The sequence below is a fragment of the Pempheris klunzingeri genome, chromosome 5 (genome assembly GCF_042242105.1).
Source record: "Pempheris klunzingeri isolate RE-2024b chromosome 5, fPemKlu1.hap1, whole genome shotgun sequence".
NCBI lineage: Eukaryota > Metazoa > Chordata > Actinopteri > Acropomatiformes > Pempheridae > Pempheris > Pempheris klunzingeri.
The window spans coordinates 1,833,544-1,894,491 of NC_092016.1; the positions used below are offsets into that span (position 1 = coordinate 1,833,544).

Sequence of the window (60,948 nt, forward strand, 5' to 3'; positions counted from 1 at the left end):
AACACAGCAGTTGCTTGTCTACTGCTTCCTTGATTTCTTTGTTTGTTTGGATTATTGTGTGTTACACAAATGTCGTGTTGGATCCAAACCAATCCTTTAAATTACCAAAATTAAAAAAAAAAACACACAAACAAGCTAGCCAATCGAAGCTGCAGTGGATAAGCTACACCTGTATTCTGCGAGGTAAAATTGCTGTTTTTGTCAATGGAGTCTGGTGTGTTTGAAGAGAGCGCTGTAACGGCTGTTTGTGGTCAAACAGAAAACATCTCACAGGTCTTTATCTGTAGGGATCCTTTCTGTCAGACACTTTGAATAACAACTACTGGACCAATCCCAAAACTTTTTATACCTACCGGTCATTTTGAACCCCAATATATGCAAAAATAGATCCAAGATACAAAAACACCAAACGTTGCCCTTAAAAACAATTTATTAATTTGGTTTAATTTACGTAGAAACAACAGTTTTACTTGTTTTTGGGTGTCTTGTGGAAACTGGTATTTAAGATGGACTTACAGCGTCTCCAGGCTGTGCAGTCCGTCGAAACTCCTCCGTCCCAAAGAGTGGATGCGGTTGTCATGGAGATGCCTTCGGACAAAGACACGAGAGAAAGTTTAAAGTAAAAAAAGTTTAAATAAGTCAGTCACCTTCCTCATCTGTTTTCATGATTTATGTGAAATATTTTCCCTTTTAATACGAACAAATTACTGAACTATGTGTCAATTATTTTTCTACCAAAAGAAAGAGAAGTTTTCACTGTGAAAATAACATTTAGCCTGTTAGCATGTTAGCGTTAGCCTGTTAGCATCCTGCTTCTTTTTAAAGAGATTTCACATCATTTCTACACATTTTTAGCTTTTCATGTTATTTAATGCTGTTTGTCTCGTCTAAGCATCAAAACTACAGGCTGTTAAGTTAATAAATGTTAACAGTTACACTTTCAAAATAAAGCTGACTAAGAAAAAATGTCTTGTTACATTTTCAAAATAAAGAAAATAAAGCTTACTTAGAAAAAATGTCTAGTTACACTTTCAAAATAAAGCTGACTGAGATTAAATGTCTGGATACACTTTCAAAATAAAGCTGACTTAGAAAAAAATGTCTGGTTACACTTTCAAAATAAAGCTTCTTTAGAAACAAAGTCGAATTAAACTTTCAAAATAAAGCTTCTTTAGAAACAAAGTCGAATTAAACTTTCAAAATAAAGCTTGCTGTGAAATATTTTGTTGACGGCAGGTTTAGGCACCAAAACTACTTGGTGAGATTTATGAAAATGATGGTTTGGGTTTAAAAAAGAATGCTGAGTGAGGACATTATATTATGTAAAAGTAAAAATAACTCAACGTAAGTCTGCAGAGACTAAAAACAGCAGTTACTCACAGCACCAGCAGCCGGCGGAGGGACGCGAACGCTCGGTCGGGGACGTAGCTGATGTTGTTGACGGCGAGAGTCAGAGCCTGGAGCTCCGTCAGAGCGCTCAGAGCGAGAACAGGAACCTCCGTCAGGACGTTATCATCCAGCCACAGGTGATGCAGAGACGCCAGGCCTTCAAAGGAGGAAGCCGGCAGGTGGGAGATGAAGTTAGCATCCAGACGTCTGGAAGAGGAAAGACAAGAGATCAGTGCTTCCTGTTGGTGGGATAAAACCTTCAAAAGGTCGTTTATGATGTTTACGTTGATTTTTAGGTCGTCATTGAAAATGTTGTATATACAATAAAAGTATTTTAATCGTTCGTACAATAGTGTTTAAAACATTTCAGACAAAAAGTATAAACAGAAACCACATATAAATAACATGTAGTGTTATAATCATTATTGTAATACTACATTTTATTATTATAATCAAGTATTTTTATTTGTCAATAATCTTATTTAGTCTTTTTAACTTAATTTGATCCCATTTTATTGTATTTATTTTTGTTTAATTGTAAATATGATGATTATTTGTTTGCACTTTGTTTCATTTTGTGTAAATTGTATCATTATTATTATTATTATTATTATTATTGATACCTTGATTATTACTACCAATGGACCAATGGATACATCATATTGTTGTAAGCTTAAATTTCTCTATAATCTTTGATCCCAAAGAGGTTTTAGAACTCAGCATGAACCTGAATGTAAACTGTCTCCATCAGGGAGGTCCTCACATTCTTCGGCTGCATGGTAGTAATTTATGGTGTTGACAGGCGCTGTGGGGACGCAGCCGTCTGACAAACGCTCCTGGAACAACCACAAACAGGCAGCTGGCATGTGGCCGATACCCACCACCTCCACCACCACCACCACCTCCACCACCTCCACCACCACCACCTCCACCTCCACCTCCACCACCTCCACCCTGCTGCTGCTGCTGTGAAGTGTGAGGTGGAGTTTGGCACTTCTGAACAACACAGAGGTGTTAACTGTCGGAAAGGGAGGCTCAGGTCACCACATTCAGCCGGTGCCATCCAGGCGCCTCACTGGATTTCACCTGTTGGTTCTGTACCCGTCTAACACCTGGTGGATGCTCAATCGGTTATTGATTATCAGGCAGTGCGGTGGTTAAATTATCCAACTGTGTTTGCTTTCTTCATTCAGTTTGTGATACAGAGTGAAGAAAGAGAAGATCCATATATTCCCCGGTAACGCCTGAGGGTCTGACTAATACCTGGATCAATCATTACCATCCCATTAGGTTCTTATGCAACGGAAACGTTGTTCTTTACTCCAGGAAATAGGACGGATCATAGATACGGCTCATTGATCTCTTTGGCTCAGCTGTTAGCCACAAAAAAAAGCTAACGTTATGCTAGCCACAAAGCTAACGTTATGCTAGCCACAAAGCTAACGTTATGCTAGCAAGATGTAAGACGTAAACAACGCTGTGTACCGTTGACAAACAGTAAATAATGCTGAGAAAAAGGCCTCTGTGCGCCGAGCTTATCAAGATGGCCGACAAAAGCTCCACATCACATTCTCACCCCCGTGAACAACGATCATTGATGTGTGAACTGTTAAAGGACGTGATCGGAGAGCGATCATGTGACCACAGAGTGTCTCAGTGAGGTCAGAGGGGATCAGTCTACTTCCTGCAGCTCGTGGTGTTCAAAGGACGAGACACTGTTAGCGATAAGCTAACGTTAGCTTGGCGAGGCGCAGCACCACACTGCAACCAGAGGGCCTGTTGCTATGGTTACACCAGCCAGCGCATTAATTCAGGACTACTTATCAGGCGTCCGTTATCACTTTAGCAGCCAATCAGAGTCCAGCATTCACCACATGACCACATGGTACAACCTGTTTTAACTTTAACTCTGGTTATATGTATGTGTGTGTTTAGGTAAGAGAGTCAGAGAGGATGCATGGTATGGTATTTCTATACATCCCTCCATATTAGGGCAAGACCTCTTTGGGCCTTGCTACTGAGGGAAACCATACGGTGAGGTCAGCGTTTCTAAAGGTATAAAAGATGACATTTAGAGAAGCTCGGGGAAGACGTTAATTTGGCTAGGGGATACTCTGTCTGTAAGAGACAAATAACTGGGTTACGTCTTCCCAGGCAGCCATGGAGCCCGTTTAGACGACTGATCTTTTTGTAATAAACCTATTTTTATGCAATAAGTTGTTGTCAGCGGACGTTTTTCCTCCCATCATCTGAACATCATCGGCATCAGAGAAGTCACAACACCATCGTTCAGATAAACTTGACGAATCAGCTGATCCTCGTTCATTATGGTTCAAAAACAGAAGACAAGACAAGTCGCCGACGCTGGTTTTGGCACCTAAACTTAACCAAACTGCAATCATTTCACAACACAAACTTCTGTCCGATAGAGGGCGCTGAAAATGCTCATATGTGTCATTTTGGGAGTCGACTTTTGTAAACCGACTTATTCTGTTGTTTCGTTCTGAGTTGTTTTTTTGACGGCGAACATCAGAGGTTGTATTTTATTTCACAGCTCCTGATCATCACCGTGGACACAACACTTCTCCTCCTCTCTAACCTCCTAAAACCTCCCGGGCAGCAGAATAAACAGCGTTTAACCAAACCAAACCAAACCAAACCAAACTGCGCCCGTGCACTTCATCTGTCGTCAAGTCAGAAATAAACGCTTGTCCACACAGAGCCGGAGTATTTTTTGCTGAAACAGTTTGAAACTAGACACTAAATCAGTAAATGTGATCGTCTTTGTTTGTGGTTTGAGAGACTTGAGCAGTGGTGTGTGTTTCCAGTTATTCCGGATAATCACAGACTTCGCCGTCGATCGGTTTCACCGGGAGGAGCCGACACGAAGCGTTCCAATTACAGGAGACCACAGTCGACCTCTCACAGCGAGGAGCTTCGTGTAAACAGATTTTAACGTCCTGCTGTTGTTTTATGGTGTTTTTTACGCGTCCAGCTGAGGTGTGTCGGCCGTGGCTGAGCTCAGACTGGCTTCTGGAGAATCACAGAATCACGTCATTAAACCCCCAAAAAACGTATTTTATTTTTAATAATCTTGCTCCAAACTGGAATCAAAGCTCGTTTCATCATCGTTCGCTCAAACTGGCGCCTGAAACTAGACGATAAAATATAGTTTTAATTTTTTATTCTCATTGATTCCTGTTACTAAAGACCATTTTAGAAAAGTGTGTGTTTCTTTCTTTTTTTTTTTAGAGGCAGTGAAATCTGTGATTAATGATCCTGAAGAGCTAAATATGATGCTTATCATTGATAATATCAGTAATAACAACAGCAACAATATGACAATAATATTATTATACAGTAATAATCTACTACTACTGTTCTTTTTTATATCCCACCCTGTGATTTTCCCTATTTTTATACTTTATCTTGTTTAAATTCCACATACTTTTTATGTGTATTTGTCCACTAGTTTATTATTTATTGTTTTATTGGAGCTCTATTTCTGCTCTTTTACTTTTGCTTACTTGCTGTAATATTTTATCTTACCTTAACTTATCTTATTTTACACATTAAAATGCAAATAGGAATATCTGTCCATCCGCATTGTTTTTCTTCTTCTTATCATTATTATTAGCATCATCTTCATCATCATCTACTATCATCTTAAAAACATATCAAGGATAAAAGGACTTATGTCCCAGCAGGACTTGGAAAAACTAGTCCATGCATTTATCTTTAGCAGGCTTGACTATTGTAACGGTGTCTTTACAGGTCTCACTAAAAAGTCCATCAGAGTCCTCACTAACACCAAGACAGTGGACCACATCACCCCAGTCCTCAGATCTTTGCACTGGCTTCCAGTTTCTCACAGAATAGATTTCAAAATCCTGCTGACGGTTTATAAAGCATTAAATGGTTTAGGTGGTTTAATACATCTCTGACCTCTTATTCAACTACGAGCCGTCCAGACCTCTTAGATCATCCGATACTGGTCTTCTATCGGTACCTGGAGTCAGAGGTAAACAGGGTGAGGCAGCATTTAGTTTCTATGCACCCACCATCTGGAACAAACTCCCAGAACCCTGCAGGTCTGCCAGAACCCTCAGTGCCTTTAGATCACCACTGAAGACCTTTTTGTTTGCTGACGCCTTTTATTAACTGTACTGTAACATTATTTTATTATTTTATATCTTTTTAATCTGTTTTATCTCCCTTTTATTTTACTTCTTTTTATATCTGTTTTAATGCTCTTGTTTGTTTTTAAATAATGTATGTTTAAATTTGCTTTTATGTTCTCGTTTTGCTGATATGTAAAGCACTTTGAGTTGCCTTGTTGCAGAAATGTGCTATACAAATAAACTTGCCTTGCCATTATGATATTGTTTTTCTGTCTTTTTTCCATGTTTTACCTTTTATTATTTAACACGATGTTTCAGAGAGGTTTTTTTCATGACGCTGACTCATCCGTCCACTAATGCCGCGTTCACACGACGAGCAACGAGTCATTTTCCATTAAAACCAACGACATGAAGCTATGAGCCGAACACAGACTGTAAAAACAATGTGGACGTAGCTTCTGGGTCTGTGAATGTCCAGCAGGGGGCGACTCCACTGGCTCCAAGCAGAAGTCTGACTGGATGGAAGTCAATGAGGAAATTTGATTTATCAGCTCAGTGAACAGTTTCTGCTCTCAGTCTCTAGTTTACAGTCTTCTTCAGCACAGCAGGACGTTCATTTAGTCAATGATGGTCCATTTAGAGGAAGCTACACCAGGAAGAGGAGGGGCTTTAGGGGCGTGGAACAAATGTCACTTCTGGCTCCAAAAAAACAAGATGGCGACGCCCGTAAAGCCACACTTGAGGCTTCAAAACAAACCAACAGATGACTTCATGGTGGCCACATGCAGTTTGTGGTGTTTCCCAGTTAATTTTTATATTTATGTATAAACTGAATTAGATGCAAACATCTATTTGATGTATATGTTTAGTTAATTTACTTATTGTGTTCATCGGTTTTGAGCCACTTTGTTCAGGTTGCTGTATTTTGAGTTCAGTTCTGTTTCTTCTTTTCGGTGCAGCTCGTGTTGCTTTACCGGTTTTTCCGTGGAACCCGCTTGGATCAGGAGATGGATCCAAACTCATGAGCTGCTCTCCTGTACATCTACCTTTGTTTGTCACAAACTTGTTTTTAGGCATTTGAGCCGAGTCACTCACAGAGAGCGCAGGTTCTTCAGGTTCTCCAGAGCGTCCGAGGGAACCGTCCTCAGATGGTTGTTCTGCAGACTTCTGCATGACGACACGAAATAAATCTGTTTAATCATCAACCAGCGAAAAACAACAACAACAACTCACAAATATAAGAATCTCAGCAAACTTATTTCGGGATGCTCCCAGTCAAAGGTCACACTGCACTGGTTTTTAATAAACTTTTCATAAACACAAAGAAAGTTTGACTAAAACGACGATGATGTTAAACTCAGCTCCAGTGAGTCACCTCAGTTGTTTTTGCCATCAAATAACAAATAACAAGGTTATCAGATAGTAATTATTTAATGAAGTTCAGATTAAATAATATTTTTAAAAGAAATTTAATAAGAGTTTTACATGATTTACACACCATGAAGTAAAAAACGTGTTTTTTGTTATAACTACGTATAATTTTATTTCTTTACATCTCACAATGTTCAATCTTCGTTATTTCTCATTAAAACAAGAAAAGTTTCTCATCATCAAATAATAATTAGTTTTGTTGTGAAAGAAAAAAAAAACATTCAGTTGTTTTTATGACGTCCTTTTCACATTACAACCACATTACTTTACATTTCTTCTTATCACGTTTCATTTTATTTTGATAAATCATTAAACTTTGAGCCTTTTTCCTTCTTTCACAAAGTCATAAAACAAAAAACTAAACAAATAATAAGTTATAACTTATTATTTGTTAATAATCTGTAATATTTTGTCCTGGTGGCAGCAATAAGCTTCTGTATTTTAGGGGGAATATTATAAAGTAAATAAATATTAATATTATAAAGGAGCTTTATTTTTTACATTCAGTATTGTACATATAGAGGTTTCACTGACTAACAATACTGTGTGTTTATAATGTGGCTGTACGACATAACAGCCAAAGAAAAAATACATTTAAAATAAAAAACTCCCCATATTTTATGATAATAAGATCATTTTAAAAAAAAAAGCAGCACATACAGCAGCTTCAGACTGACGAGTCCTCTGAAAGCTTCGCTGGAGATCTTCGCCAAACTGTTTCCTGCCAGACGGCTGCAATGAGAGAGAGACGGGAAACACAATTAGTGCAGTTTGAAGGTGAAACACACACCTGGTGATGTCATTTCCTCTCAGCTTCACTTTCACCCTTCAGGTTTACGTTCACTTTCGTGTAATTAAGCAACCAAAACATAATAATAAAATAAGTAGGTCCACTAAAAGTGCTTTTGGTTTAACCACAAACAGCCGTTATATCGCTCTCTGCAAATACACCAGACTCCATTCACAAAAACAGGAATTTTACCTTGTGGAGCACAGGAGTTGCTGGTCCTCCGCTGCCTTGATTGGTTAGTTTGTTTGTGTTATTTTGTGTCACATAAACATTGTGTTGGATCCTTTAAAACACCAAACTCACGCAACAACGCAAACAACCTGACCGATTAAGGCAGCAGTAGACCAGCAGCTCCTGTGTCCTGGTAGCTAAAATCCCTGTTTTAGTGAATGTAGTCTGGTGTGTGTGCTGTTTGTGGTTAAACCAAAAGGATCTTCCAGGTCTCTCTCTGTAGGGATCCTTTCCATGATGCTGTCACTCACTTAGAATAACACTCTGAGCCTGTCAGTGGATCAAACAAGCTCTTTTTTTAGACACCAAGATATGTACGAACAGGGCATATCTTGGGAACAGGGTATCCTTTAAGTCAGGGGTGTCCAAACTACGGCCCGCGGGCCAACTGCGGCCTGTGGTCCAATTTTCATTGGCCTGCAGGAAGTTCTAAAAATGTATTGGAATGCAGCCCACACATGGAACCTGTGCTGGACTGTATTGTACTTCTTAGTCTCACCACTAGGTGGAGTAACGGTCCTGAACGAGGCAGCTTCTCTATAAAATGAAGAAGAAGAAGAAGAAATCTGCTACAGGTGACCCAAAATGGCAGAATCAAGAAAACGTAAGAGAGCAAGTGAGAGTAGAAAGTTTCAGACGCGGTGTGCGATGAGAGCTCAGCTGATAACTAATGAAGATCACTTTTACATTACGGAGGAGCTGCTTGATGTTAGCAGACTAAAGAGCACCAGGACAGGTGAGGATGTTTTTGAAGCTGTGCCAGGTGCAGTTGGCATGAAGGGACTTAAATGGGACGAGCTGTGTGGAGGTACGACGGATGGAGCTCCAGCTGGGACAGGTGAGCGCAAAGGAATCTACGGTGTCCACCGAGGGGCACCAAAGTGGAGGTAAGACTGTTAATTCGAGCACCAGGGCTCTAACACAGACTATTTCAAGCTTCCCTCTCTGATGCTGATGGTTGCCATGTTTAGTGGATCTCACTGATCACCTGATCACCTTAACAAGAGCCTACAAGGCAAAGACCAGCTTGTACCACAACTAATAAATGAAAGCCCACTAATGGAAAGGCTGTTTTTTTTCTGTCTTGAATCATATTCAGTTATCAAGCAGAATTTACCTCCATTTGATTGATTCACCTGTAGTGGATTAAAGTTAGCAGCATAGCTCACTTCTAGTGAGTATGTATGTATGTGGCCCTCTGGGAAAAAAGTTTGGACACCCCTGCTTTAAATTTAACTTTTAACGTTTTGTATTCATCAGTTTTGTCTTTTTTGAGTCACTTTATTCAGTTTGATGTGTTTCGGTTTCAGTTCTGCGTCTTTTAGGTGACAGTTCAGCTCACGTTGTTTTCCTCATGACATGAACACACGATCTGCTGTGTGTGCCTGAGTCTCCGTCAGAAGGGGTCAAACTAATGAGGTGCTGTTGTTTTTATTATCCTGAATCTATATAACAAACACACACACACACACACACACACACACCCAGAGCAGCGGGCTGAGGAGTTTCATTTAAACGTGTTTAGTGTTTCTGGCTCTGTCTCAGATGTGTTAGTTCATCTGGAACAAGATCAGGTTTCATGTTTTTGCTTAAAAAATGAATTAAATGATCAAATATTCTTTAATTTAGTTGATATAGTTAGTTGGCTCAAGGATAACTCCATTTTCTTTGTACATATCCTGGTGTCTACATGACTGGAAGGTGTTGGAAAAAGTGTTGGAATTGGTCCAGTTGATTGCCTTAGGCTGCAATGGCTGCAAGATAATCCTTTGGGATCACAGTAGGTCCACTAAAAGTGCTTGTTTGATCCACTGACAGGCTCAGAGTGTTATTCTAAGTGTGTGACAGCATCATGGAAAGGATCCCTACAGAGAGAGACCTGGAAGATCCTTTTGGTTTAACCACAAACAGCCGTTATATCGCTCTCTGCACACACACCAGACTCCATTCACTAATACAGGGATTTTAGCTCACAGAACACAGGAGCTGCTGGTCTGCTGCTGCCTTGATTGTTTTTCTTGTTTGTGTTATTGTGTGACTTTTTTAAAAAGGGTTAGTTCTGAACTAGTAATTTTACCAAGCAGAACATCAGACTTTGTGCGATTTTGGTGTTTTAAATTCCCCTTTTCTGTGAGCTAAAATCACTGTTTTTGTCAATGGAGTCTGGTAGATGGTGAAGAGAGCGATAAAACAGCTGTTTGTGGTTAAACCAAAAGGATCTTCCAGGTCTCTCTCTGTAGGGATTCATCATTCAGACAACAAAATACATATAAATAGGGCCCCGGTTTTAAAATAACAGTCACCCTTTGACCTCTCGGGGTCCACTGACGCTCTGTTCACACAGTAATTTGCACTCCATGTATGTATTTGCACTAATCTGTACTGATTTGATAACATTAGTTAGTTTCCTGTTGCACTAATTTTGTTTCCAAAGCACAGAAGAGATTTATTCACCACCTTTTTTTCAGAATTGAAAATATCATTATTGAATAAAGTATAATTATAAAACAGAAGAAGCATTAAACCCAGTATGAAGAGGTCTGATGTGTCCACTGTTATATTATATTATAATAATGTTATGATGTAATGTTTTAAATGGAAGTTATGGAAAATCATTTTCAGTTAAAAAGTTATTATCATATTGTGTTTTATATAAATTATATCAGAATAAGTACTATATGAAACCAGGTCAGTCTGTTTCCACAGTTTCCACCAGTGTGTTTTGATGAAAACAAACATTAATTCACATTTTCTTTGGATGATTCTCTGTAAACTAGTTTGAAACGTGAGGCTGCACATCTGGACAAAACGAGCCGCCGCAGGTTTTACTCACAGCTCGTGGAGGCGCTGGAGGCCGGCGAAGACGTGGGCAGGAAGCTCCGACAGCTCGTTCATGCTCACGTCTCTGAAACCAAACACAGCGTGTTCACAACACACACACACACACACACACACACACACACACACACACACACAGTGAAAAACACGAAACCAATCAGACTTTGGATCAATAAATCAGAACTGCAGCTCTTCGCCAGTGGTTATTTCTTTATATATATATTTATTATTTACTGAAACTAAAATATAGTTATTTGTTCTCACTGTGAGTTTGACATGTTAATATTATATTATTACTGTAATTTATTTATATACATACATTTAGTTTATTTATTTATTTATATTTAATGTTTATTTTATTTTACTTTATTCTATTGTGTGTGTGTGTGTGTGTGTGTGTGTGTGTGTCAGATCCAGAGCAAAGTAAAGTAAAGAATTTAACAGCATTACTTTATAGAGTGTTAAGAGATTTAAGAACATTTTAAATTAAAAAACATGAAGAAAACTAAATGTTTGATCTCTCAGAAGAATGAAGTAAAACTCAGATTCGTCATCTTATTGTGAAGGGCAGGATAAATAAACATGAATTCAGTTTTCTGTGTGCAAATATTAATATTAATAGTATTATCTTTTTTCTTTCTCCTGCATAAACACAATTAATTGATCAAATTAATCACACAAACATACATATTTTTCAAAATAAAGGTTTAACTTGTCATTAAAAAATGTCTTCGGGGACTCAAGTTAAAGTTTTTTAATGTCAGAAACACTTCAGGAGGAAAAACGACTCAAACTTTAACCGACGTTAAAGAGGAACGATGTTTGTTTTCTGTCGTCTTTTTGTCGTTTGTGATGTTTTTCCTTTATTTTAATTTCCTCTAATTGTCTCACAATCCTCCTTTTTTTTTTCTATTTGTGCTCCTTTAGCAAACTTTCCTTCACGGCTGCAACTTTTTTCATTTATGTTTATCATTTGTATCCAACATCTCACTTCCATTTCCATTTACTTCAGTTTATTTCCATCCATTTCTTTCTATCTATAATCAGATAATCAGAACTCCTTTAATAATCCCCAGGGGGAAACACACAGCTCCAAAAGAATAAGAATAAACTTCAAACACAAACCAGGTGAGTCCAGAGTCTTATAATAATAATAATAATAACAATAATACCACTACTAATAAAAATATATAACAACATGCACAATCATAGTAAGGCGCTGTACTTATTATGATAATAATAATAATAATAGTAGTAATAGTAATAACATACACTCAGAGTGAGGAGCTGTATAGTTCTATAATTATCTATAATTAATCATTCTCACCTTTAATGTACCAAACCTGCTTTTCAGACCTTTAATTTGTTGCTAAAATGATCAATAAGTCACATTTCCAGCACATCCTGTTTGTATTTTACTTCTTCTTTAACTTATTTTAATATTTTACTGACATTATAACAGTTTGACCTGATGACTCAAAGCTTTATTTTATTTTGACGCAGTATTTTTTAATCGATTAATTGTTAATTGTTGTTTGTGTTTTGTAACTTAAAGCATCCTGATGAGTAAAGTGATTAAAAACCAGCTCAGGATCCCAGACGGTCTGTTTTTAATCACGCAGCCACGATAATAAAGAAGTGTTTAACTTTAACGAAGCCGTGTTCATTAACTCATTAATTAATTCCTCCTTTCTTTCACGAGGTTCGTTTATTTGATACCTGTTAACATCAGGAGCTCCTCCTCACTTGTTGCTTCTAGTTTTAATAAAAGTCACAGAAGTCAGTCATGACTTTGATTCTGCTTCTAGTCTCTCGTTACATTTTACTAAAAGAAATAAAAGACAAACCAATAAACTTCACAGCAGAGAAACAAAGAAACTCCCAACAAACAGCTTCAGTAAACAACCAACGTCCGAAAAGAAGCAGGAAGACGTTCAGTTTAACCTCAGCTTAAATTCAGTTTAACCTCAGCTTAACTTTAGTTTAACCTCAGTAAACTTCAGTTTAACTTCAGTTTAACCTCAGTTTAACTTCATCTTAACTTCAGCTTAACTTTAGTTTAACTTCAGCTTAACTTTAGTTTAACCTCAGCTTAACTTTAGTTTAACCTCAGCTTCACTTCAGTTTAACCTCAGTTTAACTTCAGCTTCACTTCAGTTTAACCTCAGTTTAACTTCAGTTTAACCTCAGTTTAACTTCAGTTTAACCTCAGCTTAACTTCAGTTTAACCTCAGTTTAACTTCAGCTTCACTTCAGTTTAACCTCAGTTTAACTTCAGCTTCACTTCAGTTTAACCTCAGCTTAACTTCAGTTTAACCTCAGTTTAACTTCAGCTTCACTTCAGTTTAACCTCACCTTAACTTCAGTTTAACTTCAGTTTAACCTCAGCTTAACTTCAGTTTAACCTCAGCTTCACTTCAGTTTAACTTCAGCTTCACTTCAGTTTAACTTCAGTTTAACCTCAGTTTAACTTTAGTTTAACTTCAGTTTAACCTCAGTTTAACTTCAGTTTAACTTCAGTTTAACCTCAGCTTCACTTCAGTTTAACTTCAGTTTAACTTCAGCTTCACTTCAGTTTAACTTCAGTTTAACTTCAGCTTCACTTCAGTTTCACCTCAACTTCACTTCAGTTTAACTTCAGCTTAAATTCAGCTTCACTTCAGCTTCACTCCAGTTTAACTTCAACACATCGAGTCCTAACCCACTTTATTTATCTATATTTATTTATTCATGTATTTATTTATCTATTTAATTATTAATGTATTTATTTATTTGTACATTCATTCATTTATTTATTCATAATTAGTTTTTTATTTATACATTTATTTGTTTATTAATTCATTCATTAATGTATTTATATTTATATATTTATGTGTTTATTCATTTATTTATTTAAATCAATAAACTTTGTTAGAAATATTTCAGCCCGTTTTCACCACATAAAATTCAATCAAATCAAATCAAATCAGTTCAAACAAGATAAAACATTAAGTTACATTAATGCACATTTTTAAACTCGTGTACAAATTCTCTATAACTTTATATAATATATATATATATATATATAATATATACAACAATAATTATAATAAACTTTGCATGTTTTTTTTTTTTCATATTTTACTTTCTGCACATTTTGCATGTTTTATGTTTTTTGTTGTTTTCATATTCTGTATATAAACAAATATATATATAAATATATAAAATATATTCCTATGAATATATTTTGTTTTATTTTTATGTTTCTTGCAGTTCTTTTTGTCATTTTTTTCTGGGTTTATTTTATGCACCATCTGAAGCACACACACACACACACTTCTGCAAAGTCTTTTTCTTCTTCTTTGTCCTCGATGATGTTTTTTCTAACTTTGTGTTACTACATAACGTAGTTAGTGTGTGTTTCTGTATCTGAGGTGATGGATGCAGCCGATGTTACGTCTGAAAATAATATATATACATACACACATATATATATTTATATGTGTGTATGTATGTGTATATATATAATATTTACACAATATTGAAGCTGCAGTTTTTTCCTGTTTTGATTCGTTCTGCTTGGTTTCTATATATATATATATAATACTATATTATATATTAAATTAAATTATGTTATGTTATGTTATGTTATGTTATGTTATGTTATATATTATATTATATTACCAGATCAAAACAATAAGTCAGTGAGTCTTTACTTTATGCACCAAAAAGACCAAAACAAAGTCAGAAAATTCACTCTGTAATAAACTTTCTGTAAACGTTCAAACAGGACAAAACTATCAGAACCAAACTAAAACAACCTGCTCGTCTCACTAAGGGGACAATATTTATTATTTTATTATCTAACGTATTTAATGTCAAACATGTTTCCACTTCCTCCTCACAGCTGCTCGGTAAACTTCTCTGTCTGGGATATTTTGCTTTAGTCAAACAAAATTCCTCTAAAAAATCTCATTTGAAACAAACTTTCTGACTGAATTTTATCTTTGGAGTTTAATTTGCTTTGAAGCTGAACTACATCTTTCTTCTTCTTCTTCTTCTTCTTCTTCTTTCTCTTTCTTCTTCTTCTTTTTTTAATATCAGTGCTTTTTAATTTGTTGGTTCTCCAGAAGTGGTTTTGTTTACAGCTCATGTTCTCTAGATTTTATGGAGCAAATGTGTTTTTAAACTCCTAAACTTCCTGCACGTTCAGTTAAAAGTGACTCTGAGCTCCAACATGTGAAATCTTTTACACCTCACACAGTTTGTTTGTTTGATTTCTAATTAATGTCTTTATACACACACACACATCACCTGCACCTGTGAGGTTGATTCAGAAAACATAATTTAACTTGATGATTAAATGTGGAGGAAGAAAAGCTTTGGTTTGTACTCACAGAGCCGAGGTGAGGCTGCTCAGGTCGGGGGGGACTGATCTCAGGCCGGAGTCCACACAGTCGACCCTCTGCAGCATCCCGACGCCCTCACACCTGCACACGGCCGGACAGACGCCGCTCACGGCCCCGCCCCCGGCCGCTCCTCCCCCCGCCCAGGTGAGAAGGAGAACCAGGAGGTGCATCGTACCTGCAGAGAAACCCGACGGCTGAGCTGCAGTGAAGCAGCTGCAGACAGATGTGGTGTGACGTGGTGTGACGTGAGGACGGGGAGCCTCTTATCCCGGAGGCCCGGTGGGGTTTGGGACGGTGTGCTGCCCCCTTCTGGTGTGTGACGGCACTGCACCGCTTTAAAGGAGCATTCCGCTGTATTTTAACCTGGTAATCCTGTTAAAAACTCACCATGTTAAATGTCATTATCGTTATTCCTGCATGAACTTTTTATTTAGAACAAAGTTAAAGTGAAATACTTTTTATATTCCCCTTTTATTCATATTCCCTCGTAGACATCGTCCCTATTTTCATCTTGTTTAGATTATGTGTATTATTATTTATTGTTTTATTGAAGTTCTGTTTCTGTTGGCTGCTGTAACACTGTGACGGTCCCCAATGTGAGAGTAATGAAGGAATATCTTACCTTATCTTACCTGATCTTACCTGATCTTACCTTATCTTCTTACCTTATCTTACCTTACCTTACCTTATCTTACCTGATCTGACCTTACCTTATCTTACCTTACCTGATCTTACCTTATCTCACCTTACCTGATCTTACCTTATCTTCTTACCTTATCTTACCTTACCTTACCTTATCTTACCTGATCTGACCTTACCTTACCTCACCTTACCTTATCTTACCTTATCTTCTTACCTTACCTTACTTTATCTTATCTTATCTTACCTTACCTTACCTGATCTGACCTTACCTTATCTTACCTTACCTGATCTTACCTTTTCTTCTTATCTTATCTTATCTTATCTTATCTTATCTTATCTTATCTTATCTTACCTTACCTTACCTTACCTTACCTTACCTTACCTTACCTTACCTTATCTTATCTTATCTTATCTTACCTTATCTTACCTTACCTGATCTTACCTTATCTTCTTACCTGATCTTACCTTACCTTATCTTCTTACCTTACCTTACCTAGACAACAATAAACAATCAACAAACAATAAAAAACAGCAACAATAGAGACTGAACTTTGCTGCTGTGGAGGAAATAAAGTGTAAACAATTCAAAGCATCCTTCAAAATGAAAAAGAGGACTGAAGCTCCACTAACAGAATTCATGGGATTTAAAACATTCAAATATTTCTTGTTTTACTTTTTTATGTTTATCTTTAAGCAACAAATAACACAGTAAAAACACTGCACATAAAAAGTCCAGACACGCACGCAGAGCCATAAAACTCTTCCTCCTCGTCTTTCGTTGCAGGTTCGGTTTCAGGAAAACCTCCTCTTCCTCTGCAATTAGACACTTCCTCGGCCAATCAGTGAGCGGGGCCTTGAACACACGCCCGGACCCTGACCTCGGACCGGCGCGAGGACAGATGGATGATCTGAGCCGTCTGGATGTGGAGGCTGACACGACAGGTTCTGGGTTCGACTGTTGTTTCTGCTCCATATTAAATTTAAATGAGCGCAAACAGACAATAATTTAGCTAAATAGTAATAAACTGATTTAAAAGATGTTTTTTGAAAGAGCTGTTTTTCTTCTTCAATATGTTAAAATCACAGGTCATTTTTAACCTCACAAACGTGTGTGTGTGTGTGTGTGTGTGTGTTCTGGTATTGATAATGTGGGGACATAGATCAGTTCACCTTACAGGGACCATCTTATTGTCCCCATAATGTGGTTTAAAAATCAGTTTTTGGTCAAGATTCTGGTTATTTAAAACCTGAATCAGTTCTAGTGGGCTTGATGAATAATGTGTGTGTGTGTGTGTTTTCTGGTATTGATTATGTGGGGACATAGATCAGTTCACCTTACAGGGACCGTCTTCTCCATAATGTGGCTAAATGTTATTTATGAGGCTGTGAGGAAAGTTTTAGAAACTTGGAGATCTTAGTGGACTCGATCAAGTGTGTGTGTGTTCTGATATTGATAATGTGGGAACATAAATCAATTCACCTTACAGGGACCATGTTATTGTCCCCATAATGTGGATAAATGATGGTTATTAGAGATTATTTTGGGTTTAAAAGTCAGTATTTGGTCAAGATTCAGTTCTAGTGGGCTTGATGAATAATATGTGTGTGTGTGTGTGTGTGTGTTCTGGTATTGATAATGTGGGGACATAGATCAATTCACCTTACAGGGACCATGTTATTGTCCCCATAATGTGGATAAAAGATGGTTTCTATGAGGCTGTGAGGAAAGTTTTAGTGGACTCGATCAAGTGTGTGTGTGTGTGTGTGTGTGTGTCTGTGTGTGTGTGTGTGTGTGTGTGTGTGTGTGTGTGTGTGTGTGTGTGTCGTCTGGGTTCGTCCTCGGCTCTGCAGCAGTCGAGGTTAAACAGCATGACTTCCTGCTGAGGGTGGAAACTTCCTTCTTAACAACGGAGGTTAAACACACAAGTGAGGACCCGACACGATACACACTGTGTATTCACACACACACACACACACACACACACACACACACACACACACACTGTATCATCATCTCGAATCAAGAAACAAGGATTTTTCGGAGTTGAAGCTGATGTTTCTTTAAACTCTCTCATCAAAATAACAAACATGTTTGATATAAATTCACATTTAAAAACATTTAAAACGTGCAGCATTCACATACGAAGACGTGAATTAAATAATTTTACACTCTAATGCTAAAACAGCTGATTTCTTCATGTTTACGCGCCTCCAGATTTCCAGAAATTATAGTTTAACGTGTCCCAGTTAACATCTAACAGTGTTTGTGCTTCATTGGCGACGCTGTAATCTGCTGTTTCTCCAGGACCTGTTCGCTTCCAGGATCCTGCAGCAGCACCCAGGATGCAACAGGAGTCTGATTGGATGGAACATTTTCCTGATGAGTTTCTGCTCTCAGTCTCTAGTTTACAGTCTTCTTCAGCACAGCAGGATGTTCATTTAGTAAATTATGGTCCATTTAGAGAGGGGTGTCCAAACTACGGCCCGCGGGCCAATTTTCATTTCTAAAAATGTATTGGAACACGGCCCACACATGGAACCTGCGCTGGACTGTATTGTACTTCTTAGTCTCACCACTAGGTGGAGTAACTGTCTTGAACGAGGCAGCTTCTCTATAAAATGAGTAATAGAAGAAGAAATGTGCTACAGGTGACCCAAAATGGTGGAATTAAGGAAACGTAAGAGAGCAAGTGAGTGTAGAAAGTTTCAGACACAGTGTGCGATGAGAGCACAGCTGATAACTAATGAAGATCACTTTTACATTACAGAAGAGTTGCTGGATGTTAGCAGGCTAAAGAGCACCAGGACAGGTGAGGATGTTTTTGAAGCTGTGCCAGGTGCAGTTGGCATGATGGGAGTTAAATGGGACGAGCTGTGTGGAGGTACGACGGATGGAGCTCCAGCTGGGACAGGTGAGCGCAAAGGAATCTACGGTGTCCGCCGAGGGTCAAGAAAGTGGAGGTAAGGTTTCAAAACAGACACATGTAGCCCTCTATATACTTTATATATTTCTTATTGTTAATGATTTATTCTATATTCCCTTCTATGTTCCCTTAACAGTGACTTAACAGTCACTTGCTTTTTGCTTTCTCGTTTTCTCTTGCTGTGTTTGTTATGTACATGTCAAAACAAAGTCCTCGTTTGTGCGAACTTGTTTTTTGTGTATTTATGGTCACTTCAACATAAAAACCTGTGCACGCTGCAGCTTTAAGTGAGGCTTTTGCTCAACAGAGGAGAAAGTTACATAAGATTTGAGTAGAAGATGAGGATGTAGAGGAGGAGTTCTAGAGGAAGGGGCTTTGTTGGTCCGCCCCGGCTCACCTCGGACCGTGCAGACACCCCCCACCACCACTCCAATGTCTTGAGTTGAGACGTGGTCCCGGGGGACGTGGCCCTCCTGCAGCCTCGCCCGTCTCTAAGACTGAACAAGCAGGAGGAACTCTACCACTGGGACTGTTCAGCTGCTGTGAGGAGAAGCTCGACAAGGAGAAGACGCTCTGAAGATCTAAAAAGACTTCTTTTCATGCTTACGATTCTCCTACAGGTGACTTTTTTTCCAGCATCATCAATAACTGTAATGTTACCTGTCAGAGAAGAACAAGAGCAGCTCGTCTACGTGGATCTATTTCACAGCAGAGGCTGGACGACTACGGCAGCAGAACATCAAACTTTTATTCTGAAAGTCCGCGTCGTGGAGCGGTGGCTTTCTGCTGAAGCCACAGACGCTGTTCAGGAGCTGAACTTGACCTCTGACCTCTGAATGGACAGAACCAGCAAACGACGTCCAGGTGAAGGTAGGTGAAGGTCTCAGACAGCAGGTGTGTTTCCATCCACCTGTTTTATATCACAAAAAATATCCAAAAAAAAACCAAGGTGGAAAAGTTGATAAAACTGTAATATGTATAAATGATGGCGTGCATGAAGCATGTGACTTCAAGCCTCCAGGAAGTACGCATGGCTTTGAAGCCATTTTTCCACAGTGGCCAAACCATGTAATTAAAAAACAATGGCACCAATCACATGATGCCTTTGGGCCCAAAATGACTCACATGGTGAACGAGACGCCTGGAAATCAGCGGTTAAAGTTTTTTTGGCAGCGTCACATCCCGTGAAATGTCCGACAGCATTTGGAAAGTCTAGAAGAGCTGAATGATTAAGTTATCTTTTTCCCATTCAAGTTAGCGGAGGGCTAACAGGAAGTTAGCGGAGGACTAACAGGAAGTTAGTGGAGGGCTAACAGGAAGTTAGCCAGCTTGTTCTATGGACCCAACAATGCGGAAGATGCATTTAATTCCTGGGAAATCAAACTTTTTTGGCCTCATGCGCCTCCAACGCTCCAACCGAGTGAAAACTTCTTCTACTTCTGCATTAAAGTGTAGAGCAGAAATATTAAGTAATAAAACTCAAGTAAATGCAGTTTGTTAAATTCCACCATTGTTTAATTACATGGATTTTGTGATTTCATGCTGAATAAGGTTAAATCTCAGAATAGCAGGCAAAGTAACAGGAGGACAGACTTTGTTTTGAAGAAACAGAAAATACAATAAATGTTCTTTATTTTTGCAGATTTCTTTTGTCTGGATGATCATTAAAAACCTGAGTAATGTTTCAGGAAGGGAACTTATTTTTCCTGCACATTTTTTCTGCCGAGCCTGAAAATATTACAGATTATTTTGTGTAAATGACCAGTAATCAGCTGTTTTAACACGTTTTGTAAATCCATGATTTTCATCATTCGGGCTGAAGTTTGCCATTTATTTGTTCGTTGGTTTTACAATGAAGGAGCTGCATGAAGTTTATTGATGTAGATGAAGCTGTTTGATTTAAAGTGTAGAACATTTTGTGTTTTTTGAAACCTCCTCTAACTCACATGAGACTTGAAGACATGAACACAAACTCGTGAAAATAATAAAATAATAATTAAAAAGAACAAGTGTGGGATGATGTATCCATGTACGCCAGGATCATTATAACACTTGTTCCACTGGTTCCTACTGAAGAAACCAACAATTTGGCACAAAATACTGATTTTTATTGATTAAAAAATGATTTTCTTTTATGGAGAAATGAAGTTTCTGCTGTTACAGAAACAAAATGCTGATGTTTGTCGACGATGTGAAGTTGAAAAAAGTTTTAAAGTCTCGGAGCAGCTGTGGAGGTTCAGGGTGTCGTGTGTGTGTGTGAAGGCTGCAGTCAGGATGTGGAGGGTGGAGGAGACGTTCCACCCTCCTCTTCCTCCTCTTCCTCCTCTTCCTCCTGACCAGGACAGGATGTCAGTGGTGCTGGTGGGACGGGGGGGTTTGATTTAACACCCCGTCCCACTAAAAGGAGCATTACGCCTGAAGATAAGAGCAGGAGGAAGGAGAGGGTTTGAATTTTAAGGACTCTGATTGTTTCTCTTTCCTTTAAGTTTGACAACAGATGATCAATAACTAAACGTGGAAACTCTCAACAACTCGACGGAGTTTTGAGTTTAAGCGTTTTAAAAAGAGCAGCTTTTCAGGGAATAGACAGAATATTAATCAATAATTGAATATTAATTGTTCTCCATCACAAACATCACAGCAACTCTCGTTATGGACTGAAATATTATTGGCTGAGACAGAGAGAATTAATATTCACAGTGATCGGATGATGACTTCAGATCAAAGATCCCTTCATGTGTTTACTGTAAAGTTTCACTGCCTCTGTTCTTCTTACTATTATTGATCTTTGCACATTCATTGGTCAATATTTTCAGCACAAACTGTACAATTTTTCATTTTCATTTAAAAAACAGATCATTACACTCATTTTTAAATTATATTTTTAATTTTCTTTTACTGTAAAAGGCCTATTTTATTTCTGATTGACTTGTTGTACCTGCTTTTTATTTTTATTGTACGCACCGTGTTGTGAAAACTTAATTAACCTAAATAATCCTGATCTTCTGAACTTTTCTGAATTCATTCATTCATTTCAGCGCGTGCAGCATCAGCACTGTTGTTCTTTCAACATTTTACTGTTTTTTTTTAAAACTTTTTATTTAAACAAACACAATACAGAATGAACATGTGAGGTCATGGGATGAGAGTGAGTCAAGGCAAGTTTAGCATCTTGACGATGTGCTGTCACACACAGTAAAGTTAAATATCTGTCTCACTGGATAAATAAATACACCATTTTTCCCACCGTTTTTTTCCTAGTTCTGTGTGGAGTCGTATGGAGTGGGTCATCTGTTCTAAGAGATGTAGATGTTTAACAATATTAACAAAAAGACCAGCTGTTTTTTTGGAGCCAGCATTTTGTAATGGCCTCTTTACTTGCAGCCAGCAAAATCTTTAACAGGTAAATGTCATTTTTGCTCAGTCCATCAGGAATATGACCAAAGTAAAGAAATGTAAAGGTTGAGCTGAAACTAAAACCCAGTATATTTGAGATTATTGTTCCTACGTCCTTCCAGAAGGTCTGGATAGAGTCCAGAAAACATGGACATGATCCACCATCAAGTTGACTGAGAAGCAGTTTGTTCAGTCTTCTGTTTGGGAGTAACTGGTAGTAGAAGACTGTGTTTAACATTTTACTGTTTAATGTCCTGAATATAAACTTTGTGTTGTTACTGTACCTCCAGTTACTACTTAAGTAGTTAAAGACAGTTTAAAGAAGTGGATGCAGCCTTAAATACTTGGAGTAAATGTACTCAGTACTACTTAACTTTTTAACATTTGACTTAAAGTGGAGTATTTATGTCACAGTCTGCTGCTGCTGGTAGTTTTCCACTCTCTGACCTGCTCACCTGGCCACGCCTTCCAATCAGTGGCAGTCACCCTCACCTGGTTCCGCACCTGCACTCACCTGCACTCAGCTGCCTATTTAAGGTGCAGCAGCAGACTGAACTCCCTCAGTGTCAGACTGTCTTAGCTTCACGCCCGACCTTCCAGCTCTCCTGTTTGCCCCTGACTGCCTGTTTGCTCCTCGTCTCTGCCCTGGTAACCACCTCGGCCTTCTGTTCCCGACCACGAGCTTCACCTGTGTCCTTCCTGGCTTCGCTGTCTGTCTGCCCGTTGCCGACCCCGGTTCTGGACCTGGACTCTGATCCTAACCTGTCCCTCTCTGGTGCTGTTGCCTCTCATCCACCCAGCCAGCAGACAGTCCTCTGCCCATATGTTTGTTTCTCCTGAGTGATTTGAAACTAAATAAAAACAAGACCTGAGATCTTTTTTTATTGTTTTCATTTTTTACATTTAAAGGTTTTTAATGGTCTTTTTATCTGGTTGTTTTCTGTCCTCATCTTCCCTCCTCTCTCTGCTGTGTTTGTGTCTTTTGTTTTAACTGTATTTAATTGATTTTTGTTTGTCTGTCAGTTCTTATTTTTGCCCTCTGACCATCCTGCTCTTAATTTATCACTTTGTAAACTCTATTTTTAAAGGAGCTACACAAAGTTATTAGTATTAGTAGTATTAGTATCTCTTCTTCTCTGTCTGTGTTATTAAGACTATTTCTGATTAAACTTGTGATAATTTTCCCCATGAACCATCTGTGCTGTTTTCACCTCCTCCTCTTCCTCCTCCTCCTCCTCCTCCTCCTCCTGCTGCTGGATGTTTTCTTCTTCAGGTTTATTAGAACAACTGAACATGCGGGATGTACTCTGGTATTTCCGACAGACGAGCGTTTCCAGCACGGCGAGGACTCCTTCACTCTGAAACCTCCACAACAATTGAATAGAAGGAAGCGCTGCTCGCTGACTCTTTCCTCCCCACAAACACTCACTTCCCTTCAGCTCTCCTGTTCTGCTCATCTGAAGCTGGAGGACGCACGCAGAGCTGCAGCAGAGAAACATGGACGCCACGATTCTGCTTTTATTCACACTAGTGAGGTTCGGCTGTGTGTGTAAGTATAAATATATATATATATACATCATATATGTATCACAGTGGTGGTGTGTTGGTGGTCCAGAGAAGGTAAAGTTCATCCTCATCTGTGGACACACACACACACACACTCTCTGTGACCTGTGTCTAGAAAACATCCTCAAACTTTATTTCAAAAAGGTTTTCTAACTCAAATTCTATTCATTGCTTTAAACTACTGCGTCAGCAAAAATACTCACTGTGTACATGTTGAGAAGTGCAGGACGCAATGTGGGTAACACAGTTCATGATTAGGTGGGACAAACAGGTACATTAGTCTGTAAGTACTGTGTTGGTCACTCTGACTTCTTCTTCTTCCAGCGGTGGAATTAGTATTCAGATCACGTACTTTAGTAAAAGTACCGATACCAAATACTCAAGTAAAAGTTCTGCACTGTAAATGTTACTTAAAAGTATAATCAGGGATGTGTACTTACTGTTAAAAGTAAAAGTACTCATCAGATCATTAGTATTCATCAGTAAAGAATGATTTATGTTTTTCACCGTATGAAGTAAACTATGAAGTCTTACGTGCATTTAAAATGTTGCTGCAGTAAAAATATGTGAGTATAATCAGGAAAATGTACTTAAAGTATTAAAAGTACGAGTGCTCAGTGATAAAAATGGTGTTTCTGTCTGAGATGTAGTGTAGTGGAGGTATTAAGCATGAAAACTAAAGACTAGAAGCACCTCACGTTTGTGAATAAGTGCAGTAATTACTGATTATTCTGATATCACACTGTGAAAATACTCCTTCAAAACCATACTTACATAAAAGTATGTAAGAATAATTTACTTAAAGTGTTAAAATCTAAATCTAAAACATGAAATATATGAAAAATTGTTCTTGTTAATCAGATAATTGATTAATTAGCTAATGATTTCAGAACTCTTGATATGTTTTATGCAGAAAATCTGACAGATAAATGTAGAAAAGTAAAAAGTACAATATTTAGTATAGTAGTATAGTATCTGTACTCAAGTAAATGTACTTAAGTTATTGTATTGAAATCACTTTGAAAACACTCAAGAACAAGTAAAAGTCCAGTATTTAAAATATTGCTGTAAAGTAATATATAAAATATGTATAAATAGAGTGAAATTAGCTTCACATTAATAATTATACTTCAATAATATAATAAACATTATTAAAAAATGGGCCATTCTGCAGTGACGTATGATATAATGATGATGTTATTCTGTGAAATGACTTTATTAAAGTATTATTTTGATGCTTTTGTACTTTTTTTCTTCATGTATCAGTATTTCTACCCTGTGATATTACTACTTGTACTTCTTCCACCACCGTTTATTTCTAATTTGAAGGATAATTTTAGTTTTTTAGTATATTTTGTGTAAAATGTGCTCGACTGTTAATATTCGTATCCCTCCTTGGAGCCTTCAGCACAGGGGGGAGGGTTTTCCTTCAGCTGCTGTTTGTGTTGACTAATTATTTTAACCCAAATATGATCTTTTCCTAAACCTAACCAAGTCGCTCTGTTGCCTAAACTTAACCAAACTGCGGCTGAAAACTGAAAATAATGGAAAAATTGGTTTAGAAAGCTGCAAATAGACACTTATATATACATAAATATATGTATATCAGCAGATATTTCCCTATAGTTTTGTTAACAAGTGCTCTTCTAAAGGTTCAGTTCACATTTTTTACATATTTTACATGTATCTTAACATAATTTCTCCACAGACGTAGTTTTTTTAAGGATTTAAAAAAATGGCTGAACTGCCCCTTTAACCCGACACCCTTGTGTCTCCTCAGCGGGCTTCCTCATCACGTTGAGCCCGAGGACGTTGTGTCTGTCGACCCAAGGCCAGGTGGGCCCCGTCATCCTGGGACGTTGTGATGTCACTAACCCCTCCCAGCAGTGGGCGTGGCTGGGCGGGGCCAGGCTGATGCACGCCCAGTCGTCCAGGTGTCTCTGGGCCGATCCCAACCCTCGCCTGCCGCTCCACGCCCGCCTCGCCAAGCTCAGGGACTGCGGTGGGGCGCCGGCGTGGAGCTGCTACGGCGCCGAGGGAGCGTTTGGATTGGCTGGGACGCACATGTACCTGAAGAAACAGGGGTCACGGGTGGTGATGGGAGGAAACCTGCAGGCCTCAAGGTGGAGGAAGTACGACGTCGACACGGGAGGGACCCAGCTGATGACGTCATTATGCCCCGAGACAGGTGAGCGGAAACAGGATCGCCACAGGTGTGACTTAATAAGGACACACACCTGTGCTAAAGACATGTTTAACGTTAACTGAACCACAGGTGTGCTTCACCTGTAGCCACACCCAGCAGTGATGTCACAGGATCAGCAAAAACAAGCTTTTAATTAACTCATTAACACATAATTATAATATATGAAGTTTTGTGTAAGCACAGGTGTATTACAGGTGTATTTGTATTCTAATTATGAATAACTTTCACCTTTTAATTTTACAATAATTACTATTTGACTACAAATAATCTGTCATCAGGTGATCTGAGGTCCCAGATTAATTGATTTTACATGCTGTTATTGTATTGTATGACTTTCTCACTGATTTTAGCAACTTTTACGACCTCATTTTTGACTTCCTGTCCAAAAAATATACACCTTTAGACACAACAGGTAGATTTATTGATGAGCTGTGGTGGTGAAAAGTACATTTTGTGTGACTTCTGTACTGAAGCACAGTTGAGTATTTTCCATTTCAAGCTGCTTTTTACTTCTACTACATTTCAGGGGGAAATATTTTACTCCATTAGTTTGCAGGTTCAGATAATCAATGCAAAATATAATCAACAAATAAATTAGGATATATATTCTGATCAAGATGAGCAGCTTTTCCAGCAGGCTTTGGCTCTTTAGCTTCTTCGCTTTAAAAAAAGAAAAAGCAAGCAACACTGCTAATGGCAGCCTTAGCTGAACTGCTAATTAGCAAGTGCTAGCATGCTAACATGAACGTGATACCTGCTAAACATCAGCGCCTCTAAACAGGAAATGTGCTGATGAGCATGACTGAGTTCAGGGCAGTCAGAGACAGAGGATGACTCTCCTGATACCGACTTCCCTCCGTTAGTTCACTCGGTCCAGCAGGAAAAACGTCAGCAGTGTTCTTCCTGTCCGAGTCTCGGCCAACATCTCAGAGAAGCCGTCGGTGTTTCTGCACGGCGTGACGCGCAGCCGGCGTCCAGAGGGACCGAACATGGTTGAATACTAAACCAGACATTTTAAAATTCACTGACACTTTGATCTTTATCACTTCCTGGTGTCCTTTTTTTCACACATTTTTAGATGTTGGTCCTGAACTCATCCTTCAGAAACTTACACCAAGTTGAAAATGACCAGCAGTGAAATGAACTCTCTGACAGACAGGAAGCCGGTGTAAAGATCGGTGGACTGGAGTATTATGGTCTATCTTTTTGGTCCGTTAGTGAGGAAGTTGAGCTGCAGCTGTCTGATAGGCCTTTTTAAAGGAGGCTGTAAAGAAGATACGGGTTCCTACAAATCCTGCTGAGACATGAGTCTTTTTTTTTTTTTTCCCAACTTTATTCATAGAATATTTTGAACATTTTAGTCAGACAGGGTGATGCACAGCACAAGAAACAAAAATACAGAATAAACGTGGATTGGCACATCTGACTGTCACCCCTCTTCCCCCACCCACTGCCAGGCCAGACACTTCGAACACAAAGAGAGAAAAAAAAAAAAGAATAAAATAATAATAATAGTAAAATAAAATAAAATAAAATAAAATACAAAAAATGAATAAATTATAATAATAATTAAATAAATAAATGAAGATGTACACGTTTCAATCCTCCAGCCCAGGAAAAAAGTCCAGCGAAGTATATAGTTCAAAAAAGGATCCCAAGTAACATGAAATGATTTCACAGAACCTTTTAGTACAAACCTGAGTCTTTCAAGCTTCAAATTATAAAGCACCTCATGAACCCATCGTGAAAGACATGAGTCTTTTAATCCTACATACATTCTGTAGTTACGTTAAAATGAGAATTACATCATGTAATTATGTTTCTATGAATTCTGGATGATCGTCAGGTGTTATATTAGGAAAATAAAACATCTGAAACATGCGAGGAGGAACACTAATCAACACTAATTTGAACTGTGAAGGTAAAACAGGGTGTTGAGTTGCTCTTTAAATGTTTTTGTATGTTTTGCTCTTTTTTCCAGACACAACTCGCTCCTCCACCTTATTTTATTCATCCACACATAAACCACCGGGACTCTCCGGCACCGTCTACACCATCAGAAGTCCCGCGATGACTGTCACTAATGAACGATTATCAAACACAATCAAGACCCACAGAAGCACCAGACGAGCCACCAGCTCAGAAGTCCACAGTTCAGTGACAAACGGAGCTTCGACGTCCGTGGACGACGTCACCAAACCTCGAACCAGGAGGTCGTCGACGACGTACTTCAGTCCTGACGTTCCCACTTCAGTCACAGAGCTGTCAGTGTTAAACAGCAGCCATATTGTCTCCTCGAGTCCGGCTGTGCTCACGGCTGACCCGTCCACGGATGTGTCGGAGAGTTCGTCAGTTAGAGGCACCGCTAAGACGACAGCAGGTCGCTACGAAGTCTCCACCATGTTCTCCTCCTCCGTCGGAGATGAGTCGACAGAAGACGTGACTCTGGTTTCCTCGACGGTTTCCTCAGAGACGAACACGACTGATCTTCTGGTCACCTCTGATGCTACCGTTGGTTTATTTGCTGTTTCTGACACCGACGCAACTCAAGATACAACTTATCATCATTCAACAACTGACAATCAGACCCTGCACAATAAAACCTACTACCTTCTACCTGAAGCCACCACACCTACACCTACACCTCCTCCTACGACCGCTCATGTGCCTTCAACAGCAGATATGGTGTCTACGCCGATCACGGAGACGGATCCACCATCGACCCCTCGAGCGCCGTCGAAGAAAACTTCCCCCGCAGTCATCTCGACACTGCTGACGCTCTCTACGGAGAATCCAAAAATGTCAGCGAGCACCATGATTGAAGGGGATCCTGAAGGGATGTCCACCACCACCTCAGCTCCAACTGTCCCACCTACGAGTCCAACAACAACACCTGCAACCACAGCCGAACCCACCACCGTCCCCGTGACCTCGATGAAACCCACCACAGCCGATGCAACCACAACCACATCCGTAACAACCACGACGATCACAACACTTAAAACCACAGAAACGACCACAGACGTCGTAACAACCCCAACTCCGACCACAGACGTCGTAACCACCCCAACTCCGACCACAGACGTCGTAACCACCCCAACTCCGACCACAGACGTCGTAACCACCCCAACTCCGACGACAACCATGAAAACAACCATCATAACCACCCCAACTCCGACCACAGACATCATAACAACCCCAACTCCAACCACAGACGTCATAACAACCCCAACTCCGACCACAGGCGTCATAACCACCCCAACTCCGACGACAACCATGAAAACAACCATCATAACCACCCCAACTCCGACCACAGACGTCATAACCACCCCAACTCCAACCACAGACGTCATAACAACCCCAACTCCAACCACAACCATAAAAACAACCATCAAAACCACACCACCAACCACAACCAGTGCCACAACACCTGCAGCCACGACGACCACCGCTCCTCCGACTACAACTACACTTCAAACCACGACTACACCTGTAAGTACCCCTTTTTATTTACATTTAGATCCATGGATGCTGCTGTTATTTTATTATTTGATGTTTCATTTAAAAGTCTATATCTGAACTAATACACACAGTATTTATAGCTTACAGTAGTTTGCTGTGACACATAATATGTCCTGTGGTGTTGGACAGCTATGAACTGGTAAAGACTGATAAAATATTTTGAACTTGAACTCAACAAGATAACACAAAAAAAAAAAAACAAAGAAGGAGATGATAAAATGATCATAAAGATTTCAGCCTCATTCCGAAAACGACGGCAGTGATTGTTTTTCAGTGGAGTTAAAACAACCAGTGTTTACGTCGGAAACCTTTGGTGGCTGCAGTAAATATGACGAGAGCAAAGGAGGAAGTCCGGTGATGTAGAATAAAGAGCGACAAAGGTAGACGATCGAGGTCAAACACAGGACTTTCCACCTGGAGACCACTTTCCATACAACCGAAAATCAATGTTTAGCGACTGTAACGTAACTGATAATACAACTTATGTCACATACGTAACATAACTTAACATTCGTCACGTGACGTACTTCATTTCCATAACTAATAGACTCATTTTAGCTTCAACCGCTCAGTTTTGGTGCCTAAACGTAACCCAACTGTGACTGAACACTAACCAAATATCATGTATGTAAACATAGCAGAAGTTATTTGCTTGAACCGCTCATGAAAACGCTCTCGTCGCTTCGTGAGTCATTGGAAACTGAGCTGTTCTCTCCTCTTGTTTTGAGGATGTGTTGAGTTTTCTATGTGACGTTCTCATTATTGATCCTGAACATCTATGAGAGGAAACCTGACAGTTTTCCACTGAGCAGCTGAGGTGTCTGCTTTAAGTGCTAAGTGGGCCAAGATCAGAGCCCTGTGGGACTCCTCTTGTACTCTCTAAGAATTTCTCATTGTTGTCTCATTGTGTCATAAACACAAAGGACTTGAACTTTGGACTTTTATCAGAGAACAATGTTTCATCAAGATTATGCAACAGACTTTTCATCTAGCGCCATCATTGGCTCAACGGCATCCCATCAGCCCCAGCTGGACTTTGTGTTTACTGCTACATAGCTAATGTTAGCAGGCTAAGCTAACATTTAGGTGAAATAGCAAAAAAAATGACAGAAGATAAAAGAAACAGACACACTGACAGTAACATTAAGCAGTTATGATGATAGTGCTTAAAGATCGTGTATAACTGATTAGCCATTGACTTCCAGCTACTCAGCTATCTTCAGGATATTTTATTGAACTTGTGTTTTACAAATAAAAAGTAGTATTATTCAGTATAAATTAAATATATTCAGAGGTGGTGGATTACTCTGTCTAGAATTAATGATTAAATGGAATAATAATAATACTATTACTGTGGGAAAACACTTACTAGTTACTAGTAAACGTACAAAAGTATTATCAGAAAAATTTATTTAAAGCATGAAAATAAAAGTACTAATGCAGAATGGCTCCTCTTGCAGTGCATATTATTATAAAATATTAAATTGTCATGTTTTTCTGAATAATTACCACATATAATAACATTTTAATGCTCTATCATTGGTGCCACAACAAACATAATAGTATAAGATGTAGGAAATAGAAATAGAAATATAGACCAGGGGGTCACAGTCGGCTGTAAAGTACAAAGAAAGAATAAGTATGAAGTGTGAGTAATACTAAAGTGTGCAGGTGCTCAGATTTAATGTTAATTTGAGGTGTTTCAGCTGGATGAGATCAGCTGCAGATGTAGATAAAATGTGAATTATAAAGTTTTTCTACTTTTATGAGATTATTCCTCCAAATGAAAACGTTTCTATAATTAGCGCCTCTGTCTCTGGCTCTTGGACCTGAGGCCGCTTCCTGATTGGATAACTCTCATTCAGCCAAAACAATAGCTGCTTCTGCTCTGATTGATGGAGCCCAGTTTGATGCTAAAGGTCATCAGAGAAAGTCCGAGGCGGGCAGGAAGGAAGGCAGGGTGGGGTGTCGGTCCGCGGAGAGCCTGCCTGCTTCTGCTCACAGCGCAGTGGAAGTTTAAAGATCGATGGATCCCTCCGAGAGAAAAGCGCCCGGACTGTAAACTGATAAATGTGACTGTGAGGAATTAAACCCCCAAAAAAGTCTCTGACCTGCGGGAGGATGTGTGATAAAGACGCTCTCATAAAGCAGACTCCATCCGCGGAGGTGATGCTGCAGGTTGTGAGGATGTAGATGTGGATGGAGTTGGCCTGGGACACTTTTACGCACGACGTGCCAAAACTCCAGCGCGCGTCCCGTGTGGATAATTAGAGAAGCGCGGACACGTTTCTGTAGCTTCACATCCTCGGTATGTCAGCTCATCTGGGAATGGTCCATGTTTCTTTTCTGTCGATTGAACGGACGGATTTAAATCAGAGGCCGCGATGCTCAGATGTTTGATTCTCGGTCTGATTTGGAGCGTAAACGAGGTGAGTTAACGGATCTGCGTCTGTTTTTTCATGGATTTTACGCATTCGGGGCTGATGATCGCTGCGTGGCGCACTGAGAGAGAGAGAGAGAGAGAAATAATTTAATGATACATGCAAACTGCAGATAATCAATAACCTGCGTTCAGTTGCGTTTCTGTCTCCTCAAAACACCAGTAATCAACGGCTCAGATCTCTAAAACACAAACACAAACATAAGGCCTGTTTACGGGATTATGTGAGACAGATTAAGATGCTAAAAACTCAGATTCTTACCAATAATGTTTCTCTACCTGCAGCCACCAGCAGCAGAAACAGGTGCGTCTCATCCGCAGTCTCCAGGTTTTTGATGCGTAATTTTACGCTTTCATCCGTCCAGTCTGTGTGCGTCAGATTGAAGCTGCCAGACAAAACCAAACTCCAGAGAGTTTTTTTTTCAGTCGCTGTTGGCAGCCTGATGGATTTTCAAGTAGAGGAGAAATTACTGTGCATGTGTAAACACACCCAGCCTTTTAAATCCGCTAATTAAATGAACATCAATCAATTAATCACCAAACTAAATAATGCACTTAAAACACAGGGCCTGTGCAATAATTTGAGTGGAATATAATTTATTCTTTGGCATTTGTTGCTTTTGTATCTTTGTACTTTTATGGTTTTGTTGTGCTTTGAATTTCCTTGTATTTATTTACAATGACAATAAAAGGAATCTATCTATCTATCTATCAGTCTATCTATCTATCTATATCTATCTATTCATGAGAAAAAAGCGCTTTTAAATCTAATTGTTTTATGAAGCTCATCATGTTCACATTGACAGTAAATATAAATTCAACATCTTCTGTCCTTCAGAACATATCCCACATGTTTCATATTGATATTTGAAGTTGATCCGTATCACAGACAAACAGTAAACTACCTGCTTTTATACTCTCAGCAGTATTTAACATGATAATAATCTATATATGGTTGTTTAGGTAGTTAGTGGAAGCCGAACACAAACTTCAGCTGACTATAACCTGGAGGAAAGGAGTTGGGTCTTTGTCAGAGAGGCTCTGGCAGAAAGTCATTTGTGCATTCAGGTTGTAATCTCACTGCTTCACCTGTCATGATTCCACTTCCTGTTTCAGGTCCAGACCACCGAGGCGTCCCGCTGCTCCGCAAACTTCACGGCAATCAGCTCCAGCTCCGACTCTGTTGAGGTGACGTTCACCGCCGCCGGCCTCTCCTGTAACTTCACCCTGTTCACTGGTGAGGACGCCGCAGACTGTGACCCGTACGGAGACGCCTTCAGGTGTCAGGTCACGGGTCTGGAGCCGGGGACTTTGTACCATTTGACGCTGGTTTCAAGGAAGGATGGAGAGAGGAGCAACGCCTCAGTGCGCACAGGTGAGAGCCGGAGCAGAGAGGTCACCTGCTCTAATGGGAATTCACAAGTTTTTAGACACTCCAGTAAACCGTGTTTGTGTTTTTTACACAAAGTGAAACACACAGTGGCGTCCAAACATCTCAGATCTCACTGAAAATCTCTAATATTTTCATTTAAACCTGGAAATAATGAGAAAGTTTGAAGATACAGAAACAGCTTTTTAAAAAAAATGAAGATTTAAGTTATTGCACTATTTCTAGCAATCAAATTTAAGCAAGCAGTTAAGTTGGTCAGTGCCACAAATTTGCTAGAAAAAATGTCTCTTAAATATTTATTTTCAACTGTTTCTGATGTTTTCCAGGTTTTTAACGTGGTCTTTGACTTTTGGACTCGTCAGGTCAGCAGAAGTTTGCTTGCACGTGATTTAACACAGTCACTACTTAGTTGACCTTAATTGGGCGGTTTGTGGCCCAAACTGCCCCTAAAAAGGTGACGAGTTTGAGTTTATTTATAGAGCAACTCACTTCCTGGAGTTATAAAGACAGGAAACAATCACAGGACATACGTAGCGTTAAAAACAGGTGTATGACAGTTACATTATGGTATAGCTGGAGTATAAGGTTTGTGTCGCAAACTGAGGTTCAGAAAAGACTTCGAAACCTCTTTTATATACAGTCCATTTCCTCCCTGTGTTCACTCCCCTGCTCATAGTTGTCATCCAGTGATTTGTACACGTGTGGATCCAACAGACCATCATTTAAAGCTGCCGTGTGTCGATGATAAAACCCCGAAAGCTTCCAGTTAATCTCCCATCAGAGGACGGAGGGTCGGACGCCTCCCTGCTCTCCACATCCTTCAGTACAGCCTCAAGGCCGCCTGCTCCGCCTCCTCCAGCACCGGTTGTTCAGAGCGCTTGTGGCTGCAGGCCGGTCGCTCAGAGCCGCCGTGACCTGAGCTCTCTAACAATGGTCTTCGTTGCATCTGAAGTGTTTGTTTCCAAAAACACCCCCACCGCCCTCGCCCCCCCCCTGTGGGCCACTTCCCTCCTCACATTGTTTCTGCAGCAGCGGATGCAGGAGGCCTGTTTTTGTAGGACACGAAGATTAGAGAGTTTCTTCTCTCGAGAGCTGACGGTTGATCCGACTCTCTGGGGACCGACAGCTGGTCACTTCAGCTTTTATTGGAAATACTTTGATTATACGCACGTTATAATACACACACAGAGTCACAGGACCTCTTCATGCAACAACTATATTCAAACAGGTAAAAAAAGAGAGAGCAGCCTTAACAGACACAAACACAAGTGTCACACTCAACTCACCAGTGAACACAATATCCTGTTAATCTGAATCACATCAGGTACAGCTTCTATGACTCAGGGGTGTCAAACATACGGCCCGCAGGCCAAAACCGGCCCGTCAGAGGCTCCAATCCGGCCCGAGAAGACAAGTTTCAGGTCGTTCATAATGTTAATATGTCATTTTCAGAATGTACTTGTATTTTTTGGCACTAAAACAAAGGGAAACATTTAGAGTTGTCGTTATTTAAAGGTTATTATGCTGTGGTTTTACTGGTCCGGCCCACATTGGGATCAAACAGGGCTGCATAGATAGATAGATAGATAGATAGAAATACTTTATTGATCCCTGGGGGGAAATTCTGGTGTCACAGTAGTATAGTAAAAGTGACCACCACCATGAATACAAACAATAAATAAGCAAAATAAAAATGTACAAATGTTGTGTGTAGCAGGTAGATAAATACAAAGTGTACCAGATGTAATGTGCAGGGTAACACTAAAGTGCAAGTTAAATAAAAACTGTAGTGCAGGTTTTAAAGTCCAGTAGTAACATGTTAATGTTAAATGGCAGAGGGTGCTGAGAGCTCTCTGCCAGCTAGTTATCAAACTAGCAAAAGATTTTCTGTATCGGATGTGTGTATGCATGTGAACTAAAATGAGTTTGACACCCCTGCTATAACTAGTGAGGCGACCACGTTTAAAAAAAATTACAACGACCAAAATTTTCCGGATCTTTTAAAAGTGGCTTGAATCAGCTCTGACGGATGAGGCAGCTTTTTTCCCAGATCGCACCTGATTGATCTCAGTCTTCTCAGTTTGTTAATCGTGATGGAGGCGAAGAGGCCGAAGAGGATGTTGATGGAGGAGGTTAAGGAGAGAAAAAGAAAGGTGCAATTTGTATTTACGACAGTGGTGTTGCAAAAAGTGACGTGTGAGGCATTTAAAGGTTCAAAAACGGTGTAAAACTGTGTTTGGAGACGTCACAGTGAGCAGGCGTGTCTCTTAATTAAGCCTCCAGATTCTTGAATTCGTGGTATTAGAGACATAATGTCCTCGCGGTGTCACCGAGCTGCCAACAGGAAGCAGTGAAGTCTCCTCAGGGGAGGAAGCCATTATAAAGAACAGGTCAGAGTTCAGGACCGAGTTGTACTTTTCATGTGTGTGTGTTTCCTGTCCGGACTCACACCAGCTCCTTGAAGACCTTTTCATTCTTTAAGCAGCTAAAACAATCGTATCGACGTCCTCCATCTCCGCTGCTGCTGCCGGCCTTCGTCCTCCATCGCTGCTAAAAAGTCAAGTTGTTCAAGAGTTCAGGTGAAGAAAAAAAAAACTGTATACTTCACAAGACAGCTAGGACAGATTGACTTTATGTCCTCGAAGCATGTTTTGTTTCCATTTCCACCATGATAAGAGAGATCCTGCAGTTTAATGAGAAACTCTCTAATAATGACTTAGAGAAATGAATTATTTTCTCATAGTTTGGATATTTGGAAGATTTTTTTTGGCTTCATGCACCACTGAGCCTCCAAAACTGTGTCCAGTCCTGTTTGTTCATGGTTTTCATCCTCAGACTTGGTTTTTCTTCCAGATTTTGCACATCGAAGACTTTACTGAAATGACATCTGCATAAAATGTAAGAGAGTAAAAGAAAGAGTAAAAAAAAAATATCTGTGTTTTGTGTTTTTTTCTCTGTCCTGTCTCAGACCCGGTCGGTCCGGCTCACCTGGACGTGGAGCTGGATCAGGAGCTGGCTCAGTTTAAAGGCCAGCCTGTGGTCCTTGGTGGCGGTTCTCCAGGTCTTCGTGTGTCCTGGTCTCGCTCTGCGGGTCAGGTGGATTGGTACGATCTGACCCTCAAGGACACCAGCTCCGGATCCACCCGCTGCACCAGGGTCTGGGGCTCTGCGGCCCCCCGGTCCGGTTTCAGCTCCCTAGCCGCCGGTACCCTGTACACCGTCAGCGTGGTGGCTACAGCGGGGAACAAGAGTGCTCCACCTGTCCACACCTCAGCAGCTACAGGTGAGACTCAACAACACAGCGGTGCTAAAATCACTTTATATGAGAGATTTTGAAGTAAAAAATGTCTAAACCTGACCAATCAGAGGAGAGTCCTGCCTAAACCTGACCAATCAGAGGAGGGTCCTGTCTAAACCTGACCAATCAGAGGAGGGTCCTGTCTGAACCTGACCAATCAGAGGAGGGTCCTGTCTAAACCTGACCAATCAGAGGAGAGTCCTGTCTGAACCTGACCAATCAGAGGAGGGTCCTGTCTAAACCTGACCAATCAGAGGAGGGTCCTGCCTAAACCTGACCAATCAGAGGAGGGTCCTGTCTAAACCTAACCAATCAGAGGAATGTCCTGTCTAAACCTGACCAATCAGAGGAGGGTCCTGCCTGAACCTGACCAATCAGAGGAGGGTCCTGTCTAAACCTGACCAATCAGAGGAGGGTCCTGTCTGAACCTGACCAATCAGAGGAGAGTCCTGTCTGAACCTGACCAATCAGAGGAGGGTCCTGTCTAAACCTAACCAATCAGAGGAATGTCCTGTCTAAACCTGACCAATCAGAGGAGGGTCCTGCCTGAACCTGACCAATCAGAGGAGGGTCCTGTCTGAACCTGACCAATCAGAGGAGGGTCCTGTCTGAACCTGACCAATCAGAGGAGAGTCCTGTCTGAACCTGACCAATCAGAGGAGGGTCCTGTCTAAACCTGACCAATCAGAGGAGGGTCCTGCCTGAACCTGACCAATCAGAGGAGGGTCCTGTCTGAACCTGACCAATCAGAGGAGGGTCCTGCCTAAACCTGACCAATCAGAGGAGGGTCCTGCCTGAACCTGACCAATCAGAGGAGGGTCCTGTCTAAACCTGACCAATCAGAGGAGGGTCCTGTCTGAACCTGACCAATCAGAGGAGGGTCCTGCCTAAACCTGACCAATCAGAGGAAGGTCCTGTCTAAACCTGACCAATCAGAGGAAGGTCCTGCCTAAACCTGACCAATCAGAGGAGGGTCCTGCCTAAACCTGACCAATCAGAGGAGGGTCCTGTCTAAACCTGACCAATCAGAGGAAGGTCCTGCCTAAACCTGACCAATCAGAGGAGGGTCCTGCCTAAACCTGACCAATCAGAGGAGGGTCCTGCCTAAACCTGACCAATCAGAGGAGGGTCCTGCCTAAACCTGACCAATCAGAGGAAGGTCCTGTCTAAACCTGACCAATCAGAGGAGGGTCCTGTCTAAACCTGACCAATCAGAGGAATGTCCTGCCTAAACCTGACCAATCAGAGGAGGGTCCTGTCTAAACCTGACCAATCAGAGGAGGGTCCTGTCTAAACCTGACCAATCAGAGGAGGGTCCTGTCTAAACCTGACCAATCAGAGGAGGGTCCTGTCTAAACCTGACCAATCAGAGGAAGGTCCTGCCTAAACCTGACCAATCAGAGGAGGGTCCTGCCTAAACCTGACCAATCAGAGGAGGGTCCTGCCTAAACCTGACCAATCAGAGGAGGGTCCTGCCTAAACCTGACCAATCAGAGGAAGGTCCTGTCTAAACCTGACCAATCAGAGGAGGGTCCTGTCTAAACCTGACCAATCAGAGGAGGGTCCTGCCTAAACCTGACCAATCAGAGGAGGGTCCTGCCTAAACCTGACCAATCAGAGGAGGGTCCTGTCTAAACCTGACCAATCAGAGGAGGGTCCTGTCTAAACCTGACCAATCAGAGGAGGGTCCTGTCTAAACCTGACCAATCAGAGGAGGTCATCGTGGACTAAAAGTCAGTTCCGGCTCCAAAAAAACAAAGATGGCCAAACTTGGCTTCAAAATGGCGGTCTACAAACCACGTCTTTTATACAGTCTATGTCTTACATTTAATAAATGGCTGTGATTGGCCGACGTGGGTCACTTCGGCCGGAGGGGGAACCAGATGGATCTGCCGGAGAGAATAAATCATGAGCTCGCAGATTCGTCTGGTTCCCATATCTTTCTCTTGTCTTCCTCCCCCAGCGCCGTCACCTGTTGGCGGCCTCCAGGTGGCGTCCTCGTCCTCAGACAGCCTCGGCGTTTCCTGGCAGCTCGGTCCGGGCCGAGCGGAGCGGCTCCGGGTTCTGCTGACGGATCGGGACGGGGTTCTGCTGAGGAACGTCACGCTGTTAAACGCCACCACCTCCGCTCGGCTGGACGGCCTGCGGCCCGGGACCCTGTACACCGTCACCGTGGTAACAGAGGCCGTCGGCCTGCAGAGCTCCGCCTCCAGGCAGGCTGTCACAGGTGAGTATTATGGGATGTTCTCAAAGTTTTTGAAGCTCTATGAAGCCCTTTAGCCTCTTTTAGCTCCTTGTTTTGGTTTTCCACTCCAGTTTAGTCTCAGTGTTTCCAGATCCTTTTTTCTTGACAAATAAAATAAATAAACTATTTTTCAAGTTGAATTGTTGAGAATAAAGTTTTAGTTTTAGTGCCAGGCTTAAAAAAGAATAAATCAGGTGTTTTTGTTCTTTTTCCTTTTGCATTTCAACATAAAGGTCAAAATTTACACTTTAACATTCGTAGTTTGATTTACTCAAAAATCAGACTTCAATCTTAAGATGTCCAGTTTATTAAAAGTCTAAAAGTGTTTTATAGGAAACTAATCATGAGATTCTCTGAAAGATAAATACTCAACGCTCGATGGCAAAACTCAGGTTTTTAGGTGCTTTAACGTCACTAAAGGTTTTTTAACTGAAACTTGAAAGACTAAAAAATTAGCAGATTAAAAAAATGTTACAATCGACTCTTAAATCAATAAGTTTCTCAAACAAAGAACCAAAAAAAATTTACATTTTCCTCAAATGTGAAAATTTGCCATTAAAATAATAAATAATAAAAAATAACAATAAATAATTAAAATAAATAGAATATTTTTGTGCTTTAGACTATTAGTCAGACAAAATTATTTTCTAATGCTTTATAAACCAAACTATTAATCGATTAATTGAGAAAATAACACACAGAAATCAATGAAGCCCTACTTATTTTGATAAACCTTGTAGCTTTATTTTGAAGGCCTGCCATTCTACCACGTTCCTTCATCCACCTGAAGGCCCTTTTTTAGGAGAAATGTCTGCAGCCTGTGACGCTCGGGGGAAATTTCAGCTCTGATGGTTTCTCAGCAGTTGAGTCACTGTGCAGCGTTTTGTTTTACTTTCCACACTCTGCTGTTGTTTCCAGGATATTTTAGGCTCCTCTCCTCCCTCCCTTCCTCTGACTGCAGCTGGTCATCTGAAACCTCGCCCACCCCAAAACTTCCTACAGCTAAATAACTCGGCTCAAACCTGCATGACACCGACTGCTCGGGGGACTCGGGGTCTTCTGAGAGAGACGTTTTCAGCAAATCTTATCATACAAGAATTAAAGTTTCAGTTGTTTTAATTTTAACACATTTTTCTAAAGTTATAGTTAGTTAATAGTTAATATTTTCATGAGACAAATAGACAGCTTATGGGACAATAGATCCCCCAGACAAAGGCATATATAAGCCCCCCCACCCCTCCTAATTAATACCAAGAGCCCCAGACTGAAAGAGATGCTCTTTTTGATCATTTTGTGTCTCTTATTGATCATTTTGTGTCTTTTTGATCATTTTGTGTCTCCTATTGATCATTTTGTGTCTTTTTGATTATTTTGTCTTTTTTATTATTTTGTCTCTTTTTGATCATTTTGTGTCTCTTATTGATCATTTTGTGTCTTTTTGATCATTTTGTGTGTCTTTTTGATCATTTTGTGTCTTATTGATCATTTTTCATCTCTTTTTGTGTCTCTTTTCAACCATTTTGTGTCTCTCTTTGATCATTTTTCATCTCTTTTTGATCATTTTGTGTCTCTTTTTGATCATTTTGTGAGTCACAGTGATGAGGAGGTATTTAGATCCTATTTAGATGCTTATGAGAAAGTACTGATACGACACTGTAAAAAATTACAAGTAAAGGTCCATTGAAATTGTGACTTAAGCATGCACTGTAAGTATAATCAGGAAAATGGACTTAAAGAGTACCTCCCATAATTTTTAAACCTGGGCCCTATCTTTACATATTTTGTGTTCGAAAAGACTGGTAGGTTCAAAGACTTTTGGAATTGGTCCAATAATCGCACCTGATCACAGTAGGTCCACTAAAAGTGCTTGTTTGATCCACTGACAGGCTCAGAGTGTTATTCTAAGTGTGTGACAGCATTATGGAAAGGATCCCTACAGAGAGAGACCTGGAAGATCCTTTTGGTTTAACCACAAACAGCTGTTATATCGCTCTCTGCACACACACCAGACTCCATTGAAAAAAACAGTAATTTTACAGGGAAATTGATTGTCTGCTGCTGTCTCAATCATTTAGTTTGTTTGCGTAATTGTGTGGCATTTATGCTTTAAAAGTTTAGTTTGGATTTGACACAATATTTGCGTAACACATAATGACACAAATAAACTAACCAATTGAGGCAGCAGCTCCTGTGTTCTGTGGGGTAAAATGACTGTTTTTGTCAATGGAGTCTGGTGAGGAGACTGCTATTACTGCTGTTCTGTGATGGAGGCTTCATAACGTCTTCATCTGGGAAAATACAATTAACAAAATCAATCTTTTTTTATTTAACGTCAATAGACGACAGAGAACAAATGAAATACGTAAAAGTTTATATATATTCTGTAAATTTGTCTCGACAGTCCCAGCAGTGGTGTCAGATCTTAGGCTGGACCACAACGGCAGCTCAGACCGTCTGCAGGCCTCCTGGGTGTCACCTGAGGGAGGGGTGGACGTCTACCTGGTGACCCTGTCGACTCTGGGATCGACCGTCCAAGAGCGCCGCCTGCCGCCCAACATCACCCAGGTGGCCTTTGAGGGTCTGACCCCGGGTCGCAGCTACCTGCTGTGTGTCAGGACCACAGCCGGGGGCCAGAGCTCCGAGACCAGGACCAGCGGGAGGACGGGTACGTACCTCAGTCCGCACCTGTTGAGTTTCATCACCCAGCTCTTTCTAATGATCGATCTCACCCCGTTTCAGTCCCTGACAGGGTGTCGGCTCTCCTCATGTCGCCTCTCAGCGACGGCAGGACGCTGAAGGTCAGCTGGTCGCCCCCCAGAGGCGACTGGGAGAACTACAGCGTCCTGCTGAGGAACGGGTCGGCAGTTCTGGTGAACCAGACCGCCGGTAAACTCAGCAGGCAGCACGCGTTCTCCATCTCCGGCCTCGGCCTGGTGCCAGGACGAGTCTATGGGGCTGAGGTCACGGTTCACAGCGGCATTCTGGGTAACTCGGCGCACTGCCAAGGACGACTGGGTCAGTTTACGTTTACACCTTTTGTTATTTGATTTTAACTCGTTAAAGAAAAGAGAAGCTGAGTGTAAAACATAAAATAGTAATTATTTATTATTATATTAATTATTATAATAAAAATAATAAAACAGAACGTCCTTCCCTCTCCTCAGCCCCTCGGCCCGTGCAGCAGCTGGTCGTCCGTCACGCCGATGAAACTACTCTGAGCGTCCTGTGGAATCGACCGGTCGGCGAATGGGACGGCTTCACTGTGGTCGTCAGACAGGCGGACCCCGCCACCGTCGTGGCAAAGAGACTCCTCCCCTGGGAGGCCAGAGAGTGCACCTTTAACATCCTCACCTCGGGACGCCTGTACGACGTCACCGTGACGACCAACAGCGGCAACCTGACGAGCTCCACCTCTGTCACCGCGCGGACCGGTGCGTCCTGTTTATTGTTCTTTTAAAGATGTTTAAGATGTTTTTACCGAACCGTTTATACGATACACAACCAGATCACCAATCACATCACTTATCCAGTTCATCACAGGTACAAAGTAAAACTGTGACGTAGCTTCACTAATTTAAATTTTTTTAATTTCAATTATGGGTTTGTTTTTTTTTAAATCCTCATATTAAGCTACAGTACTTACCTATTATTCTCAGGTCTATTGTTAGTACAGCAAGTAGAGACATTAACATATGGTAGTTAACGCTAACTCTACCCATTACTTTTAGCTAAAAGTGTTAGCTATCACTGTTAGCTAACACTGTTAGCTAACAGTGATAGGTTAACAGTTCCAATAATATAACACTAGCTTGAAATAGTTAGCTTAACGTTAGCTTAAAGTAATAGATAAATAATTTAAATAGTTAGCTTAAAGTTAACGTAATGGAGTTAGCACTAGCTTAAAATAACAGATAAGCAATTAAGATGGTTAGCTTGAAGTCATGGTTAAACAGTTAAAACAGTTAGCTTAACGTTTGCGCAAAGAAATGATAAACAATTCAAATAGTTAGCTTAAAGTTAACTACAAGTTGTCGACAAACAGTTTAAATAGTTAACTAGAAGTAATGGATAAACAGTGAAAACAGTTAGCTTAACATTAACTAAAAATAATGGATAAACATTTAGCTTAAAATACGGTAGTTAGCACTAGTTAGCTAAGAGTAATGTGTAAACTTGTTAGCCTTACGTTAGCTTCAAGTAATGGATAAAAAGTTCAAATAGTAAGATTAAAGTAAAGGATAAACATCTAAAATATCCAACTTAAAGTTTTGGATTAAGAGTTAAAATAGTTGAAGTTATGGATAAACAGTTAAATTAGTTCAGTAGAGTGAAACTAAAGTTCACCAGAGCTTTTTCACAGCAGACATTTTGATCTGTTGAACAAAGGAGTCACTTCTGATATTAATTATTGTAACTGAGCGTCATTAATATTACTAGTTTGACCTGATTTCACTGCAGTAAGTTAGTTTTACACTTGTGCAGCAGACACGTGGGAAGAAACGTGTTTGTTTTAATGCTATTTAGATAAAAGTTGAGCACACAGAACAAAGATGGAGTCAGTTCCTAACGACGGTGGTTCCTCTCAGCTCCGGCTCAGGTCACCAGGCTTCAGGTCTCTAACGACGGCAGCACCGACAGCCTGCAGGCTCAATGGGACCGGGCCTCCGGGGATCTGGACTCCTACCGGGTCCTGTTGGTCCACGACAGCAGCGTCATCAAGAACCAGAGCGTGGAGGCAGACGCCACCGGCATCGGCTTCCACGTCCTGAGGCCCGGCGCCCTCTACAGGGTGGTGTTGACCACCATCAGAGCTGGACAGACCTCCAGGCAGACTGTGGCAGAGGGACGCACCGGTAAGACTGACAGCTGCTTCGGACTGACGGTTTTTAAGGCCCACAAGTATTGATTTTCACTATATTACAGTCATTTTGTCTATAAAATGTCCAAAACAGTTCATCAGGATGCAAAGTGACGCCTTTAAATGTCACTAAGAGTTAAAAACACACTGACAAACTGACACAAAAGGACTTTTCTTTCTTAACAGATCATTCAAATGTACAATAACATGATATAGTAGATGCAGTTTCAGTTCCTGAGTGGACGAGATGTTTTAAAATAGTGACAAACTCCTAAACAGACACATTCAGTTTTCCTCTGGCCATTTTTTCTTTATGTCTGCACCTGTTTGCTAATTTCCTCCCTCAGAACGAACATGTCAGCTCAGGTTGTATTTACACTGATTAGGTGCAAGTCTTTCTGCTCATTTTGGCATGAAATTGCATTAAAACCTCCTCATCTACCTATCCTGATTTAGGAGATGATCTGGGGGGTAAATATACACAAGGGTGACTCAGCAGCATAACTTCATTAGAGGATAATGCTTGTGTTTAACCGGAAACAGCCGTCGTGGCGCTGTCTTTAAACAGACCAGACTCCATTGACAAAAACAGTGATTTTACCTCACAGAACACAGGAGTGGCTGGTGTTTTGCTGCCTCGATGGTTAGTTTGTTTGTGTTATTGTGTGTTACACAGACATTGTTTTGGATCTGAACTAAACCCTTTAAAACACCAAAGTCATGCAATAACACAAACAAACTAAGTGACTGAAAAGGCAGTAGACAATCAATGCCCCTGTAAAATCCCTGTTTTAATGAATGGAGTCTGGTGTGTGTGCAGAGAGCGATATAACGGCTGTTTGTGGTTAAACCAAAAGGATCTTCCAGGTCTCTCTCTGTAGTAGTAGTTATGTAACAACTTCTAAAAACAGACAATATGACAATAGTGTTTATCCTCATCTAATTAGATGAGGATAACCAGTGTCATTGTGTGTGTGTGTGTGTGTGTGCAGGATACTACTGAAAAGCAGGAATTTGTCAGGAATTTTCAGGAAGTGTCGACAACAACAGCAACCTGTCAAGGTCCGTCTGTCAGAGGCTTCCTGTCGGGAGGAGGAAGTCACTTGATTGTTAAATTACAACACAAACACTCGACCGGTGCTGGAAAATATTCTCTAAGTCACCGAGGACTTTTAGAAGATCAGAGAGAACTAAAGGGAAATGAGGGAGTCTAATTATTTATTACATCTCTAGAAAATGGTTTATGATATTATCATCCTAAAATCACACCAGCATCCACAGATACATCTTTTTTATTATTTATTTTTCTTCTTGTAAACCGTAAAAAGGGAGACGCTCACACTCTCTCTTTATTCCATAATTCCACTTAGAAATCACAGACGCTGCAGAACTTACCTGGGAATCGTCACGTTTTTAGGTTTTCTTCAGTATTAAAGTCATCCGGTGATACTTGTCTGTGCATTTATGGGAACACTGCAAACAGGAGCTGCTAATAGCTAATTCGGCTAATGTTTAAAAACTATTTACACCTCAAACTGAGAGAAATTAAATCTATAGATCTGATTTTACAAGATTTTCAGATTCGAATACATCAAGACATCCAACAGATAAATATCGTAGTTTCATTTAAAAAGCCCTTAAAAGTTTTTAAGTCATGATCTTTTAGCTTTGCTTTTAAAATATGTGTTATTTTGTCTTTTAATGTAACTTGGGGGTGAATTCCTTGCATCTGTTTATTAGCTGATCAGTAGATCTTTGCTGTAAGCTGGTCTGTAGGCAATTATAAGAACTTAACGCTAAACAGGGACTTAAATTATAAAAATTAAAATAGTAATGATAATCTTCAGCCTTCATCTTGTGGTCAATATGTCTTGTTTTCTATTTTTTTTACTGTCTTATTGTTGGTAATTAATTTCTGTGTGGATTAATGTTGAATAAATAGTTAATAAGGACCAAAATTAACTACTAACTACTACTCCCTTCGTCATTGACCTCCCCCTTCTCTCTCCCCCCTCAGTCCCGGCCGCAGTGGGTGAGGTCACAGTCAGCAACAACGGCCGCATGGACTTCCTCAGCGTGTCGTGGCGTCCGGCTCCAGGTGACGTGGACAGTTACCTGGTGACGCTGAGCGACCACGAGAGGACGCTTCACACCGCCTCCGTGTCCAAGTTCAGTCCGGAGTGCGTCTTTAACTCTCTGGTGTCCGGACGCCTCTACAACATCTCCATCACCTCCCGCAGCGGCAGCTACCACAACCACACCTCTATCCAGGAGCGAACACGTGAGTGCACCTCTCAGGTCGGTCTGTGTACGGCTGCCACAGAGGGACAAACTTCAGGAAGCAGCAGCTGACAAAACTACCTCACAAGCTTTTATCATCATCTTCATCAGCAGTTTTCTGTTTAAGTGTTAATCTCTAAGTATACGTGAAGAAGTAGAAGTATTAATACCACAAACAGCTGTTATATCGCTCTCTGCACACACACCAGACTACATTCAGAAAAACAGGGATTTTACTTTGCAGAACCCCCGGAGTTGCTGGTCTACTGCTGCCTCAATCAGTTCGTTTGTTTGTGTTATTGTGGGACTTTGGTGTTTTAAAGCTTTAGTTTGGATCCAACACAATATTTGTGTAACACATAATTACACAAACAAACTAACCAATCGAAGCAGCATTAGACCAGCAGCTCCTGTGTTCTGTGAGGTAAAATCCCTGTTTTTGTGAATGGAGTCTGGTGTGTGTGTAGAGAGTGATATAACGGCTGTTTGTGGTTAAACCAAAAGGATCTTCCAGGTCTCTCTCTGTAGGGATCCTTTCCATGATGCTGTCACACACTTAGAACAACACTCTGAGCCTGTCCCATTCGTCTATTTGAACCCAAAATATGTAAAAATGGGGCCAGGTTTAAAAATACTAAACTTTGTGGTTGGAAAATGTACTTAATATTAAAAGCAGGAGGTCGGAGCTTAAGTATTAAAAAGTAAAAGTCCTCTTATACTGTTATATATCACATCATTAGATTATTATTATTTACAAGCTTTAGTTGATTAATGTCAACACATTTTAAAACATTTTTGTGATAAAATGGATGAAACTAATTCCAGTGAAGAGAGACCCACTGATTTATGAATGTTGTGGACAGTATTGTGTTGTATATTCCCTCTGGCATCATAAACATGAGAATATTATTAACCATTCAGTGTTTAAAGGTGTAATTTTACCACTCTCCTCTCTCAGAGCCGTCTAAGGTCCAGAACCCGACAGCGACCCACACGGCTCGGGACGACTACCTGAAGGTGTACTGGCGTCACGCCGCCGGAGACTTTGACTTCTACCAGGTGTTCATCAAGCACAACAACGTGTTCCTGCAGAACAAGACCGTCCTGAAGACGCAGAACGAGTGCGTGTTTAACGGCCTGGTGCCCGGCAGACTCTACACGGTGCTGGTGAGCACCTGGAGCGGGAAGTACGAAACCAGCGCGTCCACCCACGGCCGGACCTGTGAGTGACCTCTGACCCCTGACAGTTGGTGTTCCTGTTGATGCACAGCGAGAATAAAAGAACTTCAGTCGTAAAAAGTTCAGAAAAATGCTGAACTTTGTTTTATGGCCTCCGCTTCCATTTCATTTATCATTCCTACTCATTACTTGTTATCTCTCCATCTTTTTTTAATGAACTTTAATTGCACTTTAACAGAGGAGAGTTGAAGTGAGTTTAAAGTTAGTTTTGTCCACCTAAACCCTGAGCTTCCATCTGTCTGGAGATATTTCACCTGTTTCACCTGACGCCTCTCTGACTATTAGACCGTCAAACTTTGCTCCAGGCTCTAACAGTCCGTTTTTCTTCCCCCGTCTCTGCTGCAGTCCCGGCGGCGGTCCAGTCCCTGGCTCTGGCCGGTTGGAGCACCGAGGACCTGCGGGTGGCGTGGTCCGCCGCTCCGGGTGACGTGGATCACTACGAGGTGCAGCTGCTGTTCAACGACATGAAGGTGTTCCCTCCCATCACCCTGGGCAGCGGCGTGGGAGAGTGCGTGCTGTCGTCGCTCACGCCCGGACGCCTTTATAAGATCCTGGTCTCCACCTTCAGCGGCCCCAACCAGAGGGCCCAGTTCATCGAGGGCCGCACAGGTCAGACACACTGTGATGAGGAAAAGATGCTTCCGCTGCTTTTATAAAAGGTTAAAGGAACAAGAAGCCTGGAGACATAAAAACGGAGGGAGAGGAATCAACTACGACTCCCAAGATGCATTTCAGTAAAGTTGAAATTACACTTTATCCAGCTCATTGCCAACTTTAATTAGCAGTGTTTTACAGGTAAAAACACCTGCAAAATACTCTTTTCTCAGAGGTTTTTGCCCAGAGGAAACACAGTCAGCCTACCAGCACCTCCAAATATTAATAATTACTACAATTATAAACTTTATTTGAATAGCACCTGTCAGATGACAAGTGCTTTACTTAAATAAAAATAGCTAAGTTAAAACGAATGCAAATAAAACCAAACAATTAAAGGAATAACGAACAAAAAAAGGGATAGAAGTACAAGAGCAATACAATATGTAAGTCACTCAGTGCTTTACAGGAGTAGAAGGTGGTTAAAAACAATAAAAACAAAGAATATATATAATAAAAATCATGAATAAAAACAGTAAAAGAAAGAAAATAGGTGCAAAAACAAAGAAGTGTTAATTACAATTGTGTTAATTACTTTATGCTAAGCTAAGCTAACCAGCTGCTGCCTGTAGCTTCACGTTTAAGGAGCAGATGTGACCGGTGGGTTTGGTTATATAATAAAGACTCCAGGATCTTTTTATGGTGATAAACAGGAAACAGAACCTCCACGATATTTTGGCTGCAGATCCTCTACAACAGAGGAAATGTACAAAAGGGGAGAAGAGAAGGGAGCAAAAGGAGTTTAGAGATGCATGTGATCCCACTAAATGTTGAACTGCTCCTTTAAAGTGTGTGTGTGTGTGTGTGTGTGTGTGTGTGTGTCAGTTCCCAGCAAAGTGAAGAACATCCACGTCAGTAACGGTGGAGACAGCAGCAGCCTGAAGGCGAGCTGGACGCCGGGCCAGGGCGACGTGGACCGGTACTCCGTGTTCCTGTTCAGAGCGAGCCGGCAGCTGAACGTCCGGACCGTCCTCAAGCACCACAACGAGGTGACGTTCGGCTCCCTGCAGCCCGGACAGGTGTACAGCGTGACGGTGCAGTCGGTCAGCGGAGAGCTGCTGAACAACAACACGGCGGTGGGGCGCACAGGTGAGGAAGTACATGTTACACCATGTGGTCACGTGGTGAATGCTGGGCTCTGATTGGCTGCTGGGTGTCCGTTATAAAGTGATAACGGACACCTGATAAGTAGTTCCGGTCAAACTGTCTGTTCACCGTCTGAATTGATGCGCCGGCTGGAGTAACCATAGCAACAGGGATGCAACACAGGGCAACGATCCTGTGGGTGAAGTGATCGTCTCACATCCAGCTCACAGCTTCAGGCTAACAGACGATCGATTGTTGGTGAAAATCTTCATATTGATTGATGATGGTGGCTCAGCTGGTTAGCTAGTTAGTCCTGTTGTTGTTTAACATGCTGTGACATTATATTTACTTATTATTATCTAGATATCTAGATATATAATCTAGTCTCTAGTGTGCTGTGTGCGTCTGCCTCCAGGTGGCAGCACCTTTCCTTTAAAGGAGAATCTGACCTGTACTCAAAAAGCCATTGGCCAATAAATAAGTTAAAGATTAGAAATAAAGACAAACTAAGGAACTTTTCCGAACATCTTGTTGATGTAATACTTTGCTCCGCTTGTGTGTTCAGTGCCCTCGGCTGTGACGGGGCTCCAGCTGGAGGACGTCCCCTCCACCTGCAGCCTGCAGGTGAGGTGGCAGGACGCTCTGGGCGTGTCCGACGGATACGTCCTGCAGCTCCTGGACGAGAGAGGGAGCCTCGTGACCAACTGCTCTCAGCCCTCCGGACACACCAAGCACAGGTTCGACGGCCTCACGCCGGGAAAGAAGTACCGAGTCCTGGTCCAGACCAGCAGCGGGGGGGTCCACAGCCTGGGGGTCAGCGCTGAGGCTCAGACACGTGAGTTTTTTACTCAGGCAGGATGGCGAGAAAGTGAAAAAAAAAATAATTAACTAAAGAAAGTGATAATATTTCAAGACAAAATGTTTTTTGAGGGTGAACTTGTATTTATATTTTTACAGAAAAAAGTTTCAATTTCTCACAAAATAGATGTGAAATTTTGAGAAAAAAATGTTATTTTTGTTTGACAAAATAATTCTTCCAGTAAAAAGTAAAAAAAAATTGAGAAAATGTGTTTCAGAAAAAAGTTTGAATTTCTTGTAAAAAAATTAATATTTTGAGAAAAAAACACAACTTATTGTCTGATTATCAGTCAGAAGTGTGTTAAACTGAACTAAGTGTGTTTTCCTCCTCAGGCCCGGCGACGGTCACCGATCTGTTGGTTAAAACCAACACCAGCACCAGTCTGACCTTCCACTGGGCTCCACCGGACGGAGAGTTCGAGCGCTACGACTTCCTCTTGTATAAACGCGACGCCTCGCTGCAGGAGAGCCGCCAAGGGCCGGCGAGCAGCCAGCAGTGCTCCTTCCAGGGCCTCACACCTGGAGCCCTCTACAGGGTGGTGGTGGTGACCCAGAGCGGGGAGCAGAGCAACAGGACCTCCATCTGGGCCAGGACAGGTGAGGGGGGGGGGGGGGGCAGGGGAGGGGGGAGAGGATGGAGAGAGGAAAGGTGAGGAGAGGACAGGTGAGGGGGGAGGACAGATGAGGGGGGAGAGGATGGGGAGAGGAAAGGTGAGGAGAGGACAGGTGAGGGGGGAGAGGATGGGGAGAGGAAAGGTGAGGAGAGGACAGGTGATAAGTTCTGATAATAACCTTTTGCCCCCCCCCCCCTCCCGTCTTGGTCTTCAGTCCCGGCAGCCGTGGTGTCTCTGAAGGCTCACAGTGGAAACCAGTCTGACTCCCTGTGGGTGAACTGGGGTCGCGGCGGCGGCGACCTGAGCGGATACCTGCTGACTCTCTACAACCCCAACGGCTCCCAGCAGGCCGAGCGGCCGCTGGGGTCGGAGGTCACCGAGTTCGTCTTCCCAGACCTGGTTCCGGGTCGACTGTACCGAGCCGAGGTGCTGAGCCTGAGCGGAGAGCTGAGCAACAGAGCCAGCACACTGGGCAGGACAGGTGAGGCACAGGTAGTGGTGGTCCTGGAAGATCCTGGAAGATCCTGGAAGATCCTTTTGGTTTAACCACAAACAGCTATATATATCGCTCTCTGCACACACACCAGACTACATTCACTAAAACAGGAATTTTACCTCCCAGAACACAGGAGCTGCTGCTCTGCTGCTGCCTTGATCGGTTAGTTTGTTTGTGTTATTGTGCGTCACACAAATATTGTGTTGGATCCGAACTAAACCTTTAAAACACCAAAGTCACGCAATGACACAAATAATCAACGCAACAATAGACCAGCGTCTCCTGTGTTTTACAAGGTAAAATGGCTGTTTTTGTCAATGGAGTCTGGTGTGTTTGAAGAGAGACTGTTTGAGGTTAAAGTCAGACACTTCCATCCACCTGGTATCCATCATCGCTAACAAACAACAAAAACTATTTCCTCCTCAGCTCCCAGACCTCCGACCTCCTTCCTGTTCGGCGGGGTCACCAACACCTCCCTGGAGATCACCTGGAGCGGCCCCGTCGGCTCCGACTACGACGACTTCGACCTGCAGTGGACTCCCCGGGACCGGCTGTCCGTCATCAACCCGTACCACAGCCGCACCTCCGGCAGCCGCATCCTGAGAGGGATGTTCCCCGGACGACTCTACACCTTCGGCCTCCGCACCGTCAGCGGGGCCACGGGGGCCGGAGCCTCGCCGACCTACAGCACGGCCATCCACTACAGCATCCGAACCAGTAGGTGGCAGCACTGCTGTTAAAAGATGCTTCAGTTACTTCAGTATGTTTGCTTTAATATTTAATTCTGACTTACGTGTTTCTTGCCGTAGAGCCGGAGCGAGTCCACAGCCTCCACTGTCGCCCTCAGAGCTCCACCTCCATCTCCTGCTCCTGGGGGCCCCCGGAGGCGGACTACGACTCCTACACCATCGAGTGCCTCCACCAGGACTCCGGGGTCCTGGTCTACTCCCGACGCACCGGCCGAGACTCCACGGGCTACCTCATCACCCAGCTGGAGCCCCACAAGCGCTACACCGTCTCCGTGAAGGTCATCTCGGACCGGACGACCAGCGAGGAGGCTCTGGACAGCGTGGTCACCATGATCGACCGTAAGGGACGACGTTAGATGCTGTTGGTTGGATTAATTAAATAAAATAATAACTATTGTCAGTTTACTCCCGTCTCTTTTCTGACATGCCTCCCCCAGGTCCTCCGGTGCCCCCCCTCAGCACACGGGTCAGTGACAGGGCCGCCGTGGTCACCAAGTCCTCCATCTTCTTCAGGTTTAACTGCAGCTGGTTCAGCGACGTCAACGGAGCCGTAAAGTTCTTCACGGTGGTGGTGACGGAGTCTGAAGGTAACGATGACTCCTGCAAACATGCACCCACTCCACAAATCTGTTTACCTGTAATAACGCGCTGTGTGTGTAATTAAAAGGTTATGGAGGTGGTCCAGTAGATCACCTCCGCTGCACCTGATCACAACAGGTCCACTGAAAGTGCTTGTTTGATCCACTGACAGGCTCAGAGTGTTATTCTAAGTGTGTGACAGCATTATGGAAAGGATCCCTACAGAGAGAGACCTGGAAGATCCTTTTGGTTGCACACACACCAGACTCCATTCACAAAAACTGGAATTTTACCTTCCAGAACACTGCAGTTGCTGTTCTGCCGCTGCCTTGATTATTTGTGTTATTGCATGACTTTGGTGTTTTAAAGGGGTGGTTTAGATCCAACACAATATTTGTGAAATGCATAATAACACAAACAAACTAACTGATCAAGGCAGCGGCAGAACAGCAACTGCAGTGTTCTGGAAGGTAAAATTCCTGTTTTTGTGAATGTAGTCTGGTGTGTGTGCTGTTTGTGGTTAAACCAAAAGGATCTTCCAGGTCTCTCTCTGTAGGGATCCTTTCCATAATGCTGTCATTATAGTCTGATTACAGTGGCTGCAAAGGTGATCTACTGGACCAACTCCAAAACTTTCTGCAGTCATTTAGAGACCAAAATATGTTAAAGAAAATAAAATAAAATAGGGCACATGTTTAAAGATACCACCAAAGTCACACAGCAGCCATAAATCGTGTTCATCCCCAGTTTATTCTTACAATCACATTTTCCTCCTGTTTCTTTATTGATCCTTAAAGGTTTTGATGACGTGCAGCCGGAGCAGCACCACCCTCTGCCCTCCTATCTGGACTATAAATCCAACAGCTCCATTAAATCCTACCAGACCAGCTACTTCCCCAGTCACTGCGCCGAGGGCCCCGACAGCAGCTCCCACAGCTTTGAGATGAGTGTGGGGACGGGGACGGACTCGCTGGGGGGCTCCTGTGACGGCAGAGACTCAGACGTGGATCCAGAGACCAGCGGCAGGGACCTGAGCCAGTTCTGTGACGGACCGCTGAAACCCAAAACTGCCTATAGGTACGAAACAAGTGAAAAGATCCTTTTGGTTTAACCACAAAAAACAGTTATAATGCTCTCTGCAAACACACCAGACTCCATTGACAAAAACAGTGATTTTATCTCCCAGAACACCAGGAGTGGTGGATCTACCGCTGCCTCCATTGGTTAATTTATTTGTGTTATTGTGTGTTTCACAAATATTGTGTTGGATCTGAATTAACCCTTTAAAACACTAAAGTCAAACACTAACACAAACAATCAAGTCAGCAATACAACAGCAACTGCAGTGCTCTGGAAGGTAAAATAGCCGTTTTTGTCAATGGAGTCTGGTGTGCATGTGTGTATGAAGCAACAAAAAGGATCTTACAGGTCTATCATGTATCTGTCTATCACGTCCATCTAATGCAGGTCCAATACCATATTTGCAAAACATTTTGTTCCTAATAGTCATTTCAAAACCAAAATATGTCTAAAAATATGTCCAGGATTGAAATTACCAGAAAGGTTAAACAGAGAGGACCAGAATTTCTAACTTTAACTTTAACTGTTTGCTTGTTTATCAAATATAAATTCAGTAATATTATAAGTCACGTTGTGTTTGTGTCTGCAGGCTCAGCGTTCGAGCTTTCACTCAACTGTTTGATGAAGAGAAAAACGACCTCTTCGCCTCCACCTCTCCTCTGTTCACCGACACATACCTGTCGCTGCCCGTGGTCACCGAGGCCGGTGAGGGGAAAACATCCGCATCCCAAAATAACACGTTAGAAGTTAGTAGGAGAAAGAAAAGTGGAGAAAGAATGAAGGTTTAACATCAGCAAATATAAAGAAAATGAGGAAAACTTAAAGGGATAGTTCAGATTATCACTGCTGCCGTCAGACAGCCCTTTTCTTTTTCATTTTCTCTTCGCTCACTTCATAGCCACCAGACTCCTTTGACAAAAATAGTAATTTTACCCTGCTGAAAACGAGAGTTTGTTGTGCTACTGCTGCCTCAATCCGTGAGCTAACCCATTAGCATGGATCCAAACTAACCAATTAAAACACAGAAATTGCACAATAACACAAACAAACTAGCTGGTTGAGGCAGCGGTAGACCAGCAACCTCTTTGTGCTGCAAGATAAAATGACTGTTTTTGTGAATGGAGTCTGGTGGTCATAGAAAATATCAGGTTGTACAGCTTTATGGGAAATGTAGGAGTCTAGTCTGAGGGCAGTTTAAAGAGATGTCAATGACCTAACGTGTAGTTTCTCCTCCTGCAGAGCCTCTGAGCGGCGTCATTGAAGGCATCAGCGCCGGTATGTTCCTCATCGTCATGATGGTGGGAGTCACTGCGCTCCTCATCTGCAGACAAAAGGCTCGCAAAGTGTGAGTATCTAAAAAACTGAAGCCTGAACTTAAAGGAGAACTCTTGTATTTTTAAACTTAGGTCTTATCTTTATGTATTCTGAATGAAACGGACTGCAATGGCTGCAACATGATCCTCTGGGGTCAAAGTTCGTCCACTAAAAGTGCTTGTTTTAGCCACTGACAGGCTCAGAGTGTTATTCTAAGTGTGTGACAGCATCATGGAAAGGATCCCTACAGAGAGAGACCTGGAAGATCCTTTTGGTTTAACCACAAACAGCCGTTATATCGCTCTCTGCACACACACCAGACTACATTCACTAAAACAGGGATTTTAGAGAACAGGACACAGGAGCTGCTGGTCTGCTGCTGCCTCCATTGGTTAATTTATTTGTGTTATTCTGTGTTACACAAATATTGTGTTGATCTGATCTAACCCTTTAAAGCACCCAAGTCACACAATGACACAAGCAATCAAGTCAACAATACAACAGCAGCTGCAGTGTTCTGGAGGGTAAAATTGCTGTTTTTGTCTATGGAGTCTGGTGGCTTTGAAGAATACGTCTAATTTCAGATCCATTATATCGCTCTCTGCAAACACACCAGGTATGTTTAGTGCTCACAGCATAAATGATGAAATAACCCATGAGAGCAGTAAAGGCTCTGTGCTGTGCTGCCCCCTGCTGGACACTGACACACATAAAACACCTCCTCACTGTGTCCTGATCTGATTTTTCCACCTGCATCCTCACCTGGATTAACGACAGGTATCAACTCCACTGTGTGTTTCAGTGTGGAGGAGACGGCGACAGTCAGGATGAGCGTGAGGAGAGAGAGAGCGACAGCAGGAGGTCCCCTGGGGGGCAGAGGGTGAGAAAATACTGCTGATACTACAGCACTACTGTTATGTACTGGTATAGATAAAGTTTAATTGATAAGACTTCTTCTGCTATGACAGCTAACACTAATAATATATAAATATTTGTTCCGTACTGACGTTTAACTCTCGTCCCTCCTTTTGTTCCCTTCAGCAACCGTCGGATCTCCAGGTGAGAAATCTGAACGTCACTTCAGTTTCATTTCTTTAAGTGGCCAAAGAGAGAAAAATAATATTTAGAGGCCACATTTGGGAACAAATGAATCAAAAAGTGGGAACAAATAAATGAAAACATGGAAAAAAATTAATCAAAACACGGGAACTAATTTATCCAAATGTGGGAACAAATTAATCAAAACATAGGAACAAATTGATAGAAACATGGGAACAAATTGATCAAAAAATGGGAACAAATTAATCAAAACATAGGAACAAATTTATCAAAACATGGGAACAAATTTATCAAAATATGGGAACAAATTGATCAAAAGGTGGGAACAAATTAATCAAAACATGGGAACAAATTTATCACTAGGTGGGAACAAATTAATCAAAACATGGGAACAAATTTATCACTAGGTGGGAACAAATTGATCAAAAAGTGGGAACAAATTTATCAAACCACGTGAACAAATTAATCAAAAGGTGGGAACAAATTTATCACACGGTGGGAACAAATTAATCAAAACATGGGAACAAATTAATTGAAACATGGGAACAAATTAATCAAAACATGGGAACAAATTAATCGAAACATGGGAACAAATTAATCAAAACATGGGAACAAATTGATCAAAACATGGGAACAAATTAACCAAAAGGTGGGAACAAATTAATCAAAAGGTGGGAACTAATCGTCCCTCGTGTGCCTGCAGAAGTATTTCGACCACTCACGCAGCCAAAGGTTCCCTGATATATATTTTTCTCTCTGTATGGCTCCTCCAGGCCTCCGTAGCTTTCAGCTGTTTGTCTGTTTGTGTCCTTCAGTCCCATCAAGGTCCCGAACTTTGAGTGTCACTACAACAAGCTGCAGGCCGACTCCAACTACCTGCTGTCAGCGGAGTACGAGGTCAGTCAGCAGGTCGTCCTCACCGTGTGGTAAAACACAGCTCGTGTGGACAGACAGGCAGACAGACAGGCAGGCAGACAGACAGACAGACAGACAGACAATAACAGACAGATTAATAAAATACAAAGTCATATTCTTAATACTTTGCAGCCTGCAGACATTACTCAGGGCTCAGAAACATCCCTTACACCTCTGCATAGTAAAATAAATCATTATTTTGTTTTTATTAGAGTAAAACAACCAGTTTAATCCCAATTTACTGTTTAATGACAGAAAATAACGTCTGTTTTCTTCCCGTCAGGATCTGAAGGACGTCGGTCGTAATCAACCTCTGGACTCGGCTCTGCTGCCGGAGAACCGCGGCAAGAACCGATACAACAACATCCTGCCCTGTGAGTGACACACATACAGAGAGGGAGAAGAAGAAGAACACGCATGTTCACGTGCAGTACAGTTTATAGTTAATACACGTTAACATGCAAAGAACACACGTTAACACACAGAGAAGAAGAGAACACACGTTAACACTCAGAGAAGAAGAGAACACACGTTAACATGAAAAGGAGAGAACAAATGTTAACAGCAGCACATGTTGACACACAGAGAACATAAACATGCAAAGAAGAAGACAACACATAATAACATGTAAAGAACATACAATAATGTGCAAAGAACACACATGTTAACATGCAGAGAAGAAGAAGAAGAAGAAGAAGACACTCTCACCTGCCACATTGCCCATCCGTGTATTTCTTTGTATGTTGCTGACTCTGGTTTCCGTGTCCAGACGACTCCACGAGGGTGAAGCTGTCCTACGTGGACGACGATCCGTGCTCCGACTACATCAACGCCAGCTACATCCCGGTAAGATCATCAGCGCGCTCAGTCCGTCATGTGATGCACATGACAAATCCACATCTGATATGTTTTACATGGAGACACCAGGAACCAAAGTTGGTGTCATGTCCCTTTATTCTGGCCCTTTAGCTTCTTGGCTTCAGTAGGAAGTTTATTTTTTCTTCAGTAATCTGCATTTTTTGTTGTTCAAAGACTTAAATCTCCAAGTTTCCTTGTAATAAAACCTGATCTCTGTAGTCAAACACAACCAGAACTCAACGTCGGCTTATAGAAAAGTGATCCAGCTTCATCAATACTTTTCTTTTGTATTAGCTGGGTCAACAAAACCTAAAATTTAGACATAACAGGCATCCCAACTTTCTTTGTTGACCAGGTTTTCGGGGAGCGGGTCGTTATAAAGGAGGGCTGTGAGGAGTATAAGAAGTTATTACAGCACAAAGCAGCACTGCTATCAATCAGCTCCTGTTTATTTCTAACATGGGCAGCAAATCAGGCTTGAAAAGCAGATTATCGGGAAAAGAAACGATGAAAACTCCGGCTTCAGGCTCCACCCCTCAGGACTGTGGGGGCTTTAAAATCACCGCTAACGCTCTGATTTCAGGGTAATAACTTCCGCCGGGAGTACGTTGCCACGCAGGGCCCTCTGCCAGGCACTAAGGATGACTTCTGGAAGATGGTTTGGGAGCAGAACGTCCACAACATCGTGATGGTCACTCAGTGTGTGGAGAAAGGCAGGGTGAGTGTGAGCGACACCGTCTGTGACCTTAAACTAAGCACTGTCCAGGTGTAGTCGTGCAGGTGTTACAGCTCCTCCTTCCTCCTCTGTGTCCAGGTGAAGTGCGACCACTACTGGCCCTTTGATCAGGATCCTCTGTACTACGGAGACCTGATCGTCCAGATGTTGTCGGAGTCTGTTCTTCCTGAGTGGACCATACGAGAGTTCAACATCTGCAGCGTACGTTGATCCACATCCTTTTGTTTTAATATGAGATATTTTAATAATTTAAAAACTGTGGTTTTATTTATTTGCAAACAAAAAAAGTCCACCTCTTTACTTTAATAACACATATTTAAAGACCAGACTCCATTGACGAAAATAGTTATTTAACAGTGGAATTGATTGTCTGCTGTTGCCTCAATCAGTTAGTTTGTCTGTGTTTTAGTGCGACTTTGGTGTTTTAAAGGTTTAGTTCGGATTCAACACAATATTTGTGTAACACACAATAACGCAAATAAGCTACCCGACTGAGGCAGCGGTAGACCAGCAACTCCTGTATTCTGCAATGTAAAATTAGTGTTTTAGTGAATGTAGTCTGGTGTGTGTGCTGTTTGTGGTTAAACCAAAAGGATATTCCAGGTCTCTCTCTGTAGGGATCCTTTCCACGATGCTGTCACACACTTAGAATAACACTCTGAGCCTGTCAGTGGATCAAACAAGCTCTTTTAGTGGACCTACTGTGATCAGGTGCAGTTGTCCCAAAGGATCACATTTCATGTTTTAATCCTGTTTGTGTGTGTGTGTCAGGAGGAGCAGCTGAGCTTCACTCGACTCGTCCGTCAGTTTCACTACACAGTCTGGCCGGATCACGGCGTCCCAGAGACCACTCAGTCCCTCATCCAGTTTGTCCGGACTGTCCGGGACTATGTCAACAGAAGTCCTGGATCTGGACCCACCGTGGTCCACTGCAGGTACACAACACGACAGAGGAACACTACCTCTACTGCTAATAAGCTGCTAGTTTACGGCACTGAATCATTAAAAAAACACAACAAAACTTAAATAAATAAAATAATAGAAATAAAAATTATAAGAAGTTGATGAAAAACTGTAAAACATATATGAGACACAAACTGGAGAGAGAGACAAACTCAGAGATAACTGATTATTATCTGTACTTGTTAAAACCAGTGTTTTTTGACTGGAGTCTGGTGTGTGTGTGTCAGTGCTGGTGTGGGTCGCACAGGGACCTTCATCGTTCTGGATCGAGTGCTGCAGCAGATGGACGCCAAGGACACGCTGGATATCTACGGCTCCGTCTTTGACCTGCGGCTCCACCGATCACACATGGTGCAGACTGAGGTGGGGCAGTGCTGACAGCAGGGAGTCATGTGACGTAGCTTCTCCTTTCTGTATTTTCTCCACCTTACTGGTACAGTGACGTAGATTCTCCTCTGTTTTCCCCACCTATGACGTAGTTTCTCTTCTGTGTTTTCTCCACCTATGATGTAGTCTCTCTGCTGTTTTCTCCACCTCAGTGTTAACGTGACGTAGTTTATCCTCTCTGTTTTCTCCACCTCAGTGTTAATGTGACGTAGTTAATCCTCCCTGTTTTCTCCACCTCAGTGTTAATGTGACGTAGTTTATCCTCCCTGTTTTCTCCACCTCAGTGTTAATGTGACGTAGTTTATCCTCTCTGTTTTCTCCACCTCAGTGTTAATGTGACGTAGTTTATCCACTCTGTTTTCTCCACCTCTGTGTTAATGTGACGTAGTTTATCCACTCTGTTTTCTCCACCTCTGTGTTAATGTGACGTAGTTTATCCACTCTGTTTTCTCCACCTCTGTGTTAATGTGACGTAGTTAATCCTCCCTGTTTTCTCCACCTCAGTGCCAGTATGCGTACCTCCATCAGTGTGTTCGGGATGTGTTGAGAGCCAGGAAGCTCCGCTGTGAGCAGGAGAACCTCCTCTGTCCCGTCTATGAAAATGTGAACTACACCTCCCAACGAGGTGAGTGGATCACCGACAGGTCGAGCTACACCTGCAGCTCAGTCAGACGCATTAAGGAAAATAACTGATCATCACATCTATTGATCCTTCCTCCACAGATACGCTGTGCACCAGACGTTAAAGATTGTATTGACTACTGAGCGATATGTTGAGCACTACAGGGAAACATGGCAATTATATTTTTCTACCAATGTTTATATTTTAAACCTCAGATATTAGAGAAAAAAAGCTTTATGATTATTTATATAACATACAAGATGAATATCAACAGAACTGTACATTTACTTCCATCATATCTGTGTGTTTGTACATATTTTACCCAATATTTCTATTAACTGTTACTTAAATTATGCGTCGTCTTTGTGTTTTATAAGCTAAGATATTTGCACGTTACATCACACGCTTCACTAAACTCTGCATGACGCTGAAGGGTTAAAGTTTTCTGTATGATGAGGATGATGATGAGGATGATGATGATGATGAACATTAAATCTGCGTCATGTCATCTGCAAACAGGTTGAGCAGCAGTGATTCATAATGAATGGATGGATTACACAAACTACATCCTCTAAAATTGATCAAACAGCTGAATCGATTACTAGAGTTTAGAGAGATTATTAGTTTGAGTTTTCTGTACCTAAAAAAACTGGATGTCAAGTGTGCGTTTATATTCATAAGTAACATTTTACTACAAGTCATCCAATTAAGCCTTTAATGAATATATAATAATAGACATTCTGTTTAAATCTCTGTGCTAAATACTATGATTCTGATAATATGT

General features: G+C 41.5%; 1 protein-coding gene across 1 annotated transcript; it reads left to right on the top strand.

The window, feature by feature from the left end:
• The first annotated feature begins 28,604 nt into the window (after nucleotides 1-28,604).
• Nucleotides 28,605-60,553, top strand: LOC139201161 (receptor-type tyrosine-protein phosphatase beta-like). The gene is made up of 31 exons (XM_070830414.1): nucleotides 28,605-29,414; nucleotides 33,001-33,259; nucleotides 38,536-38,799; nucleotides 41,219-41,482; nucleotides 41,557-41,832; nucleotides 41,982-42,248; nucleotides 43,404-43,670; nucleotides 45,693-45,956; nucleotides 46,914-47,177; nucleotides 47,540-47,803; nucleotides 48,674-48,937; nucleotides 49,500-49,769; nucleotides 50,126-50,389; nucleotides 50,621-50,887; nucleotides 51,329-51,619; nucleotides 51,712-51,990; nucleotides 52,089-52,238; nucleotides 53,028-53,307; nucleotides 53,900-54,015; nucleotides 54,550-54,655; nucleotides 55,427-55,504; nucleotides 55,666-55,683; nucleotides 56,499-56,580; nucleotides 56,882-56,972; nucleotides 57,368-57,444; nucleotides 58,040-58,174; nucleotides 58,271-58,393; nucleotides 58,964-59,127; nucleotides 59,383-59,518; nucleotides 60,047-60,167; nucleotides 60,266-60,553. The coding sequence occupies exons 1-31, from the start codon at nucleotides 28,605-28,607 to the stop codon at nucleotides 60,286-60,288; spliced, it is 6,534 nt and encodes a 2,177-aa protein (XP_070686515.1). The 3' UTR covers nucleotides 60,289-60,553.
• Nucleotides 60,554-60,948: the final 395 nt, after the last annotated feature.

Bases quoted from the DNA above. Each gene is read 5' to 3' on its own strand.
- LOC139201161 (XM_070830414.1), top strand. From the start codon at position 28,605: ATGGTGTCTACGCCGATCACGGAGACGGATCCACCATCGACCCCTCGA. The intron at 51,991-52,088 runs GTAAGGGACGAC...TGCCTCCCCCAG, and splicing joins CGTGGTCACCATGATCGACC to GTCCTCCGGTGCCCCCCCTC. The intron at 59,519-60,046 runs GTGGGGCAGTGC...TCTCCACCTCAG, and splicing joins CACACATGGTGCAGACTGAG to TGCCAGTATGCGTACCTCCA.